Below are 72089 nucleotides of genomic sequence, written 5' to 3'. Positions count from 1 at the left end.
TATTATCTGTAAAATGGGGATTAGGAGTGTGAGCCCCATATGGGACAGGGACTCTGTCCAACCTGATCAACTTCTATCTAACCCAGCACTTTAGAATAGTGTTTGGCACATAGTAAGCATTTAACAAGTACCATAATTATTACTACTACTATTCTTGTTATTAAATGAGTTGTCCAAGTTCACAGAGCAAGCATTTTGTAGAGCTGGGATTTAAACCCAGGCCCTTTGACTCCTAGATCTGTGCTCTTTCCACTAGGCCATGTTCCTTCTCTTTGAGGGAAGCATGGGACGAACTCCCAACTCTCAATATGATGTTTTGAAGTCCACTGGGCTCAGGGAGCTGGGGATCATTTGGGTTGACCGGAGTACTAGAGTAGAAGGTGAGACTTAGGGCAGAGCAAACAGAGAGTGGATTCTGCGTAAATAAGGGCTGTGGGTGAAATGGAACAAATTCCTTCACTCGGGCTACCCCTCACCAATCACGTCAACATCAGGAGCCTGGGTGGAGCACAGGACAACTGTGTCGGCAGGGAAGAAAAGCTGGCCTGACCCCACACCCCCTGATTTCACCTGATCTCTGGGGCCCCACCAGCAACACAAACACAGCACCTCGTACTTGGGACAACATTCTCCTCGTGCTTGGCAACAGGGACTGTTGCAGAGGCCCTAGGGAATCTTATGCAGCTGTAGGCCCTGGCCCAAATGCTACAGGAGGGATTCAGGTTAGATTTAAGGAAGGAATTCCCAGCAGGGAGGCTTGAGAGCCATGAAATGAGGGACATCTTGAAGCCCGTAGCTCTTTCTGTAATGATAAGAAGAGACTCTATGGCTGGAGGCGGAGGGATGGACAAGATGAACTCTTCAGGTAAACTGTAGAGCTCTGTAATACTAGAGTTAGGCAGATTCCCGAGAGACCGGAGAACCAGAGAGAGAGATCCAGGGGGTAGAGTACCAGAATCCCAGACCTCATTCAGCAACATAAAGGATACAGAGAGCGGGATTACTAAATGGTTAGAGCAGCGGAAGAACTTGGGGTGGTTTTCCTTGATTTGACCCAAAAAAGAACAAAACTCATTCTCTTGACCTCTCAGGTGCCCATCCTTTCCCTGCTGGAATATGGTAGAGGAAACTCTAAAATAAACAACTCATCTCTGTGACTAGACCTCCTCAGGCTTTTGGCATTTGCTTACTATTTGCAAGCCCTCTGGGCCCTGGAGGGGTGGAAGGGCATGCCCGGGGAATGCCCATGCAGAAGACCAGAGAGGACAGGAGAGTAAGTTTTGCTCTCTGTTTCTGCAACTGGGTCCTGAGCCGCTGGAGTGCAGAGCCAGAGGAACTAATCATCTGAGTAGGGAGTGATAATAATAATAATAATAATAATAATAATAATAATGATATTTGTTAAGCACTTACTATGTGTCATGCACTGTTCTAAGCACTGGGTAGATACAACGTCATCAGGTTGTCCCACGTGGGGCTCACAGTCTTAATCCCTATTTTCCAGATGAGATAACTAAGGCACAGAGAAGTTAAGTGACTTGTCCAAAGTCACATAGCTGACAAGTGGCAGAGCCGGGATTAGAACCCATGACCCCTGACTCCCAAGCCCGGGCTCTTTCCACTAAGCCAGGTTGCGGCTCCACTTGAAAGAGTCCTACAGCTGGACGGGAATCAAATCAATCAGTGGTATTTATTGAGTGCTTACTGTGTGAAGAACACTGTGAGCTTGTTGTGGGCAGCTCTCTTCCTCCCTTCAAAGCCCTACTGAGAGCCTACCTCCTCCAGGAGGCCTTCCCAGACTGAGCGCCCTCCTTCTTCTCCCCCTCATCCCCCTCCCCATCGCCCTCTTACCTCCTTCCCCTCCCACAGCACCTGTATATATGTATAGATGTTTGTACATATTTATTACTCTATTCATATATTTATTTTATTTGTACATATTCACTCTATTTTATTTTGTTAATATGTTTTGTTTTGTTCTCTGTCTCCCCCTTCTAGACTGTGAGACCACTGTTGGGTAGGGACCGCCTCTATATGTTGCCAACTTGTACTTCCCAAGCGCTTAGTACAGTGCTCTGCACACAGTAAGCGCTCAATAAAAACGATTGAATGAATGAATGAATGAATCTGATTATCCTGTGTGTACTGCAGCAATTAGTATTTTCTTGGCACATAGTAAATGTTTATCCCCTTTCAGGGTTGCACCTGGAGAGTTTCCAGTTCTCGACTATGGGAGGGAGAGTCAAGCAGAGGCATTTCCATTCTTAGCTTGGGCAGTGGCTAGAGAGTGGAAGGAAAACTGCTATAAATCAAAACTCACCAGTGCTGCGCAGCAGGAGCATGGGAGAGAGTCGAGGGTGGAGACTAAAGTTTACAACACAGAAGGAGACAATGGTAAACCACTTCCGTACTAAATTCTGTGGATACACTACCAGAATGATTGCAGATGGAGAGCGGGGCTTTCTGGGAGAGATGTGTCTATGCCATTGCTATGGGACAGAGACAACTCGATGGCATAAGACAAAACAAAATGCTTAACAAATATGACCATTATTATTATCATTAACCATGGTACAATCTAGTTTAATTAATCCATCCATGGTATTTATTGAGCACTTGTATTAAGTGGTTGGTAGAGTACACTATAACAGAGTTGGTAAGCTCCTGCCCAGCACAGGTGAGTGGAGGGGAGACTGGGTCAGTTCTGATCCTTTCATGCCACAAAGGAGAAGGTGGAAGAGTCACCAAAATGGTCAGGGGGATAGAGAAACATCTCTATAAGGATACCTACATGTTGAGCTTTAGTTGACAAGGCCTGAGAGGGTAATAATAATAATAATAATTATGGTATTTGTTAAGCGCTTACTATGTGCCAAGCACTGTATGTCCGCTTGCTCACGTCCTCCCTCTGGCCTAGAAGTCCCTCCCTATTCATATTTGACAGTCTACCACACTCCCCCCCGTCAAAATCCTCCTAAAATCACCATTTCAATCAATGATACTTACTGAGTGCTTACTTGGTGCAGAGCACTGTACACTAAACACTTGGGAGAGTACAATGCAACAGACTTGTTCGACATGTTCCCTGCCCACCAGGAGCTTACAGTCGAGAAGGGGAGACAGACAGTTATTAAATTATGTATATGTACATTAGCGCTGTGGGGCTGAGGGTGGGGTGAAAATCAAGTGCTTAAAAAGTACTGCTCTAAGTGTATAAACAACACAGAATGGAGATGGAGAAGGGGAAATAAGGGCTTAGTTGGGGAAGCCTTGGAGATGTGATTCTAATAAGGCTTTGAAGGTGGGGAACTTGGTCATCTGTCATACATGAAGAGGGAGGGAATTCCTGGCTGGAAAGAAAACATCAGTAAAACATCATTCCTTCTACAGCCCAGCCAGCACCCTCCACTCCTCTGCTGCTAACCTCTTCACTGTACCTCGTTCTCACCTGTCCCGCCATTGACCCCCAGCCCACATCCTACCCCTGGCCTGGAATGCCCTCCCTCCACACATCCACCAAGCTAGTTCTCTTCCTCCCTTCAAAGCCCTACTGAGAGCTCACCTCCTCCAAGAGGTCTTCCTAGACTGAACCCCCTTTTTCCTCTCCTCCTCCCCATCCCCCTGGCCCTACCTCCTTCCCCTCCCCACAGCACCTGTATATATGTTTGTACAGATTTATCACTCTATTTATTTTACTTGTACATATTTACTATTCAATTTATTTTGTTAATGATGTGCATTTAGCTTTAATTCTATTTGTTCTGATGACTTGACACCTGTCTACATGTTTTGTTTCGTCATCTGTCTCCCCCTTTTAGACTCTGAGCCCGTTGCTGGGTAGGGACCATCTCTATATGTTGCCAACTTGTACTTCCCAAGCGCTTAGTACAGTGCTCTGCACACAGTAAGCGCTCAATAAATACAACTGAATGAATGAATGAATGAATCAGTAAGAGGTTGTCGGTGAGATAGACAAGATCAAGGTTCAGTGAGTAGGTTTGTGTTGGAGGAGCAAAGCGTACAGTCCAGTGCTTAGAACAGTGCTTTGCACATAGTAAGTGCTTAACAAATACCATCATTATTACAGTCTGGGTTGTAGTGGGAAATCAGTGAGGTAAGATGGGGAGGGTGAGCTGATTGAACACTTTAAAGCAGTGAGGTCTTCCAATCAATCAATCAGTCAGTTGTATTTATTGAGAGCTTACTGTTTGCAGGGCACTGTAATAAACACTTGGAAGAGTACAACACAACAATATAACGGAAATATTCCCTGCCTACAGACTATATCCTTCATTGCCCCTATCCACTCTCCCTTCACTGTGATACTCACCCCAACCCCACAATACTTATGTAAAAATTCTTATTCTCTATTATTTTCCCTAACCCTAATCTATTTCAATGTCTTTCTTACCCTGTAGAAGGTAAGCTCCTTATGAGCAGGGATCCTGTCTGCCAACTCCATTATACTGCATTTTTCCAAGTCCTTAGTACAGTCCTCTGCACACAGTAAGTGCTCAATAAATACCACTGATTGATTGATTGAAATCCACACAATCAAGAAGGGTGAGGACAGAACCAATGAAGAAGTCAATCAATCAATCAATCAATCAGTGGTATATATTGAGCACTTACTATGTGTAGAGCACTATACTAAGCACTTGGGAGAGCAATACAACACAGTGCCCTCCCAACAACGAGCTTACACTCTAGAATCTCATTCATCATATTCCTCTCCACCAGGCCCCGGGGACACCTAATGCAACTTTAAGGTGGCAGTTTCCAAACCAATGAAAGGAAAGACATCATATGGAGGGAGAAAAGCACATGGACTTGGTTACCTCAGAAAGTTGGGCAAACTGAAAATATCAGCAAGGTTTAAGATGAGTTTGAGTAAATTTATGAATGAAGTATAAAGTATTACTAGAGGGAAAGGTAGGTGCAAGAGAGGGGAAAGTGAGGAAGGGATGGAGGCCCAGGAGAAGGACCCAATTTAACCAAGCACCCTACCGCCATTGACAGAGGCAAAATGCTGAGCTGGAAGGGTCATTGGTCTAATGGTGCTTCTTTTGTACTCAAGGTCCTGTGTTCATTTCCACGTTTCATATAATTTGGTAGTTATTTCACATAAACGTGAGTTATAAAGCCAGTCAGTCAATCAATCCATCCATCCAACAAGCCCTCTGTACTTACCTTCTGGATCTTAAAATCGTCTTGATTCCTTTCACATTGTCCTGGATTTTTGTTTCTTGTGTTTTCTGTTGTGATTTTTCCCACCCCTCCCCATCCTTTCCCATTTCACGCCAGGTGGAAGAAGAGATTGAGGAGTTCCAGGATTTCTGAGCACAGTGAGAATTCCTGTCCTACAGCTATCCAGGAGGTGGCAATTAAGCTCAGTTACCAGGAGTTTCTCAATAAGAGGATTATTTTCACCTCAAACTAATTTGTTAATAGTGGAGACCAGAAGAATTTGGATGAGGTCACTGCTCTGGGCAATGAAGAACTCACTAGAGAATAAGAATTATTAAAGAAACTATTTCCCCATCTGTAATTTATTTTCATGTCTGTCTCCCCCGTAGTCCGTAAACTTACTGTGGGCAGGGAATGTGTCTGCTGGCTCTGTGGTATGGTACTCTCCCAAGTACTTAGTTCAGGGCTCTGTACATAGTAGGTGCTCATTAAATGTCAATGATTGATGAGGGGTAAGAATAAGGGTAAGATCACTGTGGGCAGGGAACATGTCTAACAACTCTGTGAGCCCGTTGTTGGATAGGGACCATCTCTATATGTTGCTGACTTGTACTTCCCAAGCGCTTAGTACAGTGCTCTGCACATAGTAAGTGCTCAATAAATACGATTGAATGAATGAATGTTACATTGTACTTTCCCAAGGGCCTAGTACAGTGCTCTGCACTCAGTAGGCACTTAATAAATAGGATTAATTGATTGATTGACAGGTAAAGGGATCTGTTGGCAGTTGAAGCAGGCCTGAAAATTACTTCTTGTCTGGCAGAGGGAGCTCTTCACCATGATCAATTGTATTTATTGTGTACCTACTATGTGCAAAGAGCTCTACTAAACATTCGGGAGAATATAAGAAGCAAAGCACATGTCCCCTGCCCTTGTGAAGCTTGTGATCTAATTGGGGAGCCCACGGTCTAATGAAATTTTCAGTCTCTTTCAGAATCCCATTAATCCATCAATTTAACATATTTATTGAGCACCTATTGAGTGCAGAGCACTTCGCTAATCTCCTGGGAAAGTACAATAAAATTAGTAGTAGCAATAGTATGTATTAAGCACTTAATGTGCACAGAGCACTTTGCTAAGAACTGGGAGAGAATTATACAGGTGTGAATTAGGTACAGTCCTTATCCCTTAGAGATCACAATCTAACTGGGAAGCATTATCCCTACCCACAGTGAGTTTATCATCTATTTGGGGAGTCTGACATTAAAATAAATCTCAATACAAAAGAAGTCCTTTCTTAAGTTCTTCCTAAAGACAGAGCCCTTTTCACTTCCTGAGTCTGCTGTCCACAAGTCACCAATGAGCTCTTATGAGCCAACTCTAATTCATTCAATTGTATTTATTGATCACTTACTGTGTGCAGAGAAGGTCATAGGTTCTAACCCTGTCTCCACTACTTGTCTGCTGTATGACCTTGGGCAAGTTATTTCACTTCTCTGTGCCTCAGTTCCCTCAAATGAGGATTGAGTCTGTGAGCCCCACATGGGACAGGGACTGTGTCCAACCTAATTTGCTCATATCCACCCCAGTGCTTAGTACAGTGCCTGGCACAGAGTAAAATCTCAGGAAATACTATTGTTTGATTGCTACAAAATAAATTTGACATATTCCCTGACGAGGAAATTTGGAATTTAATATAGGAGAATGTTGGTTTAAATTGTAGTCTTTAGAGAGGCCCAGTACATTCTAATTCAATTAATCATATTTATTGAATTCTTACTGTCTGCAGAGAACTACACTAAACACTTGGGATAATTAAGTGGGAAATGAGGAGTGAAGGTGAGGAATCAGATTTCTGTGCTTGTAGACATGATCCAACAGAACACAGATTTGCAGGGATGTTCTAGGTACAGTAATTACCTGCTCATTCCCTGGGGAATGAAATGGACCTTCCCCTTCATATCCTGAGGACGACCATCCTCCCCATCTTCAAGGCCCTTCTGAAATCACACCTCCTCCAGAAAGTCTCCTCTGATTAATCCCTCATCTCCCCACATGATAACCCCCCCACAACTCCCTAAACCCTTAAGCATTTACACTTTTACACATGCCCTTACACTCTGCTGTTTCCTGACATTTATTTTAGAGCCTGTCTCAGCTAGATTGAGAGCTCCTTGAGGGCAGAGATCATGTCTAGTGACTCTATTGTATTCTCCAGCAGGCGTTTAGTACAGTGCTGTCTGTAGAGTAAGCGCTCAAGGAGCTTAGAGTCTAGCCAGGGAAACAGACCTGAAAATTAATTGCAAGTAGGGGCAGCCATGGAGTCTGTATATCAAGAGAAGCAGCGTGGCTCAGTGGAAAGAGCCCGGGCTTTGGAGTCAGAGGTCATGGGTTCAAATCCTGGCTCCGCCACTTGTCAGCTGTGTGACTTTGGGCAAGTTACTTGACTTCTCTGTGCCTCAGTTCCCTCATCTGTAAAATGGGGATTAAGTCTGTGAGCCCCACGTGGGACAACCTAATCACTTTGTATCCTCCCCAGCGCTTAGAACAGTGCTTTGCACATAGTAAGCACTTAATAAATGCCATCATTATTATCAGGGCTGGAGTTTGGTCACCCCCGACTTTAGCCCCATCTCCTTCCCTTTGGAGAGATTCATCCGGATGAGGATCGTTGTCACTGCTAGTAACCTGAGAGGGAACAGGTGAGGCGATTGGGCACATCTTGGCATCAGCTCTGCCCTTAGAGACAAACCAAAGGCCATTGTGGGGCTGGTTGCCTATAATGGACCTCAGGAGAGAGCTTCAATATTTGTGGCAAACACAAAGACAAAGGGTATCGAGGGCTATTGTTGGCTCCCCAAAGAAGAGCTAATCTCCCAGCAAGCGGCCTTGGGGAGGGGCTGGAGACTCTGGAGTGGTGGGTGGGCCTGAGGGGAGGGGCCCAGGGTGTCGCTGCCATCTGTGAGGGGATTGTCAGGGAATAATAAGGTCGGGGTGCGTCTCAGGTTGGGGAGGAAAGGCACCAACACCTGTCCCCCTTGTCCAAATGAACGGGCCCTGCCCCATGTGACCGCAGAATAACCCAGCAGACCCTCAACTATCTAGGGGCTGCTAATGATTCATTCAGTCAGTCATATTTATTAATGAGTGCTTACTCCATGCAGAGCACTGTAATAAGCTCTTGATGTGTCCAGTCTGTGATTTAACCAGGCCCTTCAATTTCAGTCCCCTTTAGACCATTTACTAATCAGACAGCCAGTTGAAGTTATTGAGCACTTACTGTGTGCAGAGCACTGTATTAAGCATGTGGGAGGGTATAATATAACAATATATCAGACACATTCCCTGCCCACAGTAAGCTTACGGTCTAGAAGGGGAGGCAGCCATTCATATAAATAACATTACAGAGAAGCAGCATGACCTAGTGAGAAGAGCATGGGCTTGGGAGTCAGGGGACCTGGGTTCTAATTCCCGCTCTGCCACATCATCATCATCAATCGTATTTATTGAGCGCTTACTATGTGCAGAGCACTGTACTAAGTGCTTGGGAAGTACAAATTGGCAACACATAGAGACAGTCCCTACCCAACAGTGGGCTCAAAGTCTAAAAGGGGGGAGACAGAGAACAAAACCAAACATACCAACAAAATAAAATAAATAGAATAGATATGTACAAATAAAATAAATAAATAAATAGAGTAAAAAATATGTACAAACATATATACATATATACAGGTGCTGTGAGGAAGGGAAGGAGGTAAGATGGGGGGGATGGAGAGGGGGACGAGGAGGAGAGGAAGGAAGGGGCTCGGTCTGGGAAGGCCTCCTGGAGGAGGTGAGCTCTCAGCAGGGCCTTGAAGGGAGGAAGAGAGCTAGCTTGGCGGATGGGCAGAGGGAGGGCATTCCAGGGCCAGGGATGCCACATGCCTCTTGTGTGACTTTGGGTGAGCCACTTAATTTCTCTGTGCCTCAGTCTCCCCGTAAGTAAAATGGGGAATACCAGCTCTCTGTCCTACTTAGTCTGTAAACCCTGTGGGGGACTGGAACTGTGTCCCATGTGTCCATATTGTATTTTCCCAGTACTGAGAAGAGTGCTTAATAATTAATAAGTGTGGTATTTGTTAAGCGCTTACTGTGAGCCAAACACTACAGGGACAGATACAAGGTAACCAGGTCCCACACAAAGTAAGTGAGTGGCACAAAGTAAGTGCTTAAAAAATACCATTTGAACTTCCTCCAGAGAGTGAACTAGTTGGGAGAAAATAAAAATAATATTAATTGTGGCATTTGTTAATTGCTTACTTTTTCTCATGGTATTTGTTAAAGGCTTACTATGTGCCAGGACCTGGTGGGGTAGATACAAGCTAATCGAGGTGGACACAGTCCATGTCCCACATGAGGCTCACCTTCTTAATCCCTATTTTACAGATGATTCAACTGAGGAACAGAGACCTAAAGTGATTTGCCCAAGATCACACAGCAGGCAAATGGCAGAGCTGGGATTAGAACCCAGGTCCTCTGACTCTCAAGACTGTGCTCTTTCCACTAGACCATGCTGCTTCATATTAGGTACCAAGTGCTGAGGTAGATGCAATTAAATCAGATCCTACACGCATAGGGTATTTATTAAACATTGACTATGTGCCAAGCACTGAGAAGCAGCGCGGCTCAGTGGAAAGAGCACGGGCTTTGGAGTCAGAGGTTGTGGGTTCAAATTCTGGCTCTGCCTATTGTCAGCTGTGTGACTTTGGGCAAGTCACTTAACTTCTCTGGGCCTCAGTTACCTCAACTGTAAAATGAGGATTAATCCTGTAAACCCCCCGGGGTACCACCTGATCACCTTGTAACCTCCCCAGCATTTAGAACAGTGCTCTGCACATAGTACATGTTTAATAAATGCCATTTAAAAAAAGCACTGTACTAAGTGCTGGACTCCAGTGCTTAGTACAGTGCCTGACCCACAGTAAGCACCTAACAAATACCAGAATTATTATTATACAAGACAACCTGGTGGGACACGGTGCCTGTCCCATAGGAACTGTCTCTATATGTTGCCAATTTGTACTTCCCAAGCGCTTAGTACAGTGCTCTGCACATAGTAAGCGCTCAATAAATACGATTGATGATGATATGGGGCTACTGTCTTGGGATAGGGAGATGATGTATTCTATTCCCATTTTGGGATAGGGAGACCGTGTATTCTATTCCCATTTTACAGATGAGGAAACTGAGGCACAGAGTGGTTAAATGATTTTCTCATGGTTGCACTGCAGGCAAGTGGCAGGGCGGGGGGGATAAAAACCCACCTCTTCTGACTCTCAGACCTCTTCTCTATCCATTAGGCCATCTACTGCAACCAGAAGAAGGCTACCAGGTCTTCAATTCCAATATCCCTAGCTCCTGGAAGAGAACAAGGGGGAGAGAGAATGAGAAAAGGAGAAAGAGAAAGAGGAAAAAAAGAGAAGGAGGGAGAGAGAGAAAAAGAGAGAGTGAATTGGGGCAGGATTTATTTCCTGGACAAACCCATTGCAGCTAGGAGTGAAGATACCCAAGCAGAGATACCCACGAGGCAGAAAGGAGGGGGCTGAGGGAAGCTGGCTGGGAGGAACTCCCCTTTTGTTAATTGTTCCTACCTTGTTAGGACTGTCCAATTAGAATTTCTCAACACCTCCTCCAGGTTAATGGAGTAGGTTTGAGAGTCCCAGGGGAAGGTCCAGAGAGGGAGGACTTTGCATTTGGTTGATAATTTGCAGTGAGGGCTGTCTATCCTCAGGACACTTTTTTAATAATAGTAAAAATAATGTTGGTATTTGTTAAGCACTTACTATGTGCCAAGCACTGTTCTAAGTGCTGGAGCACTGTTCTAAGTGCTGGGCACAGTTCTATGCTAGGGTAGATACAAGATAATCAGGTTGGATGCAATCTCTGTCGCACAGGGGGCTCAAAGTCCTAATCCTCATGTTACAGATGAGGGAATTGAGGCACAGAGAAGGAAAGTGACTTGCCCAAGAGCTCACAGCAGACAAGTGACGGAGACAGGATTAGAACACAAGTCCTGACTCCCAGGTTCATGCTCTACCCACAAGCCCAAGCTGCTTGCTCCCCCAGAGATGAGTTCATTGCGCTTAGTACAGTGCTCTGCACACAGTAAGCACTCAATAAATACGATTGAATGAATGAATGAATCTCTGTTTCTTCTCGTCGCTAGAGTTCCCAACCAAGATCACTGGGGGCCAAGATCCTCAGGCACCCGTGTGGCTTAGTGGCTACAGCATGGACCTGGTAGTTGGAAGGACCTGGGTTCTAATCCCGGCTCTGCCACTTGTCTGCTGTTTGACCTTAGGCAAGTCACTTGAGTTCTCTGGGCCTCAGTTCCCTCATCTGTAAAATGGGGATTGAGAGTGTGAGCCTCATGTGGGGCAGGGACTGTGTCCAACCTGATTAACTTGTTTCTACTCCAGAGCTCAGAACAGTGCTTGGCACATAGTAAGTGCTTAATAAGTATTACTGTTATTATGCCCACAGATGGGGAAGAACTGGGAGACCAAGGGCAGGCCTGTGCTGTGTGTTGTAAGAGCTTTGAGGAGGTGAGGAGGTTGGGGAGGAGGAGTGGGTGAGGGTTGAAACAAATTAGATTTTAGGTTATTTTAAAGATTCCACTTCTCGGGCTGCCCCGATCCCTGTGAACCCAGACTCTGCCATGAGATAGTTGGACCTTGAAGTTTTTTTCCCTCCACTTTTCATCCTGAGGGACCCATCCATGCCCTATTGAGAGCTTACCTCCTCCAGGAGGCCTTCCCAGACTGAGCCCCCTCCTTCCTGAGCCCCCTCCTTCCTCTCCCCCTCCCTCCCATCCCCATCCCCCCCACCCTCCCTCCTTCCCCTCCCCACAGCACCTGTATATATGTTTGTACAGATTTATTACTCTATTTATTTTACTTGTACATATTTACTATTCTATTTATTTTATTTTGTTCATATGTGTTGTTTTGTTGTCTGTCTCCCCCTTCTAGACTGTGAGCCCGCTATTGGGTAGGGACCATCTCTATATGTTACCAAATTGTACTTCCAAAGCGCTTAGTACAGTGCTCTGCACACAGTAAGTGCTCAATAAATACGGTTGAACGAATGAATGAATGAATGAATGAATGCTCAACCACCCCAAAGGAAAGGGAGTGAGCCTCTCCTGTACTCAGAGGGGGAAACTGAGGCTGAGGGATCTGCCCAAGGTTCTGAGGGAGGTCAGAAACAGAGCTGGGAACAGGACTCGGGAGCCTTGACCCCCAGCTAAGGTATGGATGGCCATCAGGTTACAGACAGCAGGACAGGAAGTCCCTGACCCAGACCTAAAGGAACTATGGGCTTCCTCTTACCCTGGGAGCCCCAACTAGGGCAGATAATAATAATAATAATAATAATAATAATAATAATAATAATGGCATTTGTTAAGCACTTACTACATGCAAAGCACTGTTCTAAGCACTGGAGGTGGGGATACAAGGTGATCAGGTTGTCCCACGTGGGGCTCACAGTCTTAATCCCCATTTTACAAATGAGGTAACTGAGGCTCAGAGAAGTTAAGTGACTTGCCCAAGATCACACAGCAGACAAGTGACCTCTGACTCCCAAGCCCATGCTCTTTCCACTGAGCCATGCTGCTTCTCTTAATTATTATTCTCTTAATTATTAATGATAATAATAATAATGATAATGACTGTGGTATTTGTGAAGCATTTACTAGGCACCAAATACTGTACTAAGACCGGGGTAAATACCAGATAGTTAGGTCCCACATACAGCTCACAGTCTAATTAGGAAGTAGAACAGGTATTGGATTCCCAGTTTGCAAATGAAACTGAGGTACAGAGAAGGTAAGTGGACTTGCCCAAGGTCACACAGTAGGTAAGTGGCAGAGTCAGGATTACAACCCATGTTTTCCTAGTCCCAGGCCCATGCTCTTTCCACTAAGCCACGCCGCTCCTATAATGGGGATCAGAGCTTAGAACAGTGTTTGGCACACAGTAAGCGCTTAACAAGTACCATAATTATTATTAAATACCGGAGTGAAGCGTGATTTATTTTACTTGTACATATTTACTATTCTATTTATTTTATTAGTGATGTGCATCTAGCTTTACTTCTATTTATTCTGACGACTTGACTCCTGTCCACATGTTATGTTTTGTTGTCTGTCTCCCCCTTCTAGACTGTGAGCCCACTGTTGAGTAGGGACCGTCTCTATATGTTGTCAACTTGTACTTCCCAGGCGCTTAGTACAGTGCTCTGCACACAGTAAGCACTCAATAAATACGATTGAATGAATGAATGAATGTTTTCCCCTCCTCTTATATTGTGAATGCCCTGTGAAACAGGGACTTTGTCCAATCTGTCTATACCGTATTTCCCCCAGTGCCTAGTACAGTGTTTGGCATAGAGTAGGGGCTTAACAAATACCATAATTATTATTATTTTAGTAAGTGTTTCATAAACACCCTAACAGTAAATAGCTGGACTCCCAATTCCTTCCTCGCCCCAACCCCGCTCTTAGCTTGACTGCTCCCTCCCACCAACAAATAACTGAAAATTTCCTCAGGGAGTTGGGGGCCACTGCAGTGGCCGGGCAGGGGGGAGAGGGGTGCAGTCATTGAGCCATTGAGCCGGGCTGGGTGTTTTTTTAAATTCAGCCCTCTTAACCAGCCCCGGAGGGCAAGGGTGGCTTTCACATGTGCTGTTCAGCAGAACACTGAAAGCCGATCTCTCTCCGGCCCTGTAGGTTCAGGATAGATTTAGTTACACCAGGTAGGGCTTAAGTTATTGTATACCAGATAAAAGGCAGTCGGATCATTCTCCTGAGCCATTAAACTCAAGGGAAACTCCCGCAAAGTCACCATAATTTGGAGTCATGGATCCAGGACCAGAGAACCGCAATTTCCACCTCTGGTAAGAGGGTCAGGAGGCAGGAGTAAAATCCTAGAGGTCAGAGTGTGCTGGGGCAGGGCATCATCATCATCATCATCATTTTCATCAATGGTATTTACTGAATGCTTTCTAGGTGCAAAGGGTTGTACTAAGCGCTTGGGAGAGTACAATGCAACAGAATTGGTATACATGTTCCCTGCCCACATTGAGCACTAGCTCTAGGAAGGAAAGCAGCATGGCTCAGTGGAAAAAGCCCGGGCTTTGGAGTCAGAGGTCATGGGTTCAAATCCCGGCTCTGCCGCTTGTCAGCTGTGTGATTTTAGGCAAGTCACTTAACTTCTCTGTGCCAAGTGCCAACCTCATCTGTAAAATGGGGATTAAGACTGTGAGCCCCCCCATGAGACAACTTGATCACCTTGTAACCTCCCCAGCACATAGAACAGTGCTTTGCACATAGTAAGCGCTTAATAAATGCCATGATTATATCTACCAATTGTTATAAAGTACTCATCCAAGCGTTTACTACAGTACTCTGCACACCATAAGCACTCAGTAAATACAATTGAGGATTTATTGATAATGTGTTCAGATGGGTCAACATTGTTGGTCCAATAGACGAGTTGTGGTGTGATGAATGGGTCACCAACTTCAAAGTCGGAGGTCGGCTACATCTCCTACAACCTCATTGGACAAGTCACTAAAATCTCTCTTTTCCTCAGTTTCTTCATCTGTAAAATGGGGATAAGGGATCCACTTTTCCTACCTTTCAGACTGAGGGCCCCTTGTGAGACAGGAGCTGTGTAGGAGAGATTGTAAGCTTGTTGTGGGCAAGGAATTTGTCTGTTTACTACTCTCAAGTGTTTAGTACAGTGCTCTGCCCACAGTAAGTGCTCAATAAATATAACTGAATGAATGAATCTGATCATCTTGAATCTCCCCTAGTGCCCTGACTGAAGACATTTGTCCTTTGTATTCAAGGAGAACATCACTGATGGTGCAATTCACCTAAGGCTGTTGTGAGCAACTGAAGAAGCCAAGGAGCCACATTAGGCACACATAAAGACTGAAGCACGTAGTAGAGACCTAATAGATACCCAGTAGCTATGAGAAGTAGTGCCTAGTTCAGTGCTCTGCACACAGTAAGCGCTTAATAAATACTCTTATTATTAATAGTAGGTGATGACACTGAGGCACAAAGAAGTGACTTATCCAACATCACTCAGGGGCCAAATGGCAGAACGAGGATTAGAACTCAGTTCCTCTGACTCCCTGGGTTGTGCTCTTTCCACTAGATCACTGTTGCTCCTCTAAAATTTAGTGTGTCCAAACAGGGATAGACCCCCAGACCTCCAGATTAAAAATCTGTTTACCAACTGCACTATCCGGGCTCCAGGTTTTGTGTGGTTCTTCCTGCTACCCAAAAGGCCAGGCGCCCCACCTTTAACTTGGCCGATCCACCAATCAATGCTATTTATTGAACACCTACTATGTGCAGAGCACTGGACTAAGCACTTGGGAGAGTCCAACACAACAGAATTAGCAGACACGTTCCCTGCCCATAATGAGCTGATGGGAGAGAACCCCACAGGAGTGACTTCAAGAAGGACTGGGATGAGTGGGGAAAAGAAATGATGCTTCCATATTTATTTCATTTCAAATTTCCCCCCAGCCTGGTTTCTTTCAAGCCTGCGTGGTGCCGGATTGAATACCAGCTCTCCTGTTCCTCCCTGCCAAAAGAAATCAATCAGTCTCTACAGCTGCCTGGGGAATCCCCACCCTTCCTCCTTAGCAGGGGGTAGGAGTGGAGCCAAAGTGATGATGATTGTGCTGTTTGTTAGCACTCACTATGTGCTAGGCATTGTATTAAGGGCTGGGGTGAATACAAGCAAACCCGGTTGGACACAGTCCCTGTCCTTTGTGGGGCTCGCAGTCTCAATTCCCATTTTACAGCTGAGGGAACTGAGGCCCAGAGAAACGAAGTGACTTGTCCAAGGTCACCCAGCTTACGGGTGGCAGAGGGGAATATCAATCACAGGAATAGAGATGAAAGAGCCATCAGCGAGTAGGTCGAGTGCCCATTCCATGCCCTCAGGGGATCCTGGCACCGGGTGTTGGCAGGAGCACGTTGGCACCCGGGGGCATCGGTGCCTTTCAGACCAGGACTTCAAAGGCGCGGCTGGAGGCCGGCAGCAGCGGGGAGACTTTCCAGATGGGGAATCCCAGGTTCACAGACCGGGACGGATTAGGCTCAAGGTCACGGGTGATGACCTGTGAAACTCTGGCGCCCTTCCTTCGCTTGCCCTGCTGACTCCTGCTCTGGTTCCCGCCAACTGGAGGCTAGTCCCAGCCCTGAGCTAGGATTCTGAGGAAGCCAGGGTTAGGATGAGGTCCTTGAGACTCCATAGCTGAATCTTGCCTCTTACGGACAGTCTGATTCCTCTGTCCGGTATGGATACAACCCCGGTTAGGATACCTGTACTCTTATTATCAGAGCCCAGGCTTCCTCCCTCTCAGCATTTTTTTGAAATTGCATTTAAGTGTTTAGTATGTGCCAGCACTGTACTAAGCTCTGAGGCAGATTCATTCACTGAATCATATTTATTGAGCGCTTACTGTGTGCAGAGCACTGTACTGAGCACTTGGGAGAATACAACTTAGCAATAAATAAGTACAAGTCAATCATATTGGACACAGTCCCTGTCCCACATGGGGCTCACAGTCTAAATCCCCTGTCTTCATGTTTTGTTCTGTTGTCTGTCTCCCCCTTCTAGACTGTGAGTCCGTTGTTGGGTGAGGACCGTCTCTATATGTTGCCGACTTGTACTTCCCAAACGCTTAGTACAGTGCTCTGCACACAGTAAGCGCTCAATAAATATGATTGAATGAATGAATGAGGCATAAAGAAGTTAAGTGACTTGCCCCAAGGTCACACAGCAGACAGGTGGTAGGGATGGGATTGGAACCTAGGTCCTTCGGACCCCCAGGCCCATGCATTATCCAGTAGGTCTCTAATGCTCCAGGGACAGGAATTAGAACTCCTGTTCATGGAGGAATTTGGGAATGCAATGACTTTGGAGTAAATTATGGGCGTTGGGATTCTTCCAGAGAGACATTCTAAGTTCTGGTGAACTCAGATGGCTTCCGCAGTGTGTCATATTTAACAGAAACACCGAAAGTTGGGTGTCTGGTGCGACATGGGGAATGTCCTGGTATCTTAATGTCTGGGAGTGGGCAAGGGCTGTCAGTGCCCACCCTGATCCCGGCTTCCCCAGGGACTATGATAACCCTGGCAATAGGGTGGTACTTTGGATTTTAGCTGGTCAGTTGTGTGTCCAATACTGTGTGGCATATGTGTAGTGGTTGTGTGAGTTTGTGGGGGCTGTGGGGAGTGTTGGGAAAGAGGTGTCTGATATTCTTGAGTGAGTCAGTGGCTACTCTCTTCATGGCACTAGGTAGGAATATGACAGACATACCAGGCAGTAGTCTACTCACAGGGGCTGGAGTAATAATAATAATAATAATAATAATGATAATAGTAATTATGGTATTTGTTAAGCACTTTCTATGTGCCAAACACTGTTCTAAGCCCTGGGGTAGATCCAAGGTAATCAAGTTGTCCCACGTGGGGCTCACAGTCTTAATCCCCATTTTACAGATGAGGGAACTGAGGCACAGAGAAGTTAATGGGCTTGCCCAAGGTCACACAGCAGACAGGTAGCAGAGCCAGGATTAGAACCCATGACTTCTGACTCCCAAGCCCATGCTCTTTCCACTAAGAAATGCTGTTTCTCTATAGTAATAAAGATAATAATACCAATAATTGCAGTATTCGTTAAGCGCTTACTATGTGCCAAATGCTGTACTAGGTGCTGGGGTAGATACAAGATAATCAGGTGAGAAATAGTCCCTGTTCTACACAGAGCTCAAAATTAAAGTACAAGGGAGACCAGGTAATGAATTCACATTTTACAGATGGGGAAACTGAGGCCCAGAGAAATTAAGTGACTTGTTCGATGTCACACAGCAGGCAAGTAGAAAAGATGGTATCAGAACCCAGGTCTTCTGACTCTTTAACCTGTGCTCTTTCCACTAGGCCACCTATCTGTAAAAGGAAGGGCCTCCCCTAATTGTTCCTTCCTTCCCCCCACCCCCTCACTGTTCCCTCCTTCCCTCCCCTCCCTTCCTCAGATTTCCAGGGAGAAATGATGGGAAAAATCAGAAAAATTCAGACTCTGGCATGAAATCCTGTGGCCTGATGGATAGAGTATGGGCCTGAGGGTCAGAAAGACCTGAGTTCTAATCCCAAATCCCCACTCGTCTGCTGTGTGACCTCGGGGAAGTCACTTCACTTCTCTGTGTCTCAGTTAACTCATCTGTAAAATGGGATTTAAGACTGTGAATGGGACCTGGACTGCAGTCAACCTGCTCACCTTCTACCAAACAGAAACTCCTTACCATCAGCGTGGCTCAAGGGAAAGAGCATGGGCTGGGGAGCCAGACGTCATGGGTTCTAATCCCGGCTCCTCCACTTGTCAGCTGTGTGACCTTGGGCGGGTCACTTCACTTCTCTGGGCCTCAGTTCCCTCATCTGTAAAATGGGGATGAAGACTGTAAGCCCCACGTGGGACAACCTGATTACCTTGTATCTACCCTAGTGCTTAGAACAGTGCTTGGCACATGGTAAGTGCTTAACAAATACCCACATTATTATTATTATTATTACCATCGGCTTTAAAGCACTCAAACACGTTGCCCCCTCCAGTTTACTGGTCTTCCACTACAAGCCAGCCTACACACTCCCTCCTCTAATGTTACCTCAATCTCTGCTATCTCACTGGTGACCTCTCCCCCTCATCCTGCCTCTGGCCTGAAAATGCACTCCCTCTTCATCAGGACAATTAACTCTCCCCACCTTCATAGCCTTTCTGAAGGTGCATCTCCTCCCAGAGGCCTTCCCTGACTAAGCCCTCACTTTCTCTTCTCCCACTCCTTCTACGTCACCCTGATTTGCTCCCTTCATTCACCACCACCCTCAGCCCCATAGCACCTATCTGTAATTTATTTATTTATATTAATGTCTGTCTTTCCCTCTAGACTGTAAGCTCCTTGTTCAATCGTATTCATTGAGTGCTTACTGTGTGCACAGCACTGTACTAAGTGCCTGGGAAGTACAAGTTGGCAACATACAGAGATGGTCCCTACCCAAAAACGGGCTCACAGTCTAGAAGGGGAAGACAGACAACAAAACAAAACATGTAGACAGGTGTCAAACCCATTAGAATAAAGAGAATTATAGCTATATGCACATCATTAATCAAATAGAGTAGTAAATATGTACAAATAAAATAGAGTAATAAATATGTACAAATATACGCAAGTGAGCAGGAAAAGTGTCTACCAACTCTGTTATAGTGTACTCTCCCAGGTACTTAGTACAGTGCTCTGCACACAGTAAATGCTCAGTAAATATGATTGATTGATTGATTTCTAGTCCAGTGCTTTAGAATAGTGCCCGGCACTCTCCTCCTATCTCTCTGGCTGCTCATTCTGTCTCTTTCGAGGGCCCATCCTCTGCCTCCCACCCCCTCACTGTGGATGTCTCTCTAGGATCAGTTCTGAATGCTCTTCTATTCACCATCTAGACTCACTCCCTTGGATAACTCATTTGCTCCCACGGTTTCAACTACCACCTCTAAGTAGATGATACCCAAATCTATATCTCCATTTCTGATTTCTTTCCCTCTCTGCAGCCTCACATTTCCTCCTGCCTTCAAGACATCTCTACTTGGATGTCCTGTCTTTACCTCAGACTTAACATGCCCAAAACAGAGCTCCTTATCTTCCCATCCAAACCCTGACCTCCCCCGACTTTCCAATCACTGTAGAGAGCATTCCCATTCTTCCTGTCTCACAAGCCCATTACCTTGGTGTTATCCTTGAATCCTCTGTCTCATTCAACCCACATAATCATTCTATCACTAAATGCTGTCAGTTCGACCTTCTCAACATGGCTAAAATCCACCATCTAAACCACTCCCTTGTTAATCCAAACTCTTGTCCTATCCCTCCTTGAATGCTATACTAGCCTCCTTACTGACCTCCCTGCCTCCTGTCTCTACACACTCCAGTCCACAGTTCACTCTGCTGCTTGGATCATGTTTCTACAAAAACATTTAGTCCATGTTTCCTCATCTCTCAAGAACCTCTAGTGGTTGCCCCCCCACCTCCGCATCATACAGAAACTCCTTACCATCGGCTTTAAAGTATTCAATTACCTTGCCCCCTCCTACCTCACCTTGCCACTCTCCTACTACAATCCAGCCAGCTCACTTTGCTTCTCTAATGCCAACCTACTCACTGTACCTCGATCTTGCCTATCTCCCTGCCACCCTCTTGCCCAAGCCCTGCTGCTGGCCTGGAATGCCCTCCCTCTTTGTATCCTATAGACAATTATTCTCCCCACCTCCAAAGCCTTATTGAAGCCATATCTCCTCCGAGAGACCTTCCCTGATTAAGCTCTCATTTCCTCTTCTCCCAATACCTTCTGTGTCACTCTGATTTTCTACCTTTATTCATCGCCAACCCTCAGCCAAACAGCACTTCATTCATTCATTCATTCAGTCATATTTATTGAGCGCTTACTGTGTGCAGAGCACTGCACTAAGTGCTTGGGAAGTACAAGTTGGCAACATATAGAGACAGTCCCTACCCAACAGCAGGCTCACAGTCTAGAAGGGACTTATGTACATATCTGTCATTTATATAATAATAAGAATAATGATGACATTTGTTAAGTGCTAACTATATGCCAAGGACTGTTCTAAACTCTGGGGTAGATTCAAGGTTATCAGGTTGTGTCACGTGGGGCTCACAGTCTTAATCCCCATTTTACAGATGAGGTAACTGAGGCACAGAGAAGCTAAGTGACCTGCCTAAAGCCACACAACTGACAAGTGATGGAGCTGGAATTAGAACTCACGACCTCTGATTCCCAACCCCGTGCTGTTTTCACTAAGCCACACGGCTTCTCATCTGTCCCCTCTAAGCTGTAGGCACCTCGTGGGCAGAGAATAAGTCTGTTATACTGTACTCTCCCAAGTGCTTAGTACAGTGCTTTGCACACAGTAAGTGCTCAGTGAGTATAATTGATTGATTGGCATATACTAAGGACTTATCAAATACCATTAAAAGAATTGGAAGTGGTCTTAAGAAGTCCACTCCCAGGCAGAAGAAGCCTATTCCACCCCAGAGAAGGGAGAGATCCTCAGGGCATGAGTTCTTACTATAGACTGTAACTACGCTGTGGGCAGGGAATATGTCTGTTACATTGTGCTCTCCCAAGTGCTAATACAGTGCTCTGAATATAGCAAGCACTCAGTAAATAGGATTCACTGACTGACCAGTTTCAGGGCCTAGCTCCCTTCTCTGTCAGGAAATGCTCCTCATGTCTACCCTCAGTCCCTCATGCTGTAATGGAAACCCGCTTCATCTTTTTCTCCTGCTATCCTTATTAATATGTAGAGAACTGGGACCCGATCAACATCATTCATTCAATCATATTTATTGAGCGCTTTCTGTGTGCAGAGCACTGTACTAAGTGCTTAGAAAGTACAATTTGGCAACAGATAGAGACAATCCCTACCAAACAATGGGCTCACAGTCTAGAAGGGACAGGCAACATCATCAACATCATCAGTGGTATTTATTGAGCACTTACTGTGTGCAGAGCACTGTACTAAGAACTTGGGAGAGTATAATACAACAGAGTTGGTAGACACATTCCCTGCCCAAAAGAAGCTTAATGTCTCCCAACCCGATCCCAACTCTGCTGCCTCCCAGCTACTTCCAGCCTCCCACTCCCAATTCCCTTGGTAGAAACCTCCAAGCGAGTGTAGAATCTAGAAGGTGAGGGTAGAGAGAGATGGAGAGAGAGACAGACAGACAGACAAGGTGAAGACAGAGATAATGGGAGAAAGCATGACAGAGAGAAACAAAGAGATGAGATTCCCCTGGGATTTGAGTTGGGTGAGAATAGATAAAGATAGAGAGCTTTAGCTGTAGGACCCTAAAGTTAAAATGTAGAATATGGGCATATTTATTTTACTATAAATAAATAATAGAGGAATCCTGAGAACTCTTCAGTCAGAAGGGTTTTGTTTGGTTTTTTCCTCAATAGCAGCTGAGTTACTGTTTCCCTTTGACTTGTAACTTGCAGGACAGAGAGCAAACAAGGTTTGCTAGGAACAAAACAACACCTTCAGGTACCCCCAAGAACTATATAAGCATTGACTTAGGTAATAGTAATTTTGGTTAAACATGACAAAGGCCAGGAGGGAGACAATCAAGGGGATGGAACAGCTTCCATGTCAGAAAATAATCTTTGGTCTAGTAAGATAAAAGCTGAGAGGGGACATGATTGAAGCCTACAAAATTATCATCATCATAGTAATAGTAGTATTTGTCAAGTGCTTACTGTGTACCACACACTATTCTAAGTACTGGGGTAGATATAAGATAGTCAAATTGGACACAGTCCCTAACCCACATTGGGCTCACAGTATAAAAAGAGGGAGTAGGACAATGTCTATTTTATAGTTGAGGAAACTGAGGCACAGAAGAAGTGAAATGACTTGCCCGAGGTCACACAAATGGAGGACTTGGATTAGAACTCAAGTCCTCTGGCTCTCAAGCCCACTAGGCAACACTGCTTCTACACATCATAAAAGATGTGTACTTAGTGCAGTGTTCTCCACACTGTAAGTGCTCAATACATTGATCAGTTGATTGAGTACAGGGTGAACATGAAATTGTTGTTCTCCACATCCCTCACTGAGCCACTGGAGCTCGAAGGGAGCAGGTTTAAAACAAACAAAAGGAAATACTTCTTCATATAGGGGCAGGTGTTTTAGAAGCCGTGTGGCTTAGTGGATAGGGCATGGGCCTGGGGGTTAGAAGGAACTGGGTTCTAATCCTGGCTCTGCCATATATCTGCTGTGTGACCTTGGGCAAGTCACTTGACTTCTCTGTGCCTCAGTTATCTCATCTGTAATAAATGGGGATTAAGAGTATGAGCCCAATGTGGGACAGGGACTGTACCCAACCTGAGTAAATTGAATCTACCCCAGTGTTTAGAACAGTGCTTGGCACGTAGTAAGTGCTTAACAATTATTAGTATTATTGTTGTTATTATTAGGTTCCCCCTCCTGAGACTCATTGTCTTAGGAGGCTGGGCAGGCTGCAGCCAGGGCCTAATAAAGTTACAGAAGACTGGTCTGTAATGGATTACAAGAGGGCCCTCAAAAGTAATACTTTTAAATCTTCCATCAACATGGCCCAGTGGAAAGATCATGGGCCCAGGAGTCAGAAAATCTGGGTCCTAATCCCATGTCTTTCACTTGCCTGCTGTGTGAACTTGGATGTCACTTAGATTCTGTGTTCTTCTGTGTTCCTTGATTCCCTCATCTGCAAAATGGAGATTCAATCCCTGTTCTCCCTCCTACTTAGATTGTGAGCCCCATATAGGTCAAGGACTGTGTCCAACATGATTATCTTGTATCTATCCTAGTGCCCAGTACAGTGCTGTTCAACATAGTGATCACTTAACAGATAACATTATTATTATTATTTCTAGAACTGATTTTCTTCCATGATTTCAACTGCCATTTCTACGAGGATGATTCCCAAATTTCCCTCTCCAGACCAGACCTCACTCTCTTTCTCCACAGGCTTACATTTTCTCCTGCCTTCAGGACAGCTCTACATGGCTGTCCCTCAAATTTAACATGTCCAAAATAGAACTCTGCATCTTCCCACCCAAACTGAGTCCTCCCCATCACTATAGACAACACCATCACCCTCCTTGTCTTGCAAGCCTGTAAACCTCAAAATTATCCTCAGGTTCCTCATCTGTAAAATGAGGATTAAGTACCTGTTCTCTTTTCCCCATAGACTGTGAGACTCATGCTGGGGAGGGGCTGTGACCTATTCTGAGGATATATTTTAGGCACCTACTATGTGTCAAGGACTGTTCTAAGTGTTGGGGTAGATACAAGTCAATCAGGTTGGACACAGTCCATGTCCCACATGGGGTTCACAGTCTAAATGATCTGATAGTATTGTACCTACTCCAGCATTTATCAAAGTGCTTGGCACATAGTAAATCCTAAGCAAATATCACAATTTTCATGACCAACTCTGCCATTTGTGTACTGTGTGACCTTGGGCAAGTCACTTCACTTCTTTGGGCCTGTTACCTCATCTGTAGACTGTGAGCCCACTGTTGGGTGGGGACTGTCTCTATATGTTGCCAACTTGTACTTCCCAAGCGCTTAGTACAGTGCTCTGCACACAGTAAGCGCTCAATAGATATGATTGATTGATTGATTGATTGATCTGTAAAATGTGAATTGAGACTGTGACCCCTAAGTGAGACGGGGACTGTGTCCAACCTGATTTGCTTGTATCAACCCCAGCACTTAGTATAGTGCCTGGCACATAGAAAGCACTGAACAAATACCATAATAGTAATTATTACTACTACCTGGTTCCATCCTACTACCCTCCCTCTACCTCCCCCACCACCACTCTTTCCCCCTCTTCATTCGATCGTATTTATTGAGCACTTATTATGTGCCGAGCACTGTACAAAGCACTTGGGAGAGTAGGCTGTCCATCCCCTCGCCCCCTCCTACCTCACCTCCCTTCTCTCCTTCTCCAGTCCAGCCCGCACCCTCTGCTCCTCTGCTGCTCACCTCCTCACTGGGCCTCATTCTCGCTGTCCCACCACCGACCCCCGGCCCACGTCCTCCCCCTGGCCTGGAATGCCCTCCCTCCACACATCCGCCAAGCTAGCTCTCTTCCTCCCTTCAAAGCCCTACTGAGAGCTCACCTCCTCCAGGAGGGCCTTCCCAGACTGAGCCTCCTCCTTCCTCTCCCCCTCCTCCCCAACCCCTCCACCTTACCTCCTTCCCCTCCCCATAGCACCTGTATATATGTTTGTACGTATTTATTACTCTATTTATTCATTTTATTTGTGCATATTTATTCTATTTATTTTATTTTGTTAATATGTTTTGTTTTGTTGTCTGCCTCCCCCTTCTAGACTGTGAGCCTGCTGTTGGGTAGGGACCATCTCTATATGCTGCCAACTTGTACTTCCCAAGCTCTTAGTACAGTGCTCTGCACACAGTAAGCACTCAATAAATGCGATTGAATGAATGAATGAATACAACATAACAAAAAGCAGATACATTCCCACTCCACAACAAGCTTACACCTGCCTTTCTCCCCCACTTCCTTTCCCCTCCCCCCTGCACTCCACCTATCCCCACAGAGCAGGTGGACAGAATAATACCAACCTAACTATTAGGAAGATGAGCAAGGTGCGGTGGTTTGACCTTTGCAAGGCTCACCTGAAGCTGGAGGGCTGCTTCTCCCCCTCGTCCCCCTCTCCATTCCCCCCATCTTACCTCCTTCCCTTCCCCACAGCACCTGTATATATGTATATATGTTTGTACATATTTATTACTCTATTTATTTATTTATTTTACTTGTACATATCTATTCTATTTATTTTATTTCATTAGTATGTTTGGTTTTGTTCTCTGTCTCCCCCTTTTAGACTGTGAGCCCACTGTTGGGTAGGGACTGTCTCTATATGTTGCCAACTTGTACTTCCCAAGTGCTTAGTCCAGTGCTCTGCATACAGTAAGTGCTCAATAAATATGATTGATTGATTGATTGATTTTTAAATCGGGGAAACGTGCCGGGAAGGCTGAATTTGCCAGTTACTTTGCTGGGCGTCTGTTCTCTCCACACTTTAGATGGTGAGCCCCCAAAGAGCCCAGCTCTGGATAAATACCCTTGAATCAGAACAGAATTTGAATAGAAGCAGCATGGCTCAATGGAAAGAGCACAGGCTTGGGAGTCAGAGGTCATGGGTTCAAATCCCGACCCTGCCAATTGTCAGCTGTGTGACCTTGGGCAAGTCATTTAACTTCTCTGTGCCTCAGTTCCCTCATCTGTAAAATGGGGATTAAGACTGTGAGCCCCATGTGGGACAATCTGATCACCTTGTATCCCCCCAGTGCTTAGAACAGTGCTTTGCACATAGTAAGTGCTTAACAAACATCATTATTATTATTATTAACAGTGCTTGGCAGGTTGGAAGTGCCTAAGCAACGGCCCTAATAAGGCCGGTTGAGAGCCAGAGGGAATGGGTACAGTGCCCTCTTGCAGTCAAACATTAGCACTAGTTCAGCTGCACCTCCTTTCCATCTTCATTCATTCCATCGTATTTATTGAGCGCTTACTTCCATTCTTCTTTTCTCCTGCCCTGCTCAATACTGTGAATCTCCGCCCAGAATGGCAGACATCCAGTGCTCCAGGCACAGGCCAAAGAAGTCCAAGCTCCTGAAGACCCAGAGAACAGGAGAAGCAGCCACAAGGTGGGCCCACGCCGCTTTTGAAGTAGTCGCTCCTGTTCCTGAAGAAGCGTCCTAAACTTTTCCTTCGGGAAGTAGACTTTATTTAGTCATATTTATTGAGCGCTTACTGTGTGCAGAGCATTGTACTAAGCGCTTGGGAGAGGACAATCGGCAGCAGAGATAGTCCTTGCCCCCAGAGGTCTCACGGTCTAGAAATCCGATGTAATAATAATGATGATATTTATTAAGCGCTTACTATGTGCCAAACACTGTTCTAAGCATTAGGCGGGGGATGCAAGGTCATCAGATTTCCCCGCATGGGAATCACACTTAACAAATACCATCATTATTTTATTATTATTATTATTACTTTCTAGATGAGGTCACTGAGGCCCAGAGAAGGGAAGCAACTTGCCCAAAGTCACACAGCTGACAAGTGGCAGAGCCAGGATTAGAACCCACGACCTCCAAGTCCCAAGCCTGGGCTATTTTCACTGAGCCACACTGCTTCTCCCTTCTAGACTGTGAGCCCACTGTTGGGTAGGGACCGTCTCTATATGTTGCCAACTTGTACTTCCCAAGCACTTAGTACAGTGCTCTGCCCACAGTAAGTGCTCAATAAATACGATTGAATGAATGAATGGGGGGGCAAGGGGAGTTTTATCTTTTTTTTTAAATGGTATTTGTCAAGTGGTAGGTGCCGGGCACTGGATGAAACTCTGGAGTAGATACCGGCTAATCACGTTGGAGACTGTCTGTGCCCCAAATGAGGCTCGCAGTCTTAATCCCCATTTTACAGGTGAGGTTACTGAGGCACAGAGAAGTGAAATGACTTGCCCATGGTCACACAGCAGACAAAGGGCAGAAGTGGGATTAGAGCCCAGGTCTGTGCTCGATCCACTAGACCATGCTGCTTCTGGAAGTGGGGGTTGGGGGGAAGAGGGTGAAGCTGGGTTTCTCTTAGGAAGGCAAGAGGATAGTATTGTACTCTGCCAAGTGCTTAGTACAGTGTTCTGTACATATTGAATGCTCAATAAATACCACTGATTGATTGACTGTCCAGCTGTGGAGCTGGCTTCCTTCCCTGGATGGCTCCTCCCTGCTGCCCTGTAGCGGGTCCAACTGTCCATCCTTTTCTATGCAGAGTTGTACTTGGAGATTATTATTATTATGGTATTTAAGCGCTTTCCATACGTAAGCAATGTTCTAAGCTCCAGGTAGACGCATGTTAATCAGGTCGGACATAGTCCTTGTCCCATATGGGGGTCACGGTCTAACTAGGAGGAAGAACAGGCATCCCCATCCCCGTTATCCCCATTTTTTACAGTTGTGGAAACTGAGGCACAGAGCAGTTAAGTGACTTGCCCAAGGTCACACAGCAGGCAAATGGTGGAGTCAGGATTAGAACACAGGTTCTCTGATTCCCAGGCCTGTATTCTCTGCCCCTACTCTATGCGGCTTCCAGGCTGCTGAGAACCCCTTAAGTCCTCTGATTCTAGCCCCAGGCCTAAGCACATATGTACATATCCTTATACTCTCCGACTTCCCTTATATGTATTGTATTTTATTCTGTGTCTGCCCCTGTAGACTGTAAGCTCCTTGTGGGCAGGGATCACTTTAAATAACTGTACTGTACTTTTCCAAGTCCTTAGTTCAGTGTTCTGCATCCAGTAAGTGCTCAATAAATACCATTGATCAATTGCACTCTAAACAAGCTCAAGTTGGGAAGAGTCCCTCACCTTTCTCCTTTAGTCTTTGTCCCACCTCACAGAGAGATGGGGTCTCAAACACCTATTATGAGGACTCCTCACCCCATCCTGGCTGAGGGAAGACACCTAATAATAATAATAATAATAATAATAATAATAATAATAACATTTGCTAAGTGCTTACTCTGTGCAAAGCACTGTTCTAAGTGCTGGGGAGCATACAAGGTGATCAGGTTGTCCCATGTGGGGCTCACAGTCTTAATCCTCATTTTCCAGATGAGGGAACTGAGGCACAGAGAAGTTAAGTGACTTGCCCAAAGTCACACAGCTGACAATTGGCAGAGCTGGGATGGTCTCCATCTGTACATCTCTGGCCTTTCTCTCCTTAGAGCCTGCCCTATCCCTCACATCCAGCATGGCGTAGTAGAAAGAGCATGGATCTGGGCATCAGAGAACCTGGGTTCTAATCCAGCCTCTGCCATTTGAATGTCGTGTGACCTTGGGCAAGGCTCTTCACTTCTCTGTGCCTTTGTTTCCACAACTGTAAAATGGGGGTTAAATCCTCCTCCCTCCTACTTAGACTGTGCACCCCATGAGGGACAGGGACTGTGTCCAAACTGATTAACCTGTATCTACCCCAGTGTTTAGAATAGTGCTTGGCACATAGTAAGTTCTTAACAAACACGATGTCTCACATGGGACAGGGACTGCATTCAACCCAATTTGCTTGAATCCACCCCAGCACTTTAATAATAATAATGGCATTTATTAAGCATTTACTATGTGCAAAGCACTGTTCTAAGCACTGGGGAGGTGACAAGGTGATCAGGTTGTCCCACAGGGGACTCACAGTCTTAATCTCCATTTTACAGATGAGGTAACTGAGGCCCAGAGAAGTGAAGTGACCTGCCCAAAGTCACACAGTTGACAATTGGTGGAGCTGGGATTTGAACCCATGACCTCTGACTCCAAAGCCCAGGCTCTTTCCACTGAGCCGCGCTGCTTCTCTAGTACAGTGCTTAGTACAGTGTGGCATAGTGGCTAGAGTACAGGCCTGGGAGTAAGAAGGTCATGGGTTCTAATCCTAACTCTGCCACATGTCTGCTGTTTGACTTTGGGTAAATCACTTCACTTCTCTGTGCCTCTGTTAGTTCATCTGTAAAATGGGGATCGAGACTGAGAGCCCCACATGGGAGAGGGACTGTGTCCTACTCGATTTACTTGTATCCACCTCAGCACTTTAGTACAGTGTCTGGCACAAGGTAAGCACTTAACAAATACCACAATTATTATTACAGTGCCTGATGCATAGTAAGAGTTTTACAAATACCGCAACTCTCGTTATCATTGTTATTATTATAAAACAACTACTGAGAGCAGCGTGGCTTAGTGAAAAGAGCATGGGTTTGGGAGTCAGCGGTCATGGGTTCTATTCTGGCTCTGCCACTTGTCAGCTGTGTGCCTCTGGGCAAGTCACTTCACTTCTCTGTGCTTCAGTTACCTCATCTGTAAAATGGGGATTAAGACTGTGAGCCCACATGGGGCAACCTGATAACCTTGTATCTACCCCACTGCTTAAAACAGTGCTTGGCACATAGCAAGCACTTAACAAATACCATTATTATTATTATTATTATTTTAAAAAAGAATTGCAGAGACACGGCAGTGGGTAGTGGTGGTTTTTCCCCACTGCCCAGAAGGTGGAAAGTCCTGGGTTGGGAAAGCACCATCCCTACATCACTAGTAACCTGCTGCAGAGGCAAGATTAGCCCCCAGTATCCCAGCTCTCTGGTAGGAATGGCAGACACCATGACCACATCCCCAAAACCCTTAGGATACATCCCCCCTCCCCTCAGAATAGTTTCCAGGAAATGGCTTTCATTTGTGGCTCTGACCATTGAAAGTCCTGGGGTATCTCAATCAGTCTATCATATTTATTGATAGAGCACTGTATCTCTATCAATAAGTGCAGTGCACTGTACTATGTGGTTGGGAGTATACAATATAATAATATAACAGAATTGGCAGACACATTCCCTGTCCACTAAAAGCTTCTCTGGTCCCTTGCAATGGACTACCTGAAGCCCAGCAGAGGATGTGGGGAGGCAGCTGAGACCCAGTTTCCTTACCTCCTGTCCATTCCAATCCTCTAGACTGGAAGCTCCTTGTGGGCAGGGGATAATAATAATAGTAATGATTGTATTTGTTAAGCACTTACTTTGTGCCAGGCACTGAACTAAGCACTGATGTGGATACAAGCAAATTGAGTTGGACACAATCCCTGTCCCATGTGGGGCTCACAGTCTCAATCCCCATTTTACAGATGAGGAAACTGAGGCACAGAGAAGTGACTTGACCATGGTCACACAGCAGACAAGTGGCGGAGCCCAGATTAGAACTCATGACCTTCTGACTCCCAAGCCTGTGCTCTATCCGCTACGCCACACTGCTTCCAATTGATCGATTGATTCCAATTCCCATCCGAGCTGGGTCTTCCTCCCAGGGCCTGTGGAGGCCATGGAAACAGGACAATAAGCTAGCTGTTTGTCCGAGATCTTTTCTCTGTAGAACAATTCCTCTTTTAGGGTCCCCAAGAGGTAGGTGATTTGCGTTGGACTGGGACTTGCGGACTCTCAGGTGAATAAATAAGGAGGATTTATTTGCCGGTCCTGGAGGAAATTTCATTCTCATAGGAGGAGCTGGCTCAGCCCTGATGGAAAGTTGCCTACTGAGGGGCAAAAAAGGTATTACTCTCCCTGGGGCTCTGAGTGCCCAGGGAGGTTGAACTGTCCATGCCCAGAAGGATCCTGAGGCAGGGGAGAAGGCAAGATGATAATGTGAGCTTGCTGTGAGCAGGGAATGTGTCTGTTTATTGCTCTATTGTACTTTCCCAAGCATGATGATGATGATGGTATTTGATGATGATGGTATTTAAGCGCTTACTATGTGCAAAGCACTGTTCTAAGCGCTGGGGGGGATACAAGGTGATCAAGGTGTCCCACGTGGGGCTTACAGTCTTCATCCCCATTTTACAGATAGGGAAACTGAGGCTCTGAGAATTTAAGTGACTTGCCCAAGGTCACACAGCAGACATGTGGTGGAGTCGGGATTCAAACCCATGACCTCTGACTCCAGAGCCTGTGCTCTATCCGCTATGCCACACTGCTTCCAATTGATCGATTGATTCCAATTCCCATCCGAGCTGGGTCTTCCTCCCAGGGCCTGTGGAGGTCATGGAAACAGGACAGTAAGCTAGCTGTTTGTCCGAGATCAAACATTTAATACAGTGCTTTGCACACAGTAAGTGATCAATAAATATGATTGAATGAATGTGTTGCTAATAATAATAATTGTGGTTCCTGTGCCAGGCACTGTGCTAAGGACTGGGTAGATACAAGATAAGTTGAACACAGTCCCTGACCCACATAGGGCTCACAGGGCAATGGGTATTTAATCCCCATTGTACAGAGGAGTTAAGTGACTTTCCAAGGTCACACAACAGGCAAGTGGTGAATTTGGATGTAGAACCCAGGTCTCCTGTAACCCAAACTGCGCTCTTTCCACTGTCATACCACTTCTCCCAAATGCATTAGTACAGTGCTCTGCACACAGTAGGCCTTTAATACCTTTTCACATCTTTTTGGCATTTAAGCGCTTACTATGTGCCAGGCACTGTACTAAGCACTGGGTAGAAACAAGCAATCCGTGTCCCACATGGGGCTCACAGTTTATAGATTGGAATGCAACCATTTACAGACCCTGACTAGATAGAGCACCTTCCTGGGAGTCAGAAGGTCCTGGGTTGTAATCCCGACTCCTCCACATGTCTGCTATGTAACCTTGGGCAAATCACTTCACTTCTCTGGGCCTCAGTTACTTCATCTGTAAAATGGAGATTGAGACTGTGAGCCCCACGTGGGACAGGGACTGGTCCAACCCAATTTGTATCCACCCCAGCTCTTAATATAGTGTTTGACACATAGTAAGTGCTTGGCAAATATCACAATTATTGTTGTTATTATTATTCTTATGGGGGCTAGGGGTGAGGAGGAGGAAGCAGCATGGCTTACTGGATAGAGCACAGGCCTGGGAGTTGGAAGGTCATGGGTTCTAATCCCTGCTCCACCACATGTCTGCTTTGTGGCCTTGGCCAAGTCACTTCTCTGTGCCTCAGCTACCTCATCTGTAGAATGAGGATTAATAATAATAATGATAATGATGGCATTTATTAAGCGCTTACTATGTGCAAAGCACTGTTCTAAGCACTGGGGAGGTTACAAGGTGATCAGGTTGTCCCACGTGGGGTTCACAGTCTTCATCCCCATTTTACAGGTGAGATAACTGAGGCCCAGAGAAGCAAAGTGACACACCCAAAGTCACACAGCTGACAAGTGATGGAGTCGGGATTAGAACCCACGACCTCTGACTCCCAAGCCCGGGCTCTTTCCACGGAGCCACGCTGGATTGAGTGCGAGCCCTATGTGGGACAGGGACTGTGTCCAATCTGACTAATTTGTCTCTACCCTAGAGCTTAGAACAGTGTTTGGCATCTAGTAAATGCTTAACAAGTACCATAGTTGTTTAGTATGAAGGCACTCTGCTAGATGATGGGGTGCAGGGTAGATTTTCCAGATGGAGCAGTCCTTTCCTGAGTTAAGGACTGTGTCCAATCTAATTAATTTGTCTCTACCTTAGAGCTTAGAACAGTGTTTGGCATCTAGTAAAGGCTTAACAAGTACCATAGTTGTTATTAGTAGGAAGGCACTCTGCTAGATGATGGGGTGCAGGATAGATTTTCCAGATGGAGCAGTGCTTTCCCGAGTTAAGGACTGTGTCCAATCTAATTTGTCTCTACCCTAGAGCTTCGAACAGTGTTTGGCATCTAGTAAATGCTTAAAAAAGTACCATAGTTGTTATTAGTAGGAAGGCACTCTGGTAGATGATGGGGTGCGGGATAGATTTTCCAGACGGAGCAGTGCTTTCCCAAGTTAAGGGCGGTTCTTAGCCTGGAGACATAGTTCAATGGCTTTCTCCCTCTTCCAGTCCACCAGAAGTTGGGCAGCGGGTTTCAGTCTTATCAGCTGCCTAGCTGGGTCCTGAGGTGGGCTCCCACCTCTATCAGCAACATTTACTTTGTGTCTGGTCTTCGGGAGTGAGCTTGATGGAGTCGGTGAAATAGCTGTCCAGAATCCCTCGGTACTGGGAAAGAAAGAAAGGAAACTAAAACAATGTCATGAACACTTTATGTCTGCCTCCCCAGTATCGTTGCGAAGCAGAGAAGGGTAGGGATGACTTTCCACAAATTTCAGAGGGGAAACTGGGGCTCAGAGAGGTGAAGTGACTTGCTCAGAGACAAACAACATTCATTCGTTCATTCAATTGTATTGATTGAGCGCTTTCTGCGTGCAGAGCACTGTACTAAGTGCTTGGGAGAGTACAATACAACAATAAGCAGACACTTTCCCTGCCCACAACAAGCTTACAGTCTGGGGGGCAGGGGGGAGAAAGACTAATGTAGAGGGGGAGACTACTATAAATAGATTCCAGATATGTTCACAAGTGCTGTGGCGCTAATGGCCAAACAGGGAATGCAGATATTCTTGATATCCTTGATATCTTGATATTCAAGATATTCTTGATTCCAGATATCCTTGGCTTTAGGCTCACCAGCAGTGTGGCTTTATCCCTGGGAGTCAGAAGGTCATGGGTCCTAATCCCGGCACCGCCACATAACAATAATAATAATAATAATAATAATGATGGTATTTGTTAAGCACTTACTATGTGCAAAGCACTGTTCTAAGCGCTGGGGGGATACAAGGCGATCAGGTTGTCCCACGTGGGGCTCACAATCTTAATCCCCATGTTACAGATGAGGTAACTGAGGCATAGAAAAGTTAAGTGACTTGCCCAAAGTCACACAGCTGACAATTGGCAGAGCCAGGATTTGAACCCATGACCTCTGACTCCAAAGCCCGTGCTCTTTCCACTGAGCCACGCTGCTTCATGATCTTGGGCAAGTCACTTCATTTCTCTGGGCCTCAATTCCCTCATCTGTAAAATGGGAAATAAGAGTGTGAGCTTCATGAAGGACAGGGACTGTGTCCAACCTGATTAACTTGTATCCACCCCAGTGTTTAAAACAGTGCTTGAACACTAACAAGTACCATTATTATTGTTATTATTATTATTATCATTATCTTTGCTTCCCTCCTTCTCCTGCCTAGAATCCCATCTGTCCCTGTCTCAGGTAGGTGTAGATTTAACCTGACCCAGACAGCTGGGTACCCTATTTTTTTTTTTTTTTCAGGTTCTCCAGGGTTGAAGATTCCACTCTCTTGGTTACTTGTCCCATTGTCTAAAACCTCTTGCCTAACAGAAAATTATTCCTTAAATTAGTGGTGCTGTTACTTAAACTGCTTTTTCCAGGCAAAGACACCAGAGGTTGCTGCTGCCTCATTCATTCATTCAATCAGTTGTATTTACTGAACGCTTATTGGGTGCAAAGTACTGCATTAAGTGCTTGGGAGAGTACAATGTAACAATAAACACACACATTTCCCATCTACAATGAGCTTACAGCCTCGTTCTGCCTTTTTGCCTAGTGTGGGGGGTAAAAACACAGCACAGAACTCACGACCCTTCCCTTCCCCACAGCACCTGTATATATGTATATATGTTTGTACATATTTATTACTCTATTTATTTTACTTGTACATATCTATTCTATTTATTTTATTTTGTTAGGATGTTTGGTTTTGTCTCCCCCTTTTAGACTGTGAGCCCACTGTTGGGTAGGAACTGTCTCTATATGTTGCCAATTTGTACTTCCCAAGCGCTTAGTACAGTGCTCTGCACATAGTAAGCGCTCAATAAATACGATTGATGATGATGATGACCAAATGTTGCCGACTTGTACTTCCCAAGTGCTTAGTACAGTGCTCTGCACACAGTAAGTGCTCAATAAATAAGATTGAATGAGTGAATAAATGACCAGAGAAGAGCATGGACTAGAGAAGGAGGATGGTCTAGTGGATAGACACGGGCCTGGGAAGGTCATGGGTTCTAATCCCAGCTCCCCCACTTGTCTGGCTTGTGACCTTGGACAAGTCACTTCACTTCTCTGTGCCTCAGTTTCATCAACTGTAAAATGGGGATTAAGACTGTGAATGCTATGTGGGACAGGGATTGTGTCCAACCCAATTATCTTGTACTTACCCCAGCTCTTAGAACGGTGCCTGGACCATAGAAGTGCTTAAGAAATACCATAATAATAATGATTATCGTGATAATATAATAATATTATATAATATGTATTATATGTTATATAATATAGTAATGATAATAATAATTATTATGATAATTCCCCCTGGCCTGGAATGCCCTCCCTCCATACATCTGCCAAGCTAGCTCTCTTCCTCCTTTCAAAGCCCTACTGAGCGCTCACCTCCTCCATGAGGCCTTCCCAGACTGAGCCCCCTCCTTCCTCTCCCCCTCTTGCCCCTCCCGATCCCCCCTTACCTTCTTTCCCTCCCCACAGCACCTGTATATATGTATATCATCATCATCATCAATCGTATTTATTGAACGCTTACTATGTGCAGAGCACTGTACTAAGCGCTTGAGAAGTACAAATTGACAACATATAGAGACAGTCCCTACCCAACAGTGGGCTCACAGTCTAAAAGGGGGAGACAGAGAACAAAACCAAACATACTAACAAAATAAAATAAATAGAACAGATATGTACAAATAAAATAAATAAATAAATAGAGTAATAAATATGTACAAACATATATACATATATACAGGTGCTGTGGGGAAGGGAAGGAGTAAGATGGGGGGGATGGAGAGGGGGACGAGGGGGAGCAGAAGGAAGGGGCTCAGTCTGGGAAGGCCTCCTGGAGGAGGTGAGCTCTCAGCAGGGCCTTGAAGGGAGGAAGAGAACTAGCTTGGCGGATGGGCAGAGGGAGGGCGTTCCAGGCCCGGGGGATGACGTGGGCCGGGGGTCGACGGCGGGACAGGCGAGAGCGAGGTACGGTGAGGAGATCAGCGGTGGAGGAGCGGAGGGTGCGGGCTGGGCAGTAGAAGGAGAGAAGGGAGGTGAGGTAGGAGGGGGCGAGGGGATGGACAGCCTTGAAGCCAAGAGTGAGGAGTTTTTGCTTGATGTGTAGGTTGACAGGCAGCCACTGGAGATTTTTGAGGAGGGGAGTGACATGCCCAGAGCGTTTCTGCACAAAGATGATCCGGGCAGCAGCGTGAAGTATAGACTGAAGTGGGGAGAGACAGGAGGATGGGAGATCAGAGAGGAGGCTGATGCAGTAATCCAGTCGGGATAGGATGAGAGATTGAACCAGCAGGGTAGCAGTTTGGATGGAGAGGAAAGGGTGGATCTTGGCAATGTTGTGGAGCTGAGACCGACAGGTTTTGGTGACGGCTTGGATGTGAGGGGTGAATGAGAGAGCGGAGTCGAGGATGACACCAAGGTTGCGGGCTTGTGAGACGGGAAGGATGGTAGTGCCATCCTTATATATATACATATATATATGTATATAGTGTATATACATATTTGTATATATGTTTGTACGTATTTATTACTCTATTTTATTTGTACATATTTATTCTATTTATTTTGTTAAAATGTTTTGTTTTGTCATCTGTCTCCCCCTTGTAGACTGTGAGCCCGCTGTTGGGTAGGGACCGTCTCTATATGTTGCCAACTTGTACTTCCCAAGCGCTTAGTACACTGCTCTGCACACAGTAAGCGCTCAATAAATATGATTGAATGAACGAATGAATAATACTAATAATAGTAATGTTATTATTTAAACCCTTACTGTGTGTCACGCACTGTTCTAAGCTCTGGAGCAGATACAAGTTAATCAGGTCGGACACGATCCCTGTCCTACATGGGACTCACAGATTAGGAGAGAGGTCATCAAATCCACATTTTACAGATGAGGAAACTGAGGCACAGAGCAGTGAAGTGAATTGGTCAGTGTCACACAGCAGGCAAGTGGTGGAGACAGGATTAGAACCCAGGTCCTCTGATTCTCAGGCCCATGGCTCTTTCCATTATTCATTCATTCATTCAATCATATTTATTGAGCACTTACTGTGTGCAGAGCACTGTACTAAGCTCTTGGAAAGTACAATTTGGTAACAATTAGGCAGGTCTACGGCAATTCAGTCTCTGGGTAGCTGGGACTTTGTGTGGCTGCCCATCTTGGGGTGGGGGCAGTGGGCCAAAAGGCTGGGGGGGAGACCGGATAAATGTCTGGCCCCCGCAGAGCTCTGTCACCATGGAAACTAGTTACTGGCCCATGTATGCGAAATATTTTCCAGATCTGGTCTGATTTTGGCTCCACGCATTCTAAGTTCAAGCTTGAATCTTTCCCTGTCTGGGAAGGCCTACTTGATGAAGACTGGGGAGGAAATGACAGAAATTCCTCTCTTTCATCTCTCTCTACCTTCCCTTTCCTCCCTTCTTGGCTCTCCGCCCCTGGACTCTCCTCCAGGCTATTAAAAAAAACTTAGGTTGAGGAAGAAAGAATCTCCTTCTGAAAAAAAGTATCCTAAATTTGTCCATCATGCTGCATTAGGATCTCAAAGAAGACAGGAGCAGTGTTCATTCTAGGAAAGCCTATAGCATTGGGGATGTCCTAATGTATCAATCAAGCACTGTTTAGTTCTGTGTCAGATCACTAACAGTAATAATAATAATTGTGGTATTTAAATGCTTACTATGCGCCAGGCACTGTACTAAGCGCTGGGGTGGATACAAGCAAATCAGGTTGGACACAATCCCCGTCCCTTATGGGGCATACGGTCTCAATCCCTATTTTACAGATGAGGAAACTGAGGCACAGAAGTGAAATGACTTGCTCAAGGTCATAGAGCCGAAAAGCTGCAGAGCTGGGGGATTAGAACTAGAGAACCCCATACCCTTGCTCATGCTTCCTGTTCCAGCCAGGCAACCTGCTTTCTCCCCATTAAATGAGACTCTTCTTCCTTCTCCATGTCATCATTTATTCCGCTTCCGCTATCTGGAACTCTCTCCCACTTCTTGCATAAGCCATGTTCCTCCACTCCTTCAAAACTCCACTAAAAACCTGGCTCCTCCAGGAAGCTTTCCCAGGTTAACCTCTCCTATCTCTCATCACTTTCAACACCCCAATAACGAATTAGCATTTATGAATACATCAACCACCGTGTGTTGTGTTTCTCTTGCCTGTTATCTTGATTGATTTTTAGGTCTCATGTCTGTTTTTTGTGCTTTGATTACCTTGGTTTTTTTGTGCTTTGATTACCTTGCCTTGGACTGTCTCCCCCACTGGACTGTCAGTCCCTCCATGTCTTCTCCTTGCCCTGTCCGTCACTAAAGAAGCAGTGTGGTCTATTGGATAGAGACCAGGCCTGGGAATCAAAAGGACCAGGGTTCTACCCCCAGTTCCTACCCTTGTCTGCTGTGTGACACTGGGAAAGTCACTTCACTTCCCTGTGCCTCAGTCGCCTCATGTGTAAAATTCATTCCTTCAATCGTATTTATTGAGCGCTTACTGTATGCAGAGCGCTGTACTAAGCATTTGGAAAGTACATGTCAGCAACAAAGAGAAACAATCCCTGCCCACAATGGGCTCACAGTCTAGAAGGGGGGAGACAGACATCAAAACAAAAAAACAGGCAACAATAACATCAATATAAGTAAATAGAGTTATAGCTATAGATACACACATCAACACAAACAGGCATTAATATAAACAGAATTATAGATATGTACATATATACATGTGTTGTGGGCCGAGGGGCGTAAAAAGATAATCTGGGCAGCAGAATGAAGTATAGACTGAAGTGGGGAGAGACAGGAGGTTGGGATATCAGAAAGAATTTTAATCAATCAATCAATCAATCGATCGTATTTATTGAGCACTTACTATGTGCAGAGCACTGTACTAAGCGCTTGGGAAGTACAAATTGGCAACACATAGAGACAGTCCCTACCCAACAGTGGGCTCACAGTCTAAAAGGGGGAGACAGAGAACAGAACCAAACATACCAACAAAATAAAATAAATCGGATAGAAATGTACAAGTAAGATAAATAAATAAATAGAGTAATAAATATGTATGTAATGCAGTAATACAGTTGGGTTAGGATGAGTGATTGAACTAATGTGGTAAAATGGGGATTGAGACCGAGCCCCATATGGGACAGGGACTGTGTCCAAACTGATTTTCTTCTATCCACACCAGGGCTTAGTACAGTGCCTGGCACATAGGTGCTTAAAAAATACCAGAATTATTATTATTATCATTAATCAACTTAGAGCCTGGTGCTGTGCTCTGCAGGTTGGGATGCCTAGTCAATGCTATTTTCTAGCAGACGAACCTCCTGGGTTCCAAGTTAGGCCACTCCCAGGATGTCCTGCCCATGGTTGACCCTGCCATTGTTGTTGGACTCCTCTTCCCCTACTCCCCCTCCCTATCCCCCAGCCTTACCTCCTTCCCCTCCCCACAGCACCTGTATGTGTATATATATGTTTGTACATATTTATTACTCTATTTTATTTGTACATATTTATTTTATTTTGTTAATATGTTTTGTTATCCGTCTCCCCCATTTAGACTGTGAGCCCGCTGTTGGGTAGGGATCGTCTCTATGTTGCCAACTTGTACTTCCCAAGCACTTAGTACAGTGCTCTGCACACAGTAAGCACTCAATAAATACGATTGAATGGACTGCTCACCCTGGTGACTCACCCTCACTAGTGCCTGCCTGGCTAGTGTCTCGAATGCCTGCTCAATGTTGATATCATTCTTGGCAGAGACTTCAAAGTATGGGATGTCCTTCTCTGTGCACCATCCTAGAGCCACCTCCTGGGAGACCTGTAGGAGGGAAATATTATTGGTGTTATTATTATTAATAATAGTAATGATGGCATTTGTTAAGCTCTTACTATCAGCCATGCACCTCACTAGGCTCTGGGTTAGATATGAGATAATCAGTTTGGCACTGTACTCGGTGCTGGGGTACACGATAATCAGGTTGGACACAGTCCCTGTCCCACATGAGGCTCACAGTCTAAGTGGAAGGAAGAATGAGTATTTAATCCCCATTTTACAGATGAGGAAGCAGGCCCAGTGAAGTGACTTGCCCAAGGTTACAGAGCAGACAAATGGCAGAGCTGGGATTAGGTCCGTTCGACTCCTAAATCCATACTCTGTCCATTAGGCCATGCTGTTTCTCTTCCTGGAAGGCAGGGATCGGGTATACCAATTCTACCGACTCCCTAGAACTTAGTACAGTGTTCTGCAGGCAGTAAGAACACAATAAATATCATTGATTGATTAGTTTCAGGTTGATTCCCAGGGGTTGTGGGGTGCTCCTCTGAGGCAAAGCCATGTAGTTGGAGTCTGGGAGTATATCTGTCTCCTCTACTGTTCCCGCTTGGGTGGTGGGTAGGATCCCCCAATCTCATGCCACTCATGAGAGTACAGTGTTCTTTCACCATCCCCCCCTGGATCCTCTGTTCATCATGTCTACAGGTCAGAAAAATAAGCAAGGCTCAGAGCTCTGAATCTAGGGCCCAGCCCTATGGACAAAGAAATTAATTGTAGTAGTTATTAAGCATTTACTCTAATTAAACATTCATTCAATCATATTTATTGAGTGCTTACTGTGTGCAGAGCACTGTACTAAGCTCTTGGGAAGTACAAGTTGACAATATATAGAGATGGTCCCTACCCAACAGTGGGCTCACAGTCTAGAAGACTACAGCCCAGAATTCCCTCTGGGCTGTAGCTCCTTGTGGAAGGGAATGTGTCCTCCAACTCTGTTATATTAAACTCTGCCAAGTACTTAGTAAAGGGTTCTGCACATAGAAGGTGCTCAATAGGTCTGTACTACATTAAATGACTTACTCTGAAGCAAGCACTGTACTAAGCATGAGGGCAGATAGGTACAAGATAGCCTGAACATACACAGTCCCTGTCCCACCTGGGGTTCGTGGACTGAGGGAGAACAGTTATCTTCCCATTTTATAGATGAGGAAACTGAAGCACAGAGAAGTGAAGTGAGTAGCCCTAGGTGACACAGCAGGCCAGTGGAGGAGCCGGATTACATTCCAGGTCTCCTGGCTCTTTCCTCCAGGCTATTTCAGAGCCTGATCTCATAATGCCTAGGGCAGCAGATGGGGTGACAGGGGGAGGAAATGAGCCAGTTGTCTCACCTTGTCCCATGGGAAGTATGGTTCTGGTGGGGCCAATTTTGGCAGGACATCTTGCTGCCCCTCTGATGGGCTGACACTTATAAGCTTCTTTCCCCAACTCGAGGGGGCAGGCTTGCTCAGTACTTGCTTAATGTCACTCTTAAAAATGCTGGAGTGTGGCAGAGTCTTCTTAAAGTAACCATTGTATTGTGCTCTGGTGCCCTAGTCTTACCCCTAACCCTCAGCGTGAAATCTGTGGTTACTCAGGGCACTTCCAGTGACTTGTGTTGTCTCTGATCCCTCAGGGGCCAAGGGAATTTTTTCTAGATGTTGCTTCTCCATAACCTCTGTCTTTTCTCTTCTTCCGCCTCTTTTTCACCTTCTTCTCTTCCTCCTCTTCTTATTCCTCCTCGTCCTTTTCCTCCTCCTTCCCCGTCCTTTCCCCCCTCCTTCCCCTGTCCTTTCCCCCCTCCTTCCCCTGTCCTTTCCCCCCTCCTTCCCCTGTCCTTTCCCCCCTCCTTCCCCGTCCTTTCCCCCCTCCTTCCCGTCCTTTCCCCCCTCCTTCCCCTGTCCTTTCCCCCCTCCTTCCCCTGTCCTTTCCCCCCTCCTTCCCCTGTCCTTTCCCCCCTCCTTCCCCTGTCCTTTCCCCCCTCCTTCCCCTGTCCTTTCCCTCCTCCTTTCCCTGTCCTTTCCCTCCTCCTTCCCCTATCCTTTCCCTCCTCCGTTCCCGTCCTCTCCCTCCTCCTTCTCCGTCCTCTCCCTCCTCCTTCCCCATCCTCTCCCTCCTCCGTCCCTGCCCTTTCCCTCCTCCGTCCCCGTCCTTTCCCTCCTCCTTCCCCGTCCTTTCCCTCCTCTTCCCCGTCCTTCTCCTCCTCTGTATCAGAAATTAGCTCTGAATTGTTTGTCAATCAATCAGTGTTTCCATGTTCACCTGTTGCCATGATGGGAGACACTATTCCAAATAAGTTTGCCAGTGAGGGCTAAGCCAAGCTGGCCCCTACAGCTCTGGGGTGGATTGCTTAGATTTTTCACAGAAACAGCACCTGTGCCTTCTTCCCTATCACCACCACGTCATTTTCCTACCCCAAATATCTTGTGTCATATCTGCATGAGGAGGAATGAACAACAGTTGATCTCTCCTTCTCGCTCCTCCATGAGACCGTGACTCTCTCTGGCAGAGGGGTGTCTCTTCTCTGCCATGGGCTCCCAGTTCCCGGATCAGTGTTCTGCCTCACATGGGCACTCTGGAGTCCTGCCAGAACTAGAAATCCCAGGGCCTGCTTCTTCTGCAGGTGGTCTGAACTAGTATTGGCCACAAACACCCAGGGCTCTGGGCAGCGTCCCGTACACCCAACCTCCTCCAGCAGCAAGTCCTAAACCATTTCTGGTTTGCCCTGAACTCCCTCCTGTGGGGTCCCCGCCTGACCTTGACTGGAAGGGCTTTGGTTTGGCCTGGCTTGGGCCTGGGGACCGGGCCTCAAGGGACAAAGGCTGACTGGGCCCCAAGATGTAGGAGCCCAGGGAAGCAGTTTCACTTACTGGTTAGAGCACAGATCTGGGAGTCAGAAGGACCTGGGTTCTAATCCAGGCTCCACCACATGTCTTCTATGTGACCTTGGGCAAGTCGCTTCACTTCCCTGGGCCTCAGTGGTAAAAAGGGATCAAGAGTGTGAGTCCCATGTGGGAAAGGAACTGCGGCCAACTTGATTACCTTGTATCTACCCCAGTGCTTGGGACAGAGTAAGTGCTTAACATGTACCATTATTATTTATTATTATTATTATCATCACTGTCAGGGGCAGGTGATGGGGCAGAAATGGGACACTGATCAATTCTTCCCATTTTCTGGTTCAGAAAGTGAGGCCTTTAGAGGTTAGGGGACCTATTCAAGGTCACACAGTGTGTTGAGAGGGGAATACTGTCTTTCAGGTCTGCCCCTAGGGAAACTGTCTGAACCTACAAGTGTTGGGAGGCCGGTTTACCAATCAATCAATTGTTTTTGTTGAGTGCTAACTATGCACAGAGCACTGTTCAATGTGCTTGGGGAGGGTACACTACAAAAGAATAATAATAATGGCATTTATTAAGCACTTACTCTGTACTGAGCACTGGGGAGGTTACAAGGTGAACAGGTTGTCCCACAGGGGGCTCATAGTCTTAATCCTCATTTTACAGATGAGGTAACTGAGGCACAGAGAAGTTAAGTGACTTGCCCAAAGTCACACAGCTCGCAATTGGCAGAGCAGGGATTTGAACCCATGACCTCTGACTCCAAAGCCTGGGCTCTTTCCACTGAGCCATTAGCTGGGCAGTCCGTGTCCACTGCCCAGCCCAGGCGAGACCTCCCCCTTTACCTGTCGGTCATCCAGATCGATCTTGTTCCCCAGAACCACCATGGGAAAGGCCTGGCCCGTGGAGACTGTCTTCTCCAGGATGTCACCTCTCCAGTCATCCATGGCGTGGAAGGACTCCAGGTCAGTGACGTCATAGGCCAGGATGCAGCCGTCCGAGCCTTTGTAGAAGGTCGACACCATGGACCGGAACCGCTCCTGACCCCCTGTATCCCAGATCTGGGGAAGAAGAATTCTCAGCCAATGCAATCCACGCCTACACGTTGCTATCCTTCCCCTAAATTCATTCATTCAATCGTATTTATTGAGCACTTACTGTGTGCAGAGCACTGTACTAAGCGCTTGGGAAGTACAAGTTAGCAACGTATAGAGACAGTCCTTACCCAACAGCGGGCTCACAGTCTAGAAGGGGGAGAACACTGAGTGTGGGTACACTGCATGTACCCACCCCTTCCTTGCATAAATAACCATTACCCATACCCACCCCTTGCATACATTCATTCAATTCATTCAATCGTATTTATTGAGCGCTTACTGTGTGCAGAGCACTGTACTAAGCGTTTGGGAAGCATAAGTTGGCAACATATAGAAACAGTCCCTACCCAACAACAGGCTCACAGTCTAGAAGGGGGAGACAACAACTCAATAATAATAATTATGACATTTGTTAAGCACTTACTATGTGCTGAGCACTGCTCTAAATGCTGGGGTAGCTACAAATTAATCAGGTTGGACACAGTCCCTGTCCTACATGGGGCTCACACTCTTATCCTCATTTTGCAGATGAGGTAACTGAGGCACACAGAAGTGAAGTGATGTGCCCAAGGTCACAAAGCAGACAAGTGGAGGAGCTGGATTAGAACCCAGGTGCTTCATTCATTCAATCGTATTTATTGAGCATTTACTGTGTGCAGAGCACTGCACTATGTGCTTGGAAAGTACAATTCTGCAATAGAGACAATCCCTGCCCACAACAGGCTTACAATCTAGAAGGCTCTTAGGCCCGTACTCTATCCACTAAGCCGTGCTGCTTCTCTTGCACACATTATCATTGCGCGTACCCACCCCTTAATTACACTGGCCTACTCCTTGGCACACACCAGCTTCTTGCACGCCTTTAGGTGGATGAAACCAGTGGGGCTTGCAGGATTGGATGTGTGGGGTGGGGGAACCTTGCTCACCTGGAGCTTCAGGGTGGTATTGTCCACCACGATGATCTTGGAGAGAATGCTGGCTCCCAGGGTAGTCTGGTAGTCTTCATAGAACGTCTTGTGTATGTACTGGTGCAGGAGGGAGGTCTTTCCCACGCTGTGGGCACAGGTGCCAAACACATGTAGACACACAGAGAGGTGGCTTTGCCTATCTCTGCTCCAGCCCTAGTGGGGGATCCTCAACCCTGTTGAGGATCCCTAAAGATGGTGGTTTCCCTAAAGATAGCACCCTGCCCCCATTCCAGACTGTCTGATCGTTGTGGGAAGGGAATATGTCTGTTTATTGTACTCTACCAACCGCTTAGTACAGTGCTCTGCATGCAGTAAGTACTCAATAGATACAACTGACTGAATAAGTGAATGATACCTACTGCTATCAGAGATGGGGATTTTCTAGGGGATGCCCTTAGGGAAGTGGGAATTCCCCAAAGCATCTGCAAAGGGCAAGTCCTGGTTCCTGCTGAGACCGGGATGGCTTTGGGGAATGGGGTGGACTTCCTCTCACTCCTCCCACTCAAAATGCTTGGCCAATGGAATAATAATAATAATAATAATAATAATAATAATAATAATAATAATAATAATAATGGTATTTGTTAAGCGCTTATTAGGTGCTAAGCACTATTCTAAGGGCTGGGGTAGATACAAGGTAATCAGGTTGTCCCACATGGGGCTCACCGTCTTAATCCCCATTTTACAGATGAACTCACTGAAGCCCAGAGTCACACAGCTGTTAAGTGGCGGAGCTGGGATTAGAACCTACAACCTCTGACTCCCAAGCCCAGGCTCTTTCCACTAAGTCACGATCCCCCCCAGCGCTTAGAACAGTGCTCTGCACATAGTAAGCGCTTAACAAATGCCATCATTATTATTATTATAAGGTCGTCATCCTCTCCTCTGTGCACGTGAGTAAGGTTGGCTTACCCAAGGGCACCAATGATGATGAGCTTCAAGTCTACTTTCTTCCTGGAATTCATGGAGGGTCCCTAGGGCGGAGAAGAGGGAAAGATACAGAGACTGGGAGACAGTGCAGACTGCTGCTTCTTGAGGCAGAAAAACTTTGAGAAAGTATGTCTCTTACACCCCCTTCCCCATCCTCCCACTCCCCAGCCCTTCCCCTCCCGCTCCGGCCTCTCTGACTTCGGTCAGGAGATAAAGAGTGGTCCAGACAAATCTGGAAGCAGCACGGCCGAATGAATAGTTCACAGGTCTGGAGTCAGAAGGACCTCAGTTCTAACCTTAGCCACTTATCTGCTGTGTGAGCTTGGGCAAATCATTTAACTTCTCTATACCTCAGATACCTCATCTGTAAAACAGGGATTAAGACTGAGAGCCTCATGTGGAACATGGACTGTGTCCAACCTGATTAGTTCATATCTAACCCGGTGCTTAGTATAGTTGCAGGCACATAATAGGTGCTTAAGAAATACTATTTAAAAAAAAAACCAGAAAAAAGCCAGTGCTCATGCTGGTTTTTCATCTCCTATTGTTTCAGCCCAGAGACTAACCATAGGAGGAGAGTTAATCATAAAAATTGTGGTATTTAATACAGTAAGCACATAGGTGTTTGACAAATACCATTTTACCCCCCCCAAAAAAAAAAAATAAACCTGTCTTTTTCCTCTCCCCTCAGCAAACTCCGAGCTCTCCCAGAGACTGGGATAGGGGGGAGGGGAGCCCCAATACAAGGGGGTGATTGTAGGGAGGTCAGTGAGACCATAAAAGCCAGCAGTGTTTGTGCTTTCTATGCAGAAAACATTCTCCTGCTCTCCCTCCTTCTTCCCTGAGGAACTACAGTGTTTGTAGAACAGTAAGACAGTCTTGGGAATCTGGTTCACCCTTGGTTTCTTCCTCCTCCTCCTCCTCCTCCCATCATAGCCAGGGCACTATCACCATCTGCACCTGCAGCTTCAGTGAGGCTCTGTGGAACTTGCAGGGGTCCGACCAGCGTGGGGCTGAGAAGCAGCATGGTCTAGTGGATAGAATACGGGCATGGGAGTCGGAAGGAATTGAATTCTAATCCTGTTTGACCCTGGGCAAGTAACTTCATTTCTCCATGCCTCAGTTATCTCATCTGTCAAATGGGAATTAAGTCTGAGAGCCCCATGTGGGATGTGGACTATGTCCAACCTGATTAGCTTGTATCTTCCCCAGTGCTTAGTAATAGTGCCAGGCACATAGGCGAGCAGCATGGCTCAGTGGAAAGAGCACGGGCTTTGGAGTCAGAGATCATGTGTTCGAATCCCAGCTCCTCCACATGTCTGCTGTGTGACCTTGGGTAAGTCACTTAACTTCTCTGAGCCTGTTACCTCAACTGTTAAATGGGGATTAAGACTGTGAGCCCCACGTGGGACAACCTGATCACCTTGTATCCCCCCAGTGCTTAGAACAGTGCTTTGCACATAGTAAGCACTTAACAAATGCCATTATTATTATTATTATTAAAAAAAAAAAACAGAAAAAGTCCAGTGCTCCTGCTGGTTTTTTACCTGCTATTGCTTCAGCCCAGAGACTAACGAAATGGAAGGAGAGTTAATCATAAAAATTGAGGTATTTAAGTGCCTACTTTGTGCTGAGCACTGGACTAAGCACTGGGGTAGATTCGGTACAGTCAGATAAGAAACAGATCCCATTCCACGTCGGGGCACACACTCTAAGGTGGAGGGGAAACAGATGTTTTGTCCTCATTTTTACAGATGAGGCACAGTGAAGTGAATGGCCCAAAATCACAAAGCAGCCAAGTGGCGGCACCAGGATCAGACCTTGGGTCTCCTGATGTTCAGTTCTGTGCTCTTTCCACTGGGCCATGTTGCTCCTCAGAATTTGGGGAGACTTCCAAATGTCTAGGCAGGCTGGTTCCTTTCTAGGTTCAGGATGCCCTTCTGAGGAGAATAACAGAGATGGTAGAAATGTTTCCTGCCCATGAGAAGCTTCGATCTAAAGGGACACAGATGCAGATCTAGATGCAGAAGTGAGAGCTAGAAGGAGAAATGAGGGATTAGTCAGGGAAGGACACTTTCTCTGCTGAGACACTACAACAGCCAATCACTGCCCTCCTGTAAATCCCTTCTGCTTCTCCACACCTTGTGATTTGGGTGTAATCCAGGCTGATTCAATCAATGAGACTCACACTCAGGAATCAGGGTGACTCATTCTCTGTGGTTTCTGCTCAAAACACGTCAGCATTGCTAATCCCATAGACACCCCCTCACCCTTCCCTGGACCAAAGTGCCCTGCGAACAAGCTTAGCTTTGGGCCACGAGGGTTTTCAAAGGGGCTTCGACAGAGCCACTCTTAACAATAATAATTGTAGTCTTTGTTGAGCACTTACTATGTGCTAAGCACTGGGTAGATGTAAGATAATCAGGTCTGGTTGGTGGTATTTGAGAGCTTACCAGGGCTTAGAACAGTGCTTGGCACTTTTAGACTGTGAGCCCACTGTTGGGTAGGGACTGACTGTCTCTATATGTTGCCAATTTGTACTTCCCAAGCGCTTAGTACAGTGCTCTGCACATAGTAAGCGCTCAATAAATACGATTGATGATGATAATAAGTGCTTAACAAATACCATTATTATTATTATCATTATTGCTGTGTGCAGAGTGCTATACTAAGAGAGTACAATACATCAATATAACAGACATATTCCCTGCCCGCACAGTCCCTGTCCCGCATGAGGTTCACTGTCTAAAGGAGGGCGGGTATTGAATTCCCATTTCAAAGAGGCAGAAACTGAGGCAAAGAGAAGTGATGAAGTTATTTGCCCAAGGTCACCCAGCAGGTAAGAGGCAGAGTTAGGATACCCTTCTGTAGAGGGGTATTATACTGATGAATGTGCAATGGGCACAGAGCCCAGGAAGGGTAAAATGACATCTCTCCCTCACTCCTGGATCCCCAGGGAGAGCCTGCTTAATAATAGTAATAATAATAATTGTGGTATTTGTTACTACATGTCAGTCTATCTTCTAAGCACTGTAGATACAAGATAATCGGGTTGGACACAGTTCTTGCCTACATAGAGTCTTAATCCCCATTATGCAGGTGAGGGAACTGAGGCACAGAGAAGTTAAGGACTTGCTCAAGGTCACACAGCAGATAAGTGGCAGAGCCGGGATTAGAATCCTGGTCTTTCTTTCAGGCCCATACTCTACCCACTAGGTCACACTGCTTCTCTGCTGTTTGGGGTGTAGAAGGGGGTTCTACTGGCAGAGACTCAGATCCCCCAACAACCCTACCCCTGAACTTTCCCAGGTGAGCTCTTCCAAGAGGAAGGGAGGTCTCCCCCATCTTCTAACACACCAGTAAGGGGTGGTGGGGCATGACATCGGAGTGGTGCCTTGAATCAATCACCTAATCATTAGTATTTAGTGGGTGCTTATTGTGTGCACTAAGGGCTTGGGAGAGTACAAAACAGACTTGGTAGATGTGTTTCATGCCCACAAGGAGCTTACAGCCTAGAGAGGGAGACAGACATGAAAAGAAATTATGGGTATATACATAAGTGCAGTGGGGCTGAGTGTGGGGTGAATAAAGGGCACAAAAGCCAAGTGAAAGGGTGAAGCAAAAGGGAGAGTGAACAGAGGAAATGAGGGTTAAGTCAGGGAAGGCCACTTGGAGATGTGATTTAACCCCAGGATACCCAGACCTGGTGGTAGGCTTGGGGTGAAACACCAGAACCTGGAGGGAATATGGCACCAGTGTGAAAAGTGAGGAGAGGGGATGTCAGGTAGAAACAGACACATGAATCCTGAAGGATGGTCCCCCAGACTAGGATCCCCAAAATTCCTTATTCTGACCAATCTGCCCCTTCAGTGGAAAGTCTGGGCATTTGGAGTTGGAAAGTCCAGAGGCTTCACATTCTGAGCTCATTATTCCCAAATCTCAGCCCTTAACGGTTTAATGGGCCCTTAATTCTGCGGCTTCTTCCGCCAAGTCACAGAAACAGAGTCATCTGGCCCCGGCCTCCACATAAGCTCCACTGGACACTCACCACCTGCTCCTCTCCTTGGACCAGGCCAGGAAACATCCATTCCAAATCTGTTTGGATTTGGAATGTCTGAGCTGGGCAGGTCGGGAGCCCACACAAATCCCGGGAACTGCCTGTTCCTGCCCCGGCTTCTCCCTGACCTTCTTTTGTTGAACTCTTGGAGGAGGAGTTCTGCTTCCTGATTCCTTTCTTAAAGCTTGTCTCCTCTGTTCTCTCCCGACTTTCTTTTGGGGCCTCTTTCCCCCATTCCTCTTTTCCTCCACTACCTCTATGTGCCTCTCAATTCTGCCCTGTTAGCATTCCCTTTCCCCTCTTCTCTCTGGCAGCCTCTGCCCCGCTTCCCTTCTCCATCCTCCAAACTCTCCCGGCCCCTGACAGTATTCAACTGATCATACTTCCTGCAGCTGTTCCAGGGACCCCTTTCCCCACTCGGGGTGCTTCAAGAGGTGGATAAATTTGTTGGCCCAGCCTGGCCCTATCAGGTGCCCGTCTTCCTGGCTTCCCCTCCCCTCCATGACTCACCAGAGAAGGTGTGTGAATCGGACTTCCTTGCTAACTTCTCTTTGGATCAGAGAGCCATGGCACTCCGGCCCCCAGTGGGCTCTCCTTGCTGCTCCGTTCTGGCCTCCTGGTCGCCTCTCACCTGTCCATATTTATAAGAAACATTAAGGGGAGCAGGAGGGTGCTGGCTCCCCAAGAATCTTGGCAGAACCCCCCGGCTCAGCCCCGCCCTGCTCAGGCACAGCCAACTGAGAAGAGGTTGGGGTTTAGCCTCTTTCTGAAGTCTGTGCCAGGGCAAGATGGGGCCCTATTTATCTGCACAGACAATTTTTGCCACATTCCAATAAATCAAATCCTTCACGCGGCCAGAACCCCCAACCCTTCCAGGTTTTCCAGCTCCCAGCTGGAACAGGCCAGCACAGAGAAACAAACAAGCTACTCACTGTCTGTGGAATCCAGCTGCTTAGAGTGGCACGGAGAATGACCCAAGGCTCAGAAGTTTCTGAAGCCAGGGGCTGCCGGCTTGCTGGCCTGCTAACCACTCACCCAGGGTGTCTGAGAGCGGAGGGCAGGAGGCTTTGGAAGGAGGAGCTCCTGGGAGAATTAAGGCAACATCTCCTGACTTATTTTTTCCCCTTTCTCGTGCACAGGCATGAGGAAGATTGCAACAGAGGCTGTCCTAAGATGACATCAGCACCCTGTGGGGGTAGGAGGGGGTGGATTCCCCAAGCCAGATTTAATGCCTACTAAAGAATCTCATTCATATATGGAGATTCTGTGGGAGTATGGAAAGGGGAGGGAGGAGGTGGGATTTCACAGTTTGGTTCCATGGTCAGATCCCATCCTGAATCGGTAAGGTCCCTTGATCTCCTTACAGTGATGGAGGGAGGTGCCAGAGAAAGGGTCTGAAAGTCATTTTGGGAACCTTAGCTTCCATTACCACGAACACGCCCAGGGATCTGCAAACCAGACGGTTTCTTTTATGGAAATCCATATTTGTGTGTGTGAGAAGCTGACTTTGTTGGAACTCTGAGAAGGCAGCAGTTTCGGGGTACGCAGCTCAATATAGTACCTCTTGTCCAGTGACCCCTCCACCCCCCTGCCACTGGAAGGCTGCCAGAGCCCTCTATTCAAGAGAGGGGGGGACAATGATGAGCCCATATAGGGTTTTAACTATCTCTGTTATCGTTGTGGATGGGGAATGTGCCAGTTTATTGTTATACTGTACTCTCCCAAGCACTTAGCACAGTGCTCTGCACACAATAAAAATGATTGAAAGAACGGTATAAAACGAAAACTTCATTTTTAAGCTTTAAAATAGTCCATTCTCAGTATTTCAAGGGTCTTGTCAACAGTGGGCATGTCTATGCTCAGGAACAACTCCGCCAGAGGGCAGGCACAGCAAAGAAAGGGATTTGTAACTTTAAATAGTTCCTGTGACTCCTTGTAAAGAGCTCAGGTAGAAGGATTGGTGAGGAAGGAGATTGAAACAGGACCAAAATGAATTTTTTGAAAGATCTGTGCTCTGTAATTATTCATGCCCCCTGGGTCTCCCACCATGGGACTTGTGGAGGGGGAGTGGGAAGGGGGAGAAGGTGCAAACTCTTCCTCACTGCCCCCTCCTACGCCCTTCTGGAGTGGAGCAGAAAACCCTGAACAAGCTTTAGAACATTGGGAAATTTGTGACAGTCCATGAGTCAACAATTTTCTGTGCCAAAAGGTCAAACAAGAAACTTTGAGCAGCCAATCGTTTAATTTAAACACATATTAGTGTAACGTCCCTGTGAATCTAACAGCTTAAAATTCCCTGTGCCCCACTCTGCCACCTCAAAGTGCCCACTCGGCAACAACGTGACACTATTACTTCTCCCACCCCCAACCCTCTGGTGGGCCCAGGGATTCATGGTTTTGTGGGGCCCCCATGTGACATCATTCCCACGTGAACTGGCATAGTGTGGTGATGTCACTGCTCTATGCAACTGCTTCATAGCGATGACCATGGCTGCCAGTCGGGGAAGAAAGGGGAGTTGAGGAGAGGTGGAGGAAGGGGAAAGAAGGGGAGTTGAGAGGGTCGGAAAGAGTTAATGAGGAGGGATGAGCAGGATGTCCTTGAGGGCAGGGATCATATCTACTTTCTCTATTGTACTCTTCCAAGCACTTACTAAAATGCTCTGCCCACAGAAGACCTTAAATACCATTGATCGATGAGGGAAAAGGAGGGGAAGGAAAAGAAAGAAGGGAAGGGAAAATAGGGGAATAAACAGGATGGACAAGGGAGAACTCTAGGCGAAAGAAAGTCTCTGTCCCCTTCCTTCCTCTTCCTTCACTCTCTTTCTCTCTCCCCATGCCCCCCATCTCCCCCAACCCACAAACAGGATTGCAAAAGGACAGATGTGGGCAACAGCTCTCTCTCACTGCCTGGACCTCCTGGTGAAGGACAGGAGTCCCTTTCTCACAGGGATTGCAGCAAAGTTTCTTGCGGGGGAACAGGTGGTCCTGCCCTCTCGAGATCAAAGCAGAACACCATCTCTCCCTGCCCTGAGGCCAGTCAAAAGTTTGGGTGGTCTGTGCTGGGACTAGGGGAGAACTTCCCCAGGCTGTGAGGTGGGAATCTAGGGATTTCTGCCCCTGCCCTTACTGCTGCCAGGCCTGCCCACAGCCCTCCACCTCCCTCCTTTCCAGCTCGGAAGAGCCACTGAGTTGGCAGGAGTCTGCAGAACTGGGGAGACACATTCCTGGGGATCTTGAATCTACCCCATTGCTTAGTAAAGTGCCTGGCACATAGTAAGCTCTTAACAAATACCAGGAAAAAAAGGGGGCCAGATATCACCAGTCTGAACAATCAAATGAACGTTTGAGTAGATAATAATAATTATAATTATCATTAATCAATCATACTACAGTAAGCACTGGGGTGGATACAAGCTAATCAGGTGGACACAGTCCCTGTCCCAGATGGGGCTCACAGTCTTAATCCCCATTTTACACATGGGGTAACTGAGGTACAGAGAAGTGAAGCGACTTTTCAAAGTCACACAGCAGACAAGAGACAGAGTTGGAATTAGAATCCAGATCCTTTTGACCCCAAGGCCCGTGGTCTATCTATTAGGCCATGCTGCTTCTCCCCATTCTCTGCTAAGAGAATCAATTACCTGACAAAGGTAGACACAATGGTCATGACCAAAAATATGCTGGAAACTTTTCCATCCCTGTTACCTGCAGATACCCAGAAAGACCAGGTCTTCTGTGTTGGTTAAGTCAGAGAGAAAACCCAAGTGCTTAGTACAGTGTTCTGCACACAGTAAGCGCTCAATAAATATGATTGAATGAATGAATACCAATTGATCAATTAATGGTATTTGCTGAATGCTTACTGCATTACATTGTACTGTCCCAAGCACATACACAGTAAGCTCTCAGTAAATGTGAATGAATGAATTAGTGGAAACAAAGTGTGCGAATCTAAGTGTAAGGGTGAGAAAGCATATCATTCGCTCAATCAGTGATATATAGCAAACATTAATGTGTGCAGCATACAGAACAGGAAAAAGCACTGATCAGGAGTCAGTGGTATTTACTGAGTGCTTACTGTGTGCAAGAGGACACGACTTGAGTCAGGAAGCCCTCTGCCTTGTGAGATGTTGGGCAAATCCTGATGTCTCCTGATTTTCCCCAGGTGCGTTGTTTGGTCATTAAGACAAGTTGGGAGTTGAGGGAAATGAAGTGTAACAAGTTATTTGAGTTTTTAGAGGGAATGAATAACTTTTAAAGTGTTGCCAGGAGTACGTTAATGTCTATAAAGTCTTTGAGCTCCTGGAGAGAGGCACTAGATAATTACAAATTATGTAGTGAGATTTTTGCTCCTCAAAGGAGTTGAGAGTGGGATAAGCACAGACTAGCCCATGTCAAAACTCCTAACTGGAATTTATTTTATTGTCTGTCTCCCCCTCTAAACTGTAAACTCCTTGTGGACAGAGATCATGTCTACCAAACTAAACTGCCCTGTACTTTGCCAGGCAATTAGTTCAGTGCTTGGCAAATAGTAAATTCTCAAAAAAATCCATTGATTTATTGCTTGATTGATAAAACCATAAAATTCCAGAGGAAACTTCAGGCTCAACTGGTCTAACCCCCTGTCACCAGGCAGGTGAAAGCCAAAACCATCGTCAATTGGCTTCTCCCCAAAAATAGAATCCTCTCCCCAAAAAGACCTCCGGGAGACAGGATTACACTGAACCCAGATCAGACCATCTTGGATGACATCAAAAGTGAAATGATGATGACACTCATCATTTGGTACTTGTTAAGCACTCATTATGTTCCAAGCACAATGCTAAGCACTTAGGGAAGAAGTGAAATAATCAGATCAGATGATGATGATGATGGTATTTGTAAAGAGCTTTCTATATGCCAACCACTGTTCTAAGCACTGGGATAGATACAAGGTAATCAGGTTGTCCCAAGTGGGGCTCACAGTCTTAATCCCCATTTTACAGATGAGGTTAGTGAGGCACCGAGAAGTTTCGTGACTTGCCCAAGTCACATATCTGACAAATGGTGGAGCTGGGATTCGTACCCACGACCTCTGACTCCCAAGTCCGTGCTCTATCCACTAGGCCATGCTGCATCCCTGACCCATATAGGGTTTACAGTCTAACAGGGGAAAACAGTTATGAAATCCCCACTTTAAAGATGAGGAAACAGAGGCACAGAAACTGAGGGAACTTGCCCATACAAGTCACGCAACAGGCAACCGGCAGAGCCAGGATTGGAATTCAGGTCCTCTGATTCCCAGTCCATGCTGTTTCCACTAGACCATGCTGCTTCCCATCTTTATGCTTCCCATCCTGTTTGACCTTCAACTGATCTGGGTGCCAAGGTCTGACCTGGCCCCTGGATCACCTGATTCCCTAAATTCTTTTTGAAAAACTGAGCTCCTATCTACTTCCACACACAGGATGATATTTCCCATTATCTCCTCCAAGAGGCCTTCCTTGACTAATCCTTTATTTCCCCACCCTATTTGCCCTCCCTTCTGCATCACCTCTGTAGTCAGGTCTGTACCCCTTAAGAACTTGAATACCCACCCCATCCTCAGCCCCATTCTTATTCTCCTGCTCTGCTGTTTTCCCTATCTGTAATTTATTTTCATTTATTATTAATAATAATATAATAATAATCTTGGTATTTGTTAAGCACTTACTATGTGTCAAGCACTGTTCTAAGCACTGGGGTAGATACAACATAATCAGGTTGGACACAGTCCCTGTCTCACATGGTGCTCACAGTCCAAATCCCCATTTTACAGATGAGGTATCTGAGGTACAGAGAAGTGAAGTGATTTGACCAAGGTCTCACAACAGAAAAATGGCAGTGCTGGGATTAGGATCAGAAGTACTCCCAAGCCCATGCTCTATGCACTAAGCCATCCTGCTTCTAGGTCATGCTGCTGCCATGTCTATCTTCCCCCAACTACAAGGTAAGTTTCTTGAGGGCAGGCATCATGTCTACCAATTCTTCCAACTCCCAAGCGCTTAGCACAGTGCTCTGAATAATCAGATGATACCTTCCCTGTCCCACTCATTATCTAAGGAATGGTCCATCACTATAAACAGGCTCTCCCTCTCTTACCCACCACCTGAACTCCCTTGTGCTGAACCAGCTTTCTCCTTTAATTATTTAGCGGGGTTTTCCCATGGCTTAATCAGGCAAGTCTGCCTGAGTAAGAAAACAAAGATTGGGTGTATTAAGAGCTCATTAATCAGAAGCCTCTGAGAGACCTTTGCCATGTTGCCAGATAAAGACATCATTAGCAGAAAAATATTCAACTATAAGAGAACCGAGGAAACCTTTTATGCCTGCTTACTGATCGTCATTCCCGAAAGTCACAACTGATTTGGGGAAATCCCAGGCAAAAATGCCAGAGCTGGAGTTTAGGCTGGCTAGTTTTGTGTGCATATGAAGGGCAACGTTTTATCTGACATGTCAGAAGTGTGCAGCCTGGACTAATGGGAAAAGCACGAGATTGGGATTAGGAGGGCCTGGGCCCTAAACCTGGCTCTGCCACTTGCCTGCTGTGAGACCTTGGGCTAATCACTTTACTTTTTAGTGCCTCAGTGTCCTCATTTGTAAAATGAGGATTCAATACCTGTTTTCCCTCATGTTTATGTACATATCTGTAATTTATTTAGATTAATATCTGTCTCCCCTTCAAGACTGTAAACTGACTGTGGGCAGGGAATGTGTCTGTTACTCCCAAGTGCTTAGTACAGTGCTCTGCACCCAGTAAGCACTCGATAAATATGGTTGCCTGACTGACTACTTAAACGGTGAGCCTCTTACGGGACAGGGACTGCATCTGACTTGATGATTTTACCTATCCCAGCACTTAGAACAGTGGTTGGCACAAAGTAAGTTCCCACCAAGTACTATTATTATTTATTCTGAACAAGTACTATTACTATTATTATTTACCAGAAGCAGTGTTGCTCAGTGGATAGAGCATGGGCTTTAGAGCATGAGTCAGAGGTCATGGGCTCTAATCCCAGCTCCGTCTTTTGTCAGCTGTGTGACTTTGGACAAGTCACTTAACTTCTTTGTGCCTCAGTTACCTCATCTATAAAATGGGGATTAAGACTGTGAGCCCCACATGGGACAACCTCATTACTTTGTATCTACCCCAGAGCTTAGAACAGCGCTTGGCACATGGTAAGTGCTGAACAAGTGCTATTATTATTATTTACCTCTAAGTATTACCAAAGACAAAGGGCACCGGAGGAGACCAAAAGTTGTGACACAAGGAAGTTCTAGGGATAATGTTGACTTATGAGAACTCGGTTAAAAAGAATAAAAGAAGCCATCCCTAGGGCCCCTGGATACATGGGCCCAGAAGAAATCAATCAGCATTACTGACGGATCACCCAGCTTGAATGAGTTGCCGACAGCTTCATGTTGAAAGAGTATGCCTGGTAGCTGAAGTCTCTCTTCCAAAGCAAGTCTCTGCATATCACCTGGGTCTGCAGGGCTCACCTCAGACATTTGGCCTCCCTGAAGTGGAGCACTTTAATTCTGGCCCTTCCCCTACCTATGATTCATTTTAAAGCCTATCTCCCCGACTAGATGGTAAGTTCTTTGAGGACAGGGATCATGTTTACTAACATTATTTTATTCTCCCAAATGCCAATAAGCGCTCGATAAATACCACTGATTATTGGGAAAATTTGTCCCCCCACTTGTCCTATTTAACAACAGTTTATCTCCTCCCCTCTCCCAATAATTTCTCTGGTGGGACACCTGCTTCAGAGCCATTGCGTTCCCCTCCCAACCCCCTGTTCCTTCAGGCAGCGGCTACTTCTGACTGGGGAGGGGACTTTTACATCTGTCAGTCAATCATATTTATTAATGGTAATAATAATGATGGCGTTTGTTAAGCGCTTACTATGTGCAAAGCACTGTTCTAAGCTCTGGGAAGGATACAAGGTGATCAGGTTGTCCCATGTGGGGCTCACAGTCTTAGTCCCCATTTTACAGATGAGGTAACTGAGGCACCCAGAAGTTAAGTGACTTGCCCAAGGTCACACAGCTGACAATTGGCAGAGCCAGGATTGAACCCATGACCTCTGACTTCCAAGCCCCTGCTCTTTCCATTGAGCCACACTGCCTCTCTAAGTACTTAGTACAGCACTTTGCACACAATGAATGCTTAATAAGTGCTTGGGCCCGTACAACATAACAGTAAATAGACACATTCCCTGCCCATAATAAGCTTACAGTTTAGAGGAAGAGCTTACAGTCTTAGATTTTTAACGGCTGCTGCTGATACGCGGCCACCTCACTCACTGTCTGAAGCCATTCCTGGTCCTAAAGGTCAAAAGAGTGTCAGGAAAATACTCTAATTTTTTTTCCTCCAGAGATTCAGGTCTGGAGGCAGCTGGCAAAAAGCTGCTGCCCATGATGAAAGATCCCTCTAAACTGTAAGTTCCTTGTGGGCAGGGAATGTAACTACCAACTCTATTATATCGTACTCTCCCCAGAGCTTAGTACAATGCTCTGCACACAGTAAACAATAAATATGATTGATTGATCCCTCTTGACAGAACAAAGTCACGGCCACACACACATAATAATAATGATGGCATGTATTAAGTGCTTACTATATGCAAAGCACTGTTCTAAGTGCTGGGGAGGTTACAATGTGATCAGGTTGTCCCATGGGGGGCTTACAGTCTTAATCCCCATTTTACAGATGACGTAACTGAGGCCCAGAGAAGTTAAGTGACTTGCCCAAAGTCACACAGCTAAGTGGCAGAGCCGGGATTTGAACCCATGACCTCTGACTCCAAAGCCTGGGCTCTTTCCACTGAGCCACGCTGCTTCTCCTTCACACATGCATACACACCCGGCTCATGGGCGTTTGAAGAATGACCAAAACAAAATTGTTACCGGAGTACACGTGCAAAGTCCAACCCAATGAGATAATCAGGTGTTTCTTGTCAACCTGTCAAGCAGTGATGATAGTTTAAGGACAATGAGATCTTCCTGGTGTGGGGTTGAAGGCAGCGTGGCCCAGCCGATAGAGCACAGTCCTGGGAGTCGAAAGGACCTGGTTTCTAGTTCCAGCTCTACCACTTGTCTGCTGTGTGACCTTGGGCAAGTCACTTTACTTCTCTGAGCCTCAGTTACCTCATCAGTAAAATGGGGAGTAAGATGGTGAGCACCATGTGGAACATGGACTGGGTCCAACCTGATTACCTTGTATCTACCCTAGTGCTTAAAACAGCTCCTGGCATACAAGTGCTTAATAAATACCACTAAAAAAAAGCCTGTGGTGAGATGGGAGTGAAAATGCCGTGTGTGGGCTTGAAGTGTAGGATTTTTGTGTTGGATCCGAAGAGCCTTACTAGTCATCTAAGGGACAATTGGGGCAATTCCAACAAGGCTATTCCCATGATCAAAGATGGAGTAAAACTGTCCAATTTAGCTATCCCCCAGAACCCACTGGGGACTACGTGTCTTGTTCCTGGAAGCAGCTGATTAATCAATCAATTAATCAGTGGTATTTATTGACCACTTACCGTGTACAGAGTAGTATACTAAGTGCTTAGAAGAGTACAAGCAGCGTGGCTTGGTGGAAAGAGCACGGACTTTGGAGTCAGAGGTCATGGGTTCAAACCCTGACTCCGCCGATTGTCAGCTGTGTGACTTTGGGCAAGTCACTTAACTTCTCTGTGCCACAGTTACCTCATCTGTAAAAAGGGGATTAAGACTGTCAGCCCCACGTGGGACAACCTGATCACCTTGTATCCCCCGCAGCGCTTAGAACAGTGCTTCGCACATAGTAAGTGCTTAATAAATGCCATTATTATTATTACAATGCAACAGAGTTGGTAGACATGTTCCCTGCCCACAAAGGGCTAGAGGGAGAGATGGATGTAAATATATAAATTATGAATAAGTGCATAAGTCTGATGGTGTTGAAGGTGATGCAAAATGACTTCCCATTCAGAGAGTCCTGGGTTGCAACAGGAAGGATGAGTAGAAGCTCAAAGGAACCAGAAGATAACTGGTATTCTGTGGTGGCAGTAGTGATTGATTTTTGAGAATGCCTTTCAAAATGATCAAAATAATTAAGTTTGATTTTAGGGAGATTGCTCATGTTCAAACTGAACATCTATCTCCATCTCTCTGTGCCTCTCTGTCTTTCCCACAGCTCTCTTGGTCCTCCTCTCTCTGTCTTTCTCTCTCTCTCTGTTTTTTTATTCCTCTCCACTACTACTCCATAAACAAGCAGACTCATAGTGAGGGTTGAGTTGGGCTGGGTCTTCCTGGGATACATTCTTGAGTCAGATTGGAAGGAAGAGTGGGCAGTGTTTTTCTGCATTTGGACATAGTCCTAGGATGTGTTGCAACATTTGTCAGCTGTTGGAAAGAGGGAAGCCAGATTGCCCAGTGTCCTGTGGTTAGAAGAATAGAGAAATGGTTGCTACCTTCCATGTGTAGGACTGAGGAGATAGGGGATCCCATTGATGGTGAAGGTGACTTCTGGAATGGTATTGTTTGCTAGAGTCCAATGCAACACTGTGAAATAACACGGGGGGAGAAGTAGAATGGATTTTTCCCTCCATTCAGATATCTTCAAATCTCATAAGGATCCCATACCTCATTCTGTACAATCCAAATTGCTTCCGTTAAAGGACTCACTTTTCCATGTTCCTGGTGACTGCCCCAATCTTGGCTCTTCCATTTGCCTGCGAGTCACTTAGCTTCTCAGTGATTCAGTTTCTTCTGCTGTAAAATGGGGATTCAATACTTAGACTGCAAACTCCATATGGGACAGGGGCTGTATCTGACCTGATTTAACTTATACCTAGCCCAGCATATAGACGCACAATAAGTGATGAACAAACGCCATTAAAAACTAATCAATTGATGTAATTTGTTGAGCACGTGCTGTGTGCAGAGCACTGTACTAAGTGCTTGGGACAGTACTCCAAAGCTCAATGATCTGCTGCAGCTGATATATCTTACTGGGTGGTCCAGTGATGAAGGAACGTCCCAACATCTCAAGGCCTTAGAGTCAGAGGACCTGGGTTCTAATCCAGGCTTTATCGCTCTTGTGTGACCTTCTAGACTAAGCCTGTTGTGGGCAGGGATTGTCTCTCTTTATTGTTGAATTGTACTTTCCACTATATGTTGTCACTATATGACTGTCACTATGTGTTGCCAACTTGTACTTTCCAAGTGCTTAGTACAGTGCTCTGCACACAGTAAGCGCTCAGTGAATACGATTGATTGATTTGGGCAAGTCACTTCAGTTCTCTGGGCCTCAGTTCCAACTGTAAAATGGGGATGAAGACTGTGAGCCCTGCGTGGGGCAACCTGACCACCTTGTAACCCCCCAGCGCTTAGAACAGTGTTTCATTCATTCATTCATTCCGTCGTATTTATGGAGCACTTGCTGTGGGAAGAGCACTGTACTAAGCGCTTGGGAAGTTGGGAAGCAGCGTGGCTCAGCGGAAAGAGCCCGGGCTTTGAAGTCAGAGGTCATCGGTTCACATCCCGACTCTGCCACTTGTCAGCTGTGTGACTTTGGGCAAGTCACTTCACTTCTCTGGGCCTCATTTACCTCCTCTGTAAAATGGGGACTAAGACGGTGAGCCCCACGTGGGACAACCTGGTCACCTTGTAAATTCCCCAGCGCTTAGAACAGTGCTTTGCACATAGTAAGCGCTTAATAAATGCCATCATTATGATTATTATTATTATTTCCAAGTGCTTAGTACAGTGCTCTGAACATAGTAAGTGCTCAATAAATACAATTGAATGAATGAATGAATGACCTTGGGCAAGTCACTTAATTTTTCTGGGCCTCAATTCCTCAGTTGTAAAATGGGGATTCAATACTTCTTCGCTTTCCCACCTGGACTCTAAGTCCCTTGTGGTACAGGGACTAATTATTTTGTCTCTATTTCAGGGCTAGGTACAGTGCTTGGCAATCAATCAATGGTATTTATTAAAATCTTACTATGTGCAGAACACTGTACCAAGTGTTTAGGAGAGTACAATACTACAGAATTAGCAGACACATTCCCTGCCCATAACGAGCCTACAGCCTAGAGGACAAGTTTGCAGTCGTGGCGTATAGTAAAGGCTTAATAAATCTCATGGGTTCTACTCCCAGCTCTGCCACTTGTCTGCTGTGTGACCTTGGACAAGTCACTTGGTTTCTCTGTGCTTCAGTTCCCTCATCTGTAAAATGGGGCTTAAGACTGTGAGCCCTATGTGGGACAGGGACTGTGTTATACTGTATCTACCCCAGTGCTTAGAACAGTGCCTGGCACATAGTAAGCACTTAGATATGATAATTATTATTACTATTAGAATTAAAAAATTGGTTGCTTGTCCTGCAGTGCCAACTGCTGACCAGCACTAGGCTTTGGGAGGGCCCTGTCCCCTCTCTGTAGTAAAACCCTCCAGGGAAATCAGCTAATACACTTGACTTCTGTAACTTGGAGAGCTCTCAGACCTGAACTTCAGCCCCCTGTCCTAGGGTGGAACCTGGAAGTCATTCATTCAGCCCATCATATTGATTGAGTGCTTACTGTGTGCTGAGCACTGCACAAAGCATGGCTCAGTGGAAAGAGCCCGGGCTTGGGAGTCAGAGGTCGTGGGTTCAAATCCCAGCTCCACCAGTTGTCAGTTGTGTGACTTTGAGCAAGTCACTTAACTTCTCTATGTCCCAGTTACCTCATCTGCAAAATGGGGATTAAGACTGTGAGCCCACCGTGGGACAACCTGATCACCTTGTCTCCACCACAGTGCTTAGAACAGTGTTTTGCACATAGTAAGTGCTTATCAAATGTCATTATTATTATTGGGAGAGTACAATATAACAATAAACAGACACATTCCCTGCCCACAACGAGTTTACAGTCTGGAGGCTGACTGACAAACCAGTTCTGAAGATCCCATTTCTCCTCTGTGTTTCAAACTGGACCTCAATCTAAAGCTGGGCAAGCAGGAGAGAAAGAGGTACATTATTAACCACTCCCAGTTTCCATTTTTGGCTCCTGGAGCATGTCTCCATGACTTCTTTTCAGGTTCTGAAGACCAGTGCCGAGTGCAGCCGATTTTTGGTTTTCTCTCCCAGGCCTTCCGAATTTTCCCTGCAGGTGATCCCTGTAGCCGGGAAGAACAGGACTGCTCTTCCTCTACTTCATTTCCAGAGCCTGATAAATGAATGATCACTTAATGTCTCTGTGCTTTAGCTACCTCACCTGTCAAATGGGGATTAAGGCAGTGAGCCCCAGGTGGGACGTGAACTGTGTCCAACCTAACAGACACAGTCTGTTAGATACAAATCTACTCCAACATTTAATACCATTTAAAAAAATTACTTGGTAATGTACAATTCGTCAGAGTTCATAGACATGTTCCCTCCCCACAAGGAGCTTATAGTCTAGAAGGGGATACAGACACTAAAATAACTTATGGATACAATAATGGTGGTATTTGTTAAGTGCTTACTGCATGCCAAGCACCATGCTAAATGCTACGGTAGATATAAGGTGATCAGGGGATGAAGACTGGGAGCCCCATGTGACAACCTGATTATCCTGTATCTCCCACCCCAGCACTTAGAACAGTGCTTGGCTCATAGTAAGCACTTAACAAATGCCATTATCATCATCATCATTCTACATGGGTTCACAGTCTAAGTAGGAGGGAGTAGGATCTAATTCCCCTTTTCCAGATGAGGAAACTGAGGCACAGAGAAGTTAAGTGATTTGCCTATGTTCACACAGCAGACAAGTGGCAGAGCTAGGAATAGAACCCAGGTCCTCTGGCACCCAGGCCTGTGGTCTTTCCATTAGGCCACACTGCTTTTTTTGTTTGGTTTATGGTATTTGTTAAGCGCTTATTATGCGTCAGGCACTGAACTAAGCACTGGGGTAGATACAAGGTTGGACACAGCCCCTGTCCCACATAGGGCTCACAATCTTAATCCTCATTTTACAAATGTGGTAACTGAGGCACAGAGAAATTAAGTGACTTACCCAAAGTCAAACAGCAGATGTGTGGCAGAAAAAGGCTTTGAATGAATCTGAGGTCTTCAGACTCCCAGGTGTGTGGTTCTCCCACTAGGTCATGCTGCTTCTCATGAATATGTACATTAATGCTGTGGGGCTGAGATTGAGGTGAATATCAAGTGCTTAAAATGTACAGTTCCAAGTGCCCAGCCGACCCAGAAGGGAGAGGGAATAAGGGAGATGATGGTTTAGTTGGGGAAAATGTGATTTTGACAAGGCTTTGATGGCGGGGAGTGTTCCAGAACATTCTAACGTCCATCTATAGTGAGTACAGTTGAATTTCAGAATGGTTTGTGGACACTGGTTACAGCCTGACCCAGAGGAAGAGACAAGTTAGTAAGTATGTTAGGATTAACAGTCTCTGTCCCAGCTAGAAACCCGGAGGGGTGGGGGGGGCGGGGGGACAAAAACCTGCCAAAGAATTCCCGGAAGGATTATTTGAAAAGGCATTCAGGCATTCCAGACAGAAGATAATCGTAACCATAAAGAATGAAAAAATTCTTCCCAGAGAACAAGGTCTGTTTTGTTGTTCTCTTCATCCTCAAGGAAAAGGGAGATATCGAGGGATGGGGGTGGGGGGCCAAGTGGGTAAAATGTGGTACTGATACAAGAAGCAGTGCGGTCTAGTGGATAGAGCACTATCAGGGAATCAGAAGGACCTGGTTCTAATCCCAGCTCCATCACTTGTCTGGTGTGTGACCTTGGGCAAGTCATTTCATTTCTTTGTGCCTCAGTTTGCTCATCTGTAAAGTGGGGATTAAGACTGTGAGCCCCATGTAGGGCAGGCACTGTGTCCAATCTGATTGCCTTGTATCCACCCCAGCACTTAGTACGCTGCCGGGCACATAGTAAGTGCTTAACAAATACCACAATTATTAGTATTAGTAGTAGTAATATTATATGAGCAAGGAGCAGGTAAGACTTAGCCAGGGATCAGGAAAGAATCTTGAAGAATAACACAGTACAGAAAATTGCTCTGTTATTCTTTGGGGCATTTTCTATGCAATCAATCAGTGGTATTTATTGAGTTTTTACTATATGCAAAGCACTGAACTAAACACCTGGGAGAGTACAATAGAGTTGATAGACACAATCCCTGATCTCAAGGAGCTTATAGTTTAGTGGGAGTGCCTTAAAATAAATTACAGAGAGGGGAAGCAACAGAGCATAAAGTCCTCATGGGTGCTGTGGGGATGGGTATTACTGCACATACGGGTTATAAACCGAAGTGCATAGGTGATGCAGAAGGGAGGGGAGAATAGGGTGGGGAGATGAGAGTTAATCAGAGAAGACTTTCTAGAGGATATATGATTTTTAGTACAGCTTGGAAGATAGAAAAGAGTGATGGTCTGTGAGTTATGAAGGCAGAAGGAGGTCCAGCAAAAGGGTGACAGTGAGCCAGGTGTTTCCATAAGAAAGACAAGAACATGGCATCATGAAAAGCATCTGGGGATCAGTTTGAGATGACCGAACTTGACCAAGTTCCCTAGCTCCTATTCTAATAGGAAGCAGCATGGCCTAGTGAGTAGAGCAAGGGCCTTGGGTTTTAACTCCGCTCTGCCACTTGTCTCCTGCGTGTCTTTGGGCATGTCACTTGACTTCTCTATGCCTCAGTTACCTCAATGCGATTAAGACTGTGAGCTCCATGTGGGACATGGACTGTGTCCAATCTGATTAGCTTGTATCTACCCCACCATTTAGTATAGTGCCTGACAAATACTAAGTGCTTAACAAATATCGTTTCTTTAAAAAAGTGTTTTTCAAGAGGTCAGATTGCTCTAGATAATTGAGATGATGCTTCTCCCTCATGATTAGTAACAAGGGAGAACAATCAATCCATAGGGCCATGATAAGGACAACTTTGGAAAATAACCACGAGCAACATCTTAACTTCTGAATAAACTATCTAGTTTTCTGGTCTAACCTTGATTTATGGATCTTCCAGTTCACTCAACAATGAATGCATAGTCTGTTTTCACTAAGCTCACAGTGGAAAAACAAAATAGGAAATTTCTCACTCTGAGGTTTAGATTCTCTAGTTTCTCGGTTGAGAATTTTTCCTCCTGCTAGCCTCTCTCAATCAATGAGGCTGGTCTATTGAGTTTTTAGAAATATGATGCAAAGAGGAATGCAATCAATTTTGCAGCCTGCTCGAGGCCATTGAAGACAGTTTGTAATTGGATACTTGTTTTTTCTACATGGCTTTGTTGTCTTTGCTTTGGCAAACCTTCCTAGATATAAGCAAGAGAAGCAAAGACCACAGGCTCCAGAAGCTTCTCATACAATTAAATCTGTCTTTTTAGATTTCCTTTTCTCTAATCTTTATGTTTACTTCTGTGCTCTGCACACAGTTAGAGCTCAGAAAATACCATAGATAGATCCCAGTTCTGAGCAGAGGGGTTTTTAGTGTGATTAGAAAATATATCTATAGAGTCGCTATGAATAGGAAACAACTTGATGACATTTGATAATAATAATAATAGCTGCTTAGAAGAAAACCTGGAGTGGGAGCCAAGGTCAGGCATTTAGCTCCTTATGTACGGGGAACGTGTCTGCTAATTCTGTTGTATTTTACTCCCCAAGCACCTAGTACAGTGTCCACACATAGAAATCTCTCAATAAATACCATTGATTGATGGGTTGATTGCACGGAGAGGGTACGTGTGTTTGTGTGTGCGTGTGCACATTCTCACTCTCCCTCATTCTCCTTCCCCATTTTTAAAGGACTATAAAGATTATAATCATTTTAGGTAGTTTCAAACTTTGAAATGCTTCTCCTTTCCAGTGTTCTGTTTGAAGTGCATTTGATTGCCAGACTCTCAGCAATCAATCCCAAGTACCGACATTTCTCATGCTGTCAATATTTGGGATTCATTGCGGAATTACAAAAAGAGAGTGAAGTGTGGTTGGTCTTCTTTTGGGGCTTTAAGAGGTCGATTCCTTATTCCTGTGACTTTTCCTTTGGAGCCACCTCATGCTTCAGACTTCAAATCTCAAACTTCTTAAGCGCTAGAATGGCGGCTTTAGAAATCAAAAGGAGGGAGTGGTTTAAAATGGGCAGGCCAGTAATTAGAATTCCATCTTCTATTCTGAGACAGGGCTTTTATGCGGAGGCCTTTACCTAAGGCTCTCCTCGTAGGCCTCCTCTCAAGGTATTTTACACATGAACATTAGTTGATGCACTGCAACTTATCAAATAGATGGGTGCGATTCATCAGCAAAGTCCAGAGTGACCTGCCCTCCGTTGTCTTCGAGAGGGTCAGGACATTGGATAGCTTTACCATCCCTCTCTGGGTATCTGCACCCCTACAAGAAAAGGAGGCTTTTATAACAAAAAAAAAAAAGTAGGAAAGGGAAGGAAAAAATAAACCCTAACTCTTTAAAGCGGTGGCAAATCAGACCTTTCCATCAGAATTTCTCACCTTCATTCTCTTCTGGTGCAACAAGGTAGCTGGCTTGTGAGTCACATTAGCATTTTAATTTTCATTTCAGTTTGCATGTCTCCATCTGAGCAGAAGCAGGCAGCAGAGGAAGCGGAGATTATCTAGCATGCCGGAGGAGGGTTTGAAGAAGACGGTGGTGGTGGGGTAGTGGGGGGAGGGAGCAAAGCCACCGCCTCAACTGCCAGGTTGAAGAGCTGTCTCTTGGGGAACGCTCCTCTTGGGTTCCTGGAACCAATGGATCTCCTTGCCCTCCTGCTGATGGTTCTGGCCTGGTCAGGTAAGATGGGATGCTGAAGGGTTTCAGGCTTTCTGACAGTGTAGTCTCAGAGGAGTATGGCCTCCTAGGGAAAGAACACTCTCACTAGGATTTTAATTTTGTAACTCAAATGCTAGTCCTCCCCTGGGGTTTCATTAGCCCCAGTTAATTGTCCCAAGAGCACAGTTTTCATTCCTAAATATCTTTGGATTTAATTAATTAGCAATTCAGGCACAACCACATGTACTCTCATGTGTTGTCTCTTGAGTGCTGAATTCGGGCGGGGGGTGGAACCTAAATTGTGAGAGACAGAAGGAAGATCTCAAGCTTGTTTTCAAATGTTTAGGGGTGTGGGGATGAGCAAAATCTATTAAATGGACACTACACTGAGCAGCTTCATGCCCTTGTTTTTCCTAGGACTTTTAATTGGTATATCTCTGAAAGCTTTTTATAATACAATAATATCTTATTAATTATTAAGGGGTGAGGACTGAGAAACTCGAAGTGCTTTTTCAAGCTATTTATTAAATCATGTTTATTGAGTGCTTACTATGTGCAAAGCACTGTACTAAGCGCTTGAGAGTACAATATGACAATAAACAGATATATTATCTTCCCACAACAAGCTTATTCATCCTGAATATGTTCTGAACTCTTTTCTTGAAATATAATATATATATTTATATTTCCCTCCCCCCCACACTCAAAACTGGGCAGGCTTTGGAGCTTAATTTAAAACTTCTTAACTGTGTAGCTTGTGATTAGTCTAAACTGGGCCTACTCTGATAACTAGACTGTAAGTCCTGTGTGATTCAGAGACTATATCCCACCTGATTATCATGTATCTGTCCAAGCACTTAGCCCAGTGCTTGGCACATAGTAGGCACTTAACAAATACTGCAATTACTATCATCAAATTCTACAGCCTGTCTCAGTCAGTTTATTTCATGCCCAAGAACTAATAATTACTCTCACTTCGGACAGAATGCAACCTGTGAAGGGTTATCTTCCAAATAAGTGCTATTTCTGTTCTCAAGATCCCAAGAATAAATGTAATTGTCCAGTGGTCATAATAATGATGATAATAGTAATTGTGATATTTATTAAGCATTTACTATGTGTCAAGCACTCTTCTAAGCTCTGGGATAGATACAAAATAGTCTGGTCAGATGTAGCCCCTAGCCCACATGGGGCTCACATTCTAAGTAGGAGGGAGAACAGGTAGTGAAACCCCATTTTGTAGAGGACAGAACTGAGACACAGAGAAGTCAAGTGATTTACCCAAGATCACGGAGAAAGTACATGGCAGAGTGGGGATTAGGACCCACTGGGCCGTACTGCTTCTCATTATTTTTTTGGAATGGGATTTCAAGGGGGAGAAGCATTTTTCATTTGCACAGTGCTTTACAACCAGAAACGGATTAAGAGATGCATTAGGTGCTTGAGGCTCTCTAGTGAAAAGTGGGTCAACAGTACCAGCCCAGTCTAGGACATGTGCCTTAGTTTTAAATTTGGTTTCAGAGCTATCAGTGTCATTTTTTCTAATAATAATAATAATAATGGCATTTATTAAGTGCTTACTATGAGCAAAGCACTGTTCTAAGCACTGGGGAGGTTACAAGGTGATCAGGTTGTCCCACGGGGGGCTCACAGTCTTAATCCCCATTTTACAGATGAGGTAACTGAGGCACAGAGAAGCTGCCCAAAGTCACGCAGCTAACAAGTGGCGGAGCCGGGATTTGAACCCATGACCACTGACTCCAAAGCCCGTGCTCTTTCCACTGAGCCATGCTGCTTCTCTTGTTAAGCACTCACTGTATGTCGAACACTGTTCTAAGCGCTAGGGTAGGTACAAGTTAATCAGGTCGAATCCAGTCCCTGTCCAGCATGGGGCTCAGACTGAGTAGGAGGGAGAACAGGTAATTAATCCCCATTTTATAGATTAGGAAACTGAGACACAGAGAAGATAAGTGACTTGCCCAAGGTCACACAGCAATTGGCAGAGCCTGGATTAGAACCCAGGACCTCTGATTCCCAGGCCCGTGCTCTTCCACTAGGCAACGCTTCTTCTCAATGTGAAAACTTGCTCAGACTGTGAGCCCCATGTGGCGCTGAGACTGTGTCTGACATCTCGTATCTACCCCAGCGTTTAGTACAGTGCCTGGTACATAGTAAGTGCTTAACAAATGCCACAATTATTCTTCAAACATTTTCTTTCCGTATAAATTTGAGAAGGCACTTACAGTGGCAAATGCCTGAATTAAATTAAAAATACCAGATAAATGAAGAAGAATTATTTGCACTGTAACACTAAAATGGTGGGAAGCATTTTGTAGGAACACAAAACTCTTCTAGGCTCTTTTGCCAAAAAAAATACATTGAATAAGCTTTATAACTGTAATGGCAAATGAGCCATTTATAAACGTTCAAATACATTTTCTTTATAGAAATATCCAAAGAAATATAAATTTAGATTTAAGTGGAAAGATCCTCGAGACTGTAATCTCGTTGTGGGCAGGGAACATGTCTGCTAACTCTGTCATACTGTATTCTCCCAAGTGCTTAATACAGTGCTCTGCGCAAAGTAAACACTCAATAGATAATAATTATTACATTTATTATATATTAATATTATATAATTGCATTTTTAAGCACTTTTTATGTGACAGAGACTGTACTAAGTGCTGGAGTCATTACAAGCAAATCAGGTTGGAGACAGTCCCTGTCTCTTGTGGGGCTCACCATCTCAATCCCCATTTTACAGATGAGGTAACTGAGGCACAGAGAAGTGAAGTGATTTGCCCAAGGCCACATAGCAAACTAGTGACAGAGCCAGGATTAGAACTCATGACTTTCTGGTTCCCAGGCCCATGCTCTATCCACTGCTGCTTCCCAGCTTCTGCTGCATCAAATACCACTAATGACCATTTATGATTTAACTTTTTTGGGTTTTGTGGTAGTTGTTAAGTGCTTACTCCTTGTCAAGCACTGTTTTATGCGCTGGAGTAGATATGAGACAATCAGGTTGGTCCCTGTCCCACTTAGGGCTCACAGCCTTAATCTGAGGGAGAAGGATTTAATCCCCATTTTACAGATGCGGTAACTGAGTCACACAGAAGTTAAGTAAATTGCCCGAGGTCATGTAGCAGACAAATGACTCCCAGGCACAGGCTATTTCCACTATGCCATGTTACTTCTCTAAATTTCAAAAGGTAGCTTGGAAAATAGACAATCATTAGACAACTTTTCAAGTACCTCCCTTCCAAATACTCATATTCCTTCATTGATAAAAGCAGTTACTGATTTTTTTCATACTATCTATCTATCTATCTAATTTGGATATATTTTGCAGGTTTTGAATAAATGAACCAGTCAGTAATTAAATGGTTTTACATATGTGTGTGTGTGTATGTCTGTGTATATATAATATATATAATTTATTAATTTAGAGAAGCAGCATGGCATAGTGGATAGAGCACGGGCCTGGGAATCAGAAGGTCATGAGTTCTAATCCTGCCTCCACCACTTGTCTACTGTGTGACCTTGGGCAAGACACTTCAGTTCTCTGGGCCTCAGTTGCCTCATCCTTAAAATGGGGATTGAGGCTTTGAGCCCCATGTGGGACAGGGACTACATACAACCCAATTTGCTTGTATCTACCCCAGTGCTTAGAACAGTGCCTGGAACATAGTAAGTACTTAACAAATACCATTATTATTGTTATTAATTTAATAATTTAAGTAAAGATCAACTTTCAATTTTTTAAATTTCAGGTTTCATTTTAGGTTATATTTTCTAGGAATCTCATTCCACAATATCTGCATGCCAAGTGTTTGTTTGGGATTATCATTTCTTCCTGGAATCGGTAACTGATCCAAAGGATCAAGCAAACTCAACAGCCCAAGCTCCTATTGTTTTCTATGTACATAAGAATATAAAGTCAATCCTATTTGAGTTTATGATTAGTACACTAGAACAAGGCACATAACCAAAACTAAATCTTGGTTTTGAGTGAAGGCTTTAGGTTAGAACAAGAAGAACATTAACATGCAGAGAAGAGATAAACAAGAACTAGCTACCAGGTCTACTTCCCCAGGGAGATCCAAGCTGTTTACTTAGTAGGGAGAGGTAAATCCAATACCCCATCCCCCACATATTTATGACATTTTAAAATGATCAAACGTCCCAGTTGCCACATTCTAAAATACATCCTGATTCTATTTACGGCACAAAAATATTGACAGTTCATCACACAAATGGGGCCACTCGATTTGGGTAGGACACGGCAGATAAATTATTTGGAA

At 45.4% G+C, this 72089-nt stretch overlaps 2 protein-coding genes across 5 annotated transcripts in view; one reads left to right on the top strand and one right to left on the bottom strand.

The window, feature by feature from the left end:
- Positions 1-32770: 32770 nt before the first annotated feature.
- Positions 32771-51082, bottom strand: RAB7B (RAB7B, member RAS oncogene family). 4 transcript variants are annotated; one of them, XM_038749366.1, is made up of 7 exons: positions 50941-51082; positions 50519-50639; positions 45934-45995; positions 44980-45106; positions 43802-44017; positions 40000-40125; positions 32771-33439 (listed from the first exon to the last, which is right to left on the bottom strand). In XM_038749366.1, the coding sequence occupies exons 3-7, from the start codon at positions 45984-45986 to the stop codon at positions 33359-33361; spliced, it is 603 nt and encodes a 200-aa protein (XP_038605294.1). In that variant the 5' UTR covers positions 45987-45995; positions 50519-50639; positions 50941-51082; the 3' UTR covers positions 32771-33358. The 4 variants fall into 4 exon arrangements, with proteins under 4 accessions (XP_038605294.1, XP_038605295.1, XP_038605292.1 ...); XM_038749367.1 differs by lacking the exon at positions 50941-51082 and having other exon boundaries at positions 50519-50721; XM_038749364.1 differs by lacking the exons at positions 50519-50639; positions 50941-51082 and adding an exon at positions 49245-49361.
- Positions 51083-67763: 16681 nt separating this feature from the next.
- Positions 67764-72089, top strand: part of LOC119930951 — a 14943-nt gene continuing 10617 nt past the window's right edge. The window contains exon 1 of the mRNA XM_038749760.1: positions 67764-67806. Coding sequence (XP_038605688.1) covers positions 67764-67806 — 43 coding nt within the window. The remainder of the gene's footprint in view (positions 67807-72089) is intronic.

This window comes from Tachyglossus aculeatus, chromosome 7 (genome assembly GCF_015852505.1).
Source record: "Tachyglossus aculeatus isolate mTacAcu1 chromosome 7, mTacAcu1.pri, whole genome shotgun sequence".
Classification (NCBI taxonomy): Eukaryota; Metazoa; Chordata; class Mammalia; order Monotremata; family Tachyglossidae; genus Tachyglossus; species Tachyglossus aculeatus.
This window is presented reverse-complemented; position numbering and strand designations above follow the sequence as displayed.

Excerpts from the sequence above, each read along its gene's own strand:
- RAB7B (XM_038749364.1), bottom strand. The coding sequence starts at position 49,334 with ATGTCATGCCCCACCACCCCTTACTGGTGTGTTAGAAGATGGGGGAGA. Across the intron at positions 45,996-49,244 it reads TCACCTGGGAAAGTTCAGGG|GGACCCTCCATGAATTCCAG; the intron begins GTAGGGTTGTTG and ends TCTCCGCCCTAG. Across the intron at positions 40,126-43,801 it reads TCGATCTGGATGACCGACAG|GTCTCCCAGGAGGTGGCTCT; the intron begins GTAAAGGGGGAG and ends TCCCTCCTACAG.